The sequence below is a fragment of the Pestalotiopsis fici genome (genome assembly GCF_000516985.1).
Source record: "Pestalotiopsis fici W106-1 unplaced genomic scaffold PFICI_Scf_2, whole genome shotgun sequence".
Classification (NCBI taxonomy): domain Eukaryota; kingdom Fungi; phylum Ascomycota; class Sordariomycetes; order Amphisphaeriales; family Sporocadaceae; genus Pestalotiopsis; species Pestalotiopsis fici.
In genome coordinates this window covers 4,033,742-4,105,830 of record NW_006917092.1, presented here as the reverse complement: position 1 = coordinate 4,105,830, position 72,089 = coordinate 4,033,742, and the positions used below count along the sequence as shown (strand labels likewise).

The following is a 72,089-nucleotide window of genomic DNA, read 5'->3' as shown; positions in this document are numbered from 1 at the left end:
TTTATTAATGCATTATTTTTAATAATAAATAATGGATATTAAAGTCGATTTTTGGCAAAATAATAATAGGTAATAAGTAAAAAGGAATATATTAAAATAAAATTATAACTTAATATATATATAATTAATAAATAGGTATTTTATAATATTATATATTATATATATTTATTTTTTTATATGCTTAAGCATACGTTATAAAATACGTATATTTAAGCATTATAGTCGTAAACCTTACCCTTTTACGTTAGCTTATTTAAAATTTGGCGAATTTAGCTAATTTAGTTTTTATTATATAGCATTATAACTTAATATTATTTTTATATTAATATATTGCTTTTATAGCGTTATAATCCGGTATATTTTAGCTAGCTTATTTTAATTATTGCGATTTTTATAATAATAAACGATATAAATTTATAAATCGACGATTTTTGCGAATCCTTTTATACGATCCGATAAATATAAGCTATATATAAAGCCCGGTTTATAATTTATTTTTTTTCGTACGAGTAAAACGCGATTATATACGCGTATATTAATCGCTTATTTTACGCTAACGGAACGCATAAAAAGCTTATATTTTAAAAAAAAAAATAAATATAGCCGTAGCCGCTAAGGCGGTAATAAATTTTCGAAGCTTTTAAACGTATAATAAAGCTATATTTAAATTAAATATTTTTCGTATATTATTAATATTATATATTATATTAAATAAAAAGGGTTATATTTATTATAAGCGGCCGGGATAAGGTAATTATAAATATAAAAAAACCGCGCGCGGTCGAAATATTTGGTTTACGATTTATTAATAGCGACCGGCTTATAAATAATATAAAAAAGCAAAATATAAAATCGGTTATAATAAAAATAAAAGTTATTTATACGTTAAAACGGGCCGTATTTTAAAAAATTATCGAGCTTTACGCCGTTATACGGTTATTATTTATATTACGCGGCTATTTTCGTAGCCGCGGTCGTATAATTTAAATATTTAAATATTTAAAAAAGGTAAATAATATTATATATGGGCGTAAAAGTATAAAATTAATTGGTTTAGTGGAGGTTAATTTTTATTATAAATATTATTAGTTTAGGTTTTTTTAACGAAATAAGGAAAAAGGCATTTCCCGGGATAAAAAATAGGATTATAAAATTAAAAATTAAAAATATATAATTTAATTTATTAAAATATTGCTTTAATTAAGGTATATAGCGATTTTATTAGCTTTTAAGTTTATTTAATTTGCTAAATAAGTAAAGCATATGCCGCAGCTGCTAACGGAAAACGAGAAACCTTATAAAGCTATTAAGGCACGGATTTATAATTAAAAATAGTATTTTTTAGTATTCGAAAGCTATTTTATCGCTTTTTATTAATAAGCCGATTTTAATAATTTAATTTTATAGCTAGGTATCGGTTTTTTAAAGCGTTTGCGTTTAAATTAGTATTATTTCGCTTTAGGATTATTTTAATTTATATGCGTAAATAAGCTTAAAAAAATAATAATAAAAGGGATTAGGCTAAAAATAACGCGCGATATTTAAAATTATCGTATGCTAAGCCGGCGAATATAATAAACGGTATGCCTAGGAGTATAATATTATTAGCGGCTAATAATAAGGCGGCTTTAGGAAGGATTATAATATTTAAGGCTATTTATGGTGGTACCGGAGCTGTGTTTTTAAATAACGAAGCGGTATTTGGGAAATTGGCGCTAGCGCTTTATTGCCGATTTTTATTTTAATTATATTAGACGCGGTATTTTTTAAGGTTTTATTTCCTATTAAAAATAGCACCGCATATAATCCCGTTAAGGCGACGCTAATTATAACGGTATTTTTATAGCATTATATTTATTTTATATTTATTAATAGGTTAATAATTAAAGGAGTTTTTAGCGCTTTAAAGATTTTATTTTAAAGTAAAAAAATATAACAGCTAAATATCGCTTTAAAGAATAATATTATTTTAAAAATAGCTAATATATTAAATAAATTCTTTTATATTATATATAAAAATATATTTAGTATTTTAGGTTAATTATAAAACGCTTAAGACCTTTATTTTAATATTTTGCACCCTATTTTAGGATCTTTAATAAAATTATAAAATAATATAAAATTTGCCGTTTTAATTTAACCACGTTTATAATTAATATATTAAAAAGAACGATTAGCATTAGCAATAATTGCTATTATAGTAAATATAAGGTTATATTTAATACCATAGGTTAATATTATAAAGCCCCTAAAACTTTTATTTTAATATTTTGCACCTTATTTTAAAATCTTTAATAAAATTATAAAGCAATATAAAACTTGCCGTTTTAATTTAATTATATTTATAATTAATATATTAAAAGGCATAATTGGTATTAATAAGGATTGCTATTATAATAAGATAAAACCTAAAAGAATTTGGTAAAACTGGATAAGATATAAAAGCCGATTTTATATAAAGGCGCCGGGGTTGCTGCGGCTTAAAGATAAAGGGCGGTAAAAAAAGACAAAAGCTATTAATTATTATAATATATATAATAATAATATAAATATAAACGATAAAATTCTAGCGTTATTTATATTTATTATTTATTATAATAATTATAATATAAGCGATATAATAGCCGCCGCTAAACCTTTATTTAAGGCGATAATTATAAAATGCCTTATATTAATTTATATATTTATAAAAATATTAATAAGCGCGATTATAATTAAATTTTAATAAATATTAAACCGTATATAGTAGTATTTATATTTATAAATATTTTTAAAAATCCTAGTATTTATAAAAAAAGCTGGGAATTAAATAAATAAATATATTTTATATTAAAATAAAGCTTTTAATATTATATAATAATTAAGGGTAATATAAATAAAATAAAATAAATATACGAATTAAAGGTTTTTATCCTAAAGGGAATATAGTAATTTAGGGTATTTTTTAGTGCGTTTACTATTTTAGAGCTTATTATCGGTATTTTAATCGGTATTTTAGTCGGTATCCTAATTAGTTTCCTTATTATCCTTTTTTTTTTAATATTTTTTTTAACTTTTTTTTTATTTTTACCCTTTTTTTTGCTTTTAGGAACGCGCTTATATTAGCAATAACTAATTGCGTAATAAATATATTCGGTAGCTTTAAAAAAGTATAAATTATTAACCCGCGTAATTTTAATTTTGCCGATTTATTAAAAGCTAAAATCGGTTAAGCTATTAATAACATAAACGGTAATATTACCGTTTTTTTTATTATCGGTTAAATATCCGGTATTAACGCTAAAACCGGGGCGTTAAATAAATAAGCCGTTTAATAATTTAACGATATTATAAATTATACTTATTTTAAAAATGCTAAAATAAATTTAAAAAAAATATATATTTTATAATTAATATTTATAATATACGAAAAGCTAAGCCTATTTACGTTTAATATTAATAGCTTTTTTATCCTAAACGCCGTTAGCTAAAGCTTTAGCGGAAATAAAATCGTTAGCTATATTATTTAAATCGTATATTTATTTATAAAAATTAAAAAATAATAAATAAAAAAAGTCCTTTAATTATATATAAAGCAAATATTTAGCCTAAAGCAAAAAATAGGAATAAATAAAAAAAGAAAAAGAAAAGCATAAAAAATATATTTAGCGATAAAAAGTCTTTTATAACCGTTTAATAATTTATTATTATTATATCGGTATAAATAATAAAAAAGGCTAATATTTTTATTAGCGTTTAGCGCTTTATAGCTTTCCGATTAATAATATATTATTTAGTATAACGGCCCGGTAATTAATTTATTAAATATTTAAAAATATTTAAATAAATAGGTTACGGTATACTTAAAATTCGTATAAAAATATAAGTAATTAAAAAAAAAATCGAAGTTTTTAGCAAAAAATAATATTATAATATTTACGATTAATCGTTAGCATTTATAAATAAAACGAAAAATTATTTATAATATAAATATTAAAAAGTTATATTAATAGTTATATTTTTAATAAAATCTTTTAACCGTAAAGGGTAAACGGTTAGGGCGGTAAAGCGTATTATTTGCGAAGCTTTTTTGCGTCGTTTAAAGGTATAATACGTAATAATTAGCGGCTTACGTAGGCGATTTATTACGCGTTATTTATATTTATTTTTGTATTTTTTATTTTTTATTCTTTTATTTTTTATTCTTTTATTATTTTTTTCCCCGCTTTTTTACCTTTTTTTTTTATTATTAATTCGCTTCGGTCCTACCGTCGCGGATTATTTTATTAATCGCCAGCTATTTATTTATAACCGTAATATTATGCATTTTTGCATTTTTAACCTTTTAGTAATATTAGTTTTTTTAAATTTTTTAAATAAAAGCTTTTAACGTTAAATTATAGCCGAATTTATAAAAAGCTATAAAAATATCGGTTAAAGCTGGTCGTATTAGTTTTTCGCGTTTTATTTATAATTAAAAGGTAATTATTATTTATAAAATATTATAAAAAACGGCGCGTTTAGCGTATAAAGTTTTCGTAAAAGATTTAAAAAATCGGATTAAATTATAAAAATTAATAAATTTAGGAAAAAATTAGAAGGATAGATTTTTCGAAAATAATATAGGTTTTTATATAAAAGCGCGTATATTAAATAATAGCATAAATAATAAAATTAATCGAGTAATTTTGCTTTTTTTATAATCGGAATATAGCGTTAATTTTTATAGCTTTTTTTTTTATATATTTTAAATAAAAAGCAAAAGCGGTTATAAATAAAATTAAATAAAAATTTAAAAAATTTACGAAAATATATATTAATTATAATATTTAAAGCAGTTAAAAAAATAATAATCGTTATTAATTTATTATATTTGACCTTTATAAATAACGGGCTAGGCCGGGCGATAATCCTATTTAATTAAATTTAAATTACGCTTTATTATCGCTTTAAATTTAAATTTTATATTATATATGCTAAAAATACCTAGGTGTAGGGGTGGCCCGTGCCTTTAATTACCGTATAACTAAAATTAGTTAATTTTATAATTTTTTGCTAATTAAAAATTATATAAAAAAGCTATTTTAGACCGGCTTTTTATAAATATATTGCTTTTATAGTTATATATTTAAATATACGTTAGTTATTTATTTTTTATTAATCGCTATAGGCTTTATAATAATAAACGATGCCTTTTAAAATATTTATAAAATAAACGATATATAATAGCCGCCGTTAGCCTTTTATCCTAATTTAATTTATAATATTATATATTAAGGTGGCTATATTATTACGAGGCAATATTATTAAAAATTATATATTAATTTATATATTATTATTTTAATAAAATATTATTTATATTTATTATAAATAATTATATTTATTATATTATAATTATATAAAAACTACCTAAAAATCTTATTTAGCTACTAAGTAAACGGTAATATAAAGTATTTATAGCCTTTTTTAAACCGCGCTTATTTATTTAAAATATATAAATAGCCGTAAGCGACTATATATAGCGCTGCTTTTAATCTGCGGATTAAAAAAAAAGATTTATAGCAGCTATTTAAATAAATATATACGAAAAAAAGTAAAATATATATTACGCCCGTAATCGTAATTTTGGGATTACGACCGATAAAATAATTATTTATCCGAAAACTTGGCTATTATCTAAGCTTTAATAAAAGGATGCGTTATTTTTAAATATAGAGATTTTTTTTAATTATTTTATAGAAGTAATTTGCCGTAAAAGGAAATAAAGCTTTATTAAATTCGTTTATTTGGCTAAAGGCTATATAAATATCTAAATTTAGGAAGCAAAATATAATTTAAAGGCCGCTATTAGCGAAATAGATTAAATGCAAACGATTTTACCTTTTTTTTAACTCGAAAATAATAATAATAAAAAAACGGATATATATTTTAGTATATTTTCGAGTTTAAATAATTTTTTCGGATTTATAATTTTTTATTTATTAATCGATTAAATAATAATTTTTTATTTATATTTTTTTCGTTATTATGCCTGGCTTTTTAATTATTAATAAATCTAATTTTAGCCGTAATAGCAGCCGTATTATAAAATAGGCAATTCCCGGTTTACGTCCGTAATATTATTCGAGCTTATAATTTATAATTTAATCCGCCGACGCCGCTTAATTTTTTAGCAAATAACGGCTCGTTATAAAATATATTCCCGAATAACGGCGGATAATCCCGTTTATTATATATACCTTTAATCGGAGCTTATTAATTATAAATTTAATAAAAGCTAATTATAAAAAAGTTTATATTAGCGATTTTATTATAATTTATATTAAGCTTTATATTAAATTTTAAGCCGCCGAAGCCCGGCTTTTAAAATTTATAATTTTAATAATTTAGGTTAAGCTAAGCATTATTTAAAAAAGCGGCAAACGCTCGGTAAATTAGGATTTTAGCGGCGAAAACGCTAAAAACGTAAAAAAGGAGTTTAAAATCGTTTAGGCGATATTTACGGAAAAAAATAGCCGTAAATAATAATAAAAAAATATAAAAATAGCTTTTTTTAAAAATATAATAATATAAAATATTAATTAATATATTTAATTCGTATATAATAAATAATTTAAATTAATTTAAAAAAATGCTATTATTAATAGCGTAGCGCGCTAAACCGTGCTTTTTATAATCCGGGAAACGCCCGTTAATATATATTGCATTTTTTAAAATAAACCGTACTTCGAGTAAAAAAGGTTATTTATAGCGGTATATTTAAAATAAATTAAATTTAAACGGTTATTTTTTATTTTATTAGATTATTTAACGCTAGCGAGCCGTGCTATTTTAGCGCTTATTAATAATACGGCGTTTTTTAATTTGCTTTAGCGCTAATACGAATTGCTAATAGCTAACGCATTTTTTAAATTATTTTTGTTTTAATTATATTATAGCGTTTTCCGTTATATTTTAAAAATAATAAAATAGAATTAATAAAAATTTACCGTTTTAATAGCTATATTGCTAAAATATAAAAAACCCGGTTTTACGCTAAAATTTTAAATTAGCAATTAATTTAAAAATTTCCGCCGCTTAATAGCTATTAATTAAAATAACGCGAGGTTTCCCTTTTTTTTTTAATTTAGCTTAAATTATAAAAATATATATACGCGGGATTTCGAATACGGTTATACCCGATAAATATAAACGCTTTATATATAATAATTTTAGTAATAATTTGCCTAAAAGGTCGAAAAGCAATTAAATAAAACGTATAAATTACTAAATATAATAAATAAATAATTTTTTATATACGGCTTATCGTTATATTATATTAAATTAATTTAAGCAAATAATATATAGCTAATATACAGAAATTTCCCGAAATATATTTAATCCTTAAGCTACGAATTAAATAATTACGGATATAATCCGGGGGAAATAAAGGCTGGGTTTTTTATGCGCTAAGCTAGCAGGGTTTTTTTTTATATAAGGCCTACTAAATTGCCCGTAAGGTTATATGCGTAGCTTATTTACTAAGCGTTATATGCTTATATATTATCGAAATGCTTATTTTAGCTATTATACGGAATATATATAAAGCTATTTATAATTTTATATTTGCTTTTTATCTCCTTTAAAAAGCCTGGATTATTAATAATATATCGGGAGTTAAAAATAAATTTAAATTAATAAAAAAGCAATCGGTATTCGGAAGGCTTAATAAAGAGTATAAATTAACGGTGACTTTAATTCCGTAATAATAATGGCTATATAATATCTATTTAATACCTACCGGAAAGTGGTATTTATAGCGTTAAATTATTTACATTTATACCCTATTATTTTATTTTTGCTTTTATTTTACCTTTTAAAATTACCTTTAAGTCACTTTTAAATTACCTTTAAATTACTTTTAAGTTATTTTTAAATTATTTTTAAATTACTTTTAAAATTATTTTTAAAATTATTATATTTATTTCCGCTAGCTATAATAACGAATTAGCAAAATAAAAAGCTATTAATATCGGTTTAGCGTAAAAGCCGTTTTAACTCGGCCGTTTATAAAATTTAAAGCCTTAGCTCGAAATAAATAATTTAAACGTTATTATTATAAATATTTATAAAACAGTTAATCCGAGGCTTAAAAAGTGTAGCGGTGCCGTAAACCTTTAAAAATATTAAAATATCCTTTAAAAAGCCGTAATAACTAATTTTAGCAAAAATCGCTCGTTAGCGAAACGGTATAATATATTTATATACGTATAAAATACGTTTGCCTTTTAAACGGATAAGCTGGATAATATTTAGGACGGAACGGATATAGCTTTTAAAGCTATAAATTTTATTTTAACGCAAAATTTTACGCGTACTATTTTTTTTTATAATTTAGGAGTTTTTTTTTATTGCCGGTTTTTAAAAACCCGTAAAATTAGCGATTTAAAAAAAGTTATAAAGGTCGCTTTTAAAGCCTTTAAAAAATCCCGCTAAAGCTACGATTTTCGAATTTTTAGGCTTATAAGGCTATTTAACGAATTAAAGGCTATTATAAATAAAAACCTAATAATAAAAAAGGCAAAAATATTTTAAATTTAAGTAATAAATAAACGGTCGAGTATTTAAATCGATATTAAAATACGTTATATATTAGAATAAATATGCTTTTTAAATAATATATAATCCTTATAAATAACGGGCCGGGCTATAATAACCGTTACGTTTTTTTAAACCTTAATCGGGCGCGTAAATAGCTAGTAAATCGGGTAATTAATGCTATTATATTATATTTAAATCCGATTATATTATAAGCCGGTAATTTTAAATTAAATATAATATTAATAAAATTATAAATAAAATATTATACCCGCAATTCGCTATTATAATTCGAGTTACCGTCCGGCCGTTTTTTTTTTATATTTTAGAAATTAAAAAGTACCGCTCGTATAACTAAATTATTAAATTAAATATAAAATATAAAACGTATTATCGCCGTATCGAAACCTAAGGCTTACCGAGCTTAAAAAAGAATTATCGCCGGTTTAAAATATATTTTATAAATAGCAATTTTATAATAAAATAAATTATAAATAAAATTTATTATTTTAGCAGCTATATAAACGCCGAAAAGCGACGATATTTTAATAAACGATTCGAAAAAGGTTTTAAATTTAAAAACGTTAATATTATTATAAGCTTAATAAAAAGGAAAACCGATCCTAAAAATATAAACCCCTTTTGCTTTAATAATTTAAATTTTTATAAAAAATATAAACCGGCTTATTAACTAAAAACTAAAACGGCTTTATCGGCTAAAAATTAATAACGTAATTCCTCGGAATTATATAAAACTTTTTTAAGCAATAAGATCGGGTTGGATAAATTTAAATTTTTTAAGTTTTTTACGAAAGCTTTATTACGATTTTATAACGTTTTTTTTCGGGCTAAAGCAAAAATAATTAATATCCGGAAATATATCTAATACCTATTACTAATAATAATATATTATACGACGTCGATTAACTTTTAACCTTTTTGCCAAATAAATATATTAAAATAAATATACTTAAAAATTATATATAATAATGCCTTTTGCCTTAGGCTATCTTTTATTTTTGCCTGTTATCCATATATCGAAAAGCTATTTTTTATTATTACCGGCTTTTATTAATTAATATATCTTTTTTTCGAATTATATTGTTATCCCGCCTTTTATTTCGATCGAAGTTTTTGCGAATTCCGAGACGATAATATCGAAATTATTTAGTAAATCGAGTATTTTAACCGCGGAATTCGGGGTTTTTTAATAATATAATTCTGCTTATGCCGGGTTAAATTCTGGTGCCGTATAAATATTACACTATAAATATCGCAAATAAAAAGTTTAAAAGGACTTTAGGGGTGTTTAATAATATATACGAATTTTTAGTAGCTAAATAAATTATTTTAGCTTAAAAAAAATGCCCCGTAATCGCTATAATACGGATTAATAAAATAAATTATATTATTATAAATTATTTAATATAAATGCAAATACGCTTAGTTTATAAAAGCTAACGAATAATTAAAATATATATAAGCTATGCTATTATAGATTATTTAATATAAATGCAAATACGCTTAGTTTACGAAAGCTAATAAATAATTCGGGCATATATAAGAAGGAGTTTACGATATAATAGCCTATATAAAACAAAGGATTTGGTATAAAATTTGTTTTTTAGAGCTAATATTGGCTAAATTTTAATAAATGCTATATATAAAAGACTAAAAGGTTAAAAAAAAAAACTGCAAAAGGATTAGCTAAACGGTTAAAGTTATTTTTTAAATAAATAATTAGTGCTAAATAAATAAATATTTTAGCCTAGCGTCGTTTATATTTGCTATTTTGCGTATAAATAATTAGAAATATATATATAAAGCAAAATTTATTATTTAAAATTGCTAAAAAAATAAAGAAAAAAAAAAGCTCGATTATACTAAAAATAAAAAAACCAGCGGTTTAAATAAATTTAGCGGTAATTATTTTTAACTCCTAATAACCGTATTAGTTTTAGTATTGCTTTAAATAATTATAAAATATAAATATATTACCGCAAATATTATAAATAAAAGGTTAAAAAAATAATATTATAACGCGCTATAAATTATAAAATATTAGCGTAAATAAACCCGGTTTAGGAGGATTATACGATAAGAGTTATAAATTTAACCTTTATAATCGTAAAATCCACTATTATACGTTATTAAATATACGCTTAGCCTAGCCCGGCGGGCGGAAATTAAAAAATAATTAGTGCATATATATAATTAGGTAGCTGGAAATATTACCTTTATTTATAATTAACGGGTAATAGGTTTTAAATAATAAGGCTTTTTTTTCGAAATTAATATATAAATTTAGGTATTTATGCTTATAAAATAAAAAAGAAGCATTATAAAGAAATTAAAAGGCGCAGTTAAAAATGGCCTGTTTGAGCTATAATTAAAAAAGTGACTATATTGGCTTAGGTTATAATATATTATATGGAATCGCTAAATAAAAGAGAATGGATTACGATAAAACAAGTGGTTTTATGCTTAATAAATTATCGCGATAGCAAATATTTTGAATTATTATTTATATATACTTAAGCTTATATACGTATCTAATTATTTAAAATTGGCTATAATATGGCTTTTAAAATCGTATATATAAGTATGCCTTTTTTATGCTTTATTTGTTTTTATTTTTATATTTAATTATTTTTTATATTATTTTATATAGTAATTAACTATTATAACCTAGCTGGAGATAAATAATTATAACTATATTTTAGTTATTATATAATAAAGCGCTAATAGTTTAAGCTTATTTTAATTATTATTAATAATATTTTTTAATTTTTAAAAATAAAATATTCCGATATAATATTTATAAAATATATATTTAAATTATAAATTATATATATATTTTTAGGAGAAATACGTATAGATATAATTTTTATTAGTTGCGGCGGGATTATAAACCTAGCCTAGAAAGCCTGACCGACCCTTATAATACCGTATATTATTATATTTTATTATTATTAGCGTTTTTACCCACCCGAGTCTATTATTATTAAAAGCGATTTTAGAATAAATTAAAATAAATATTAAAGGATTTAATAAATTTCGAAGTTTTATAGGTTATATTTTTTATATTAAAAATATTATAAAACACCTTTTAAATTTTTATTTTTTATTAATTTATTTAAAAGACGAAATTTCCTTAATCCGTAATCGCTAAAATAAAAAATATAGCTTTTTAAAAGCTTATTAAATATAAAAAATACCGATATATTTATAAATAAAATAAGGTATATAAAATAAAAAATATAATTTTTTTATAAAAGTGGGTATAATAGATATGCTTTTAAAGAAGTTTCCGACGGTTAATAAGGGTTAAATAAAGGCCACGCTCGAATTGCTAAAAGATTAAGTTTTTTAGGCGCTAAAAAATCGGCGAATTAGGTTTTATGCCCCGAATATGTTTCCGATAAAAATTAAGGCATATAAAAGCCTTTATAAACGTAGTTATATTTTATAAATTATAAATACGATTAGCAAAATAAAACGGAATTAAAAAACTACCTAAAAACGGAAATACGCGTTAGCTATTAAAACGCTAAATAAAAGCTTTCCTAAACGTAGGCCCGATATTAGCTTTAGCTTTGGAAAAAAAGACCGTATAATTATCCGGCCTAAATATAATAATTAATTATAAACGCCTATAATACCGTAGCTATTTTACCGTATATATTTATAAGCCGATAATTATAAAAGCCTTTAATAAAGGCCGAAATTAATAATAAAATAATAAAAAATACCGTAATAATATTCGAGCTAATAACGCTTTAAGCTATAAAGGTAAATTTAAAGCCTCCGCTAAATAAACGTTTTCGGCGGGATAAATTAAACGTAAGCTTAGCCGTTTTAAAAACGGCTAATAAAATCGGTTTTTATAATACGCTTAGGAATTCGACGAAAACGACTACTTTCCTCCCCAGGTATAGGTTCGGGGACGATAGCCTGATTTTAACGGCACCTAAGCTTCCCGTCGGATATAATATAATTACTCCTAACGACTTTATTATACCGGGATTAGCGAAACTAAATTTTAAATTTTCCCGTAAAAAAAAACGGAAAACGGCAAAAGAAAATTATAAAAAAGAAAAGAAGTACTTTTATTTATATTAGCAAAAAATTTCGAAATAAATATAATAAATTTATATATCCGATTTTAATAATTATTAAGCAAATATATAAGTATAAATATAATAAATAGCATTTAATAAAATTACGCGAGCCCCGGAAATAAAGATTTATTTTAAGCTGGAAAATTTAAAACCCTGCCGCCTCGAGCTATTTATATTAGCTAATATTATCGTTATTATTATTATTATTATTATCGGGAATAATGCGCTTAAGGCATTTTTTTTTATAAAGTCCGATATTTTTTTTTAAAAAACGCATAATTTATAATAATAATATTTTAAATGCTTAATATTAATATATTATTTAATTTTTTTTAGTTTATAAAATTTATAATAAAAATAATATTCGATTTTATTATTATTTAGCTTTTGATTATAAAAAAAAAATATTTTATATTATTAAACGAAAAAAAAAGCAAATAAAAAAGCTAAAAAAGGAGTAGATTTTTTGTTATTAAAAAAAGCTAAATTTAAAATGCCGGGGCGGGTATTAAGTTTTTAAAAATTTAAAATATTTATTTTAAATTTAGCTATTTTAAAGCGGGCGGTTTTCCGGCGGGCGATTTTCCGGCGGAAAAATTAGTAAATTTTTTAATATTAAAAGGAACCAGGATTTAAAATAACGGCGCCGGTAATATATCGCTAAAAGTTAGGCTTATATTTTTAAATTCGAGCTTAATTAAAGGTAATAAAGGTAATAAAAATAATATAAATAATAAAGGTAATAATAGCGATATTTGCGGAAAAACCTAATTTAGGTAATAATATTAATTTATATTAAGCTATATTCGCGTAAATATATTTTATCCGAGCTAGTTTTAAATTTGCTTTTTTTAAAATTCGAATAAATTATTATTATAATAAGGACCGTTTTATATTAACGTTGCGAAATTGCTTAAAATATATAAACCGCAATTTATACCGTTTTTTTATTATAAAATATTTTATATTTTAAGCGTTAGGATTATATTATTTCGGCTAAGCTGGTTAAAATAATATATTATATATTTTAAAATCCGATTATACCGTAAAAAACCTATTTTTTATTATTACGAATCCGCGATTATAACCGTATTCGTAATTTAATCGTATATGGCTAAAAACTAATATAAAGCTTTTTATTTAGGTTTACCCGCAAATAACGCTTTAATATTAACCGAAAAGGCTACCCGCTTAGCGTTATAATAATTATTAAATTTAAACCGGTTATTTAAGCGGCTTAAAGCGTTTTTTAAATAAATAAAAAAAAATAATAAATTACCCGTATTTTTATTATAAATTATATATTACGGCGAGACGCCCCGGAAGATTTCGAATATTTACGTATTAATATTTTTTTTTTAGCTATTCTCGCCGAATTAAGCGTTTTATTAAATTATACCGCTTTATAATTAACGCAAACCAATAGGTATTTTAAACGGTAATATTAAAATTTAAATTTTAAAAAAAGCTATCGTATTAAAGGCTATTAAATATAAAAGCGGCCGTATTAAAATTTTTTAGCTAATTAAGGCAATTATTAAATAAAGTTAAAATATCGTATATTTATATTTTTTACGGAAACGGGGATATATTATTTTAGCGAAGGGAGGAGGAGGCCTAGGAAGCAGAATAATAAGCAAATTAGTAAATAAGTATAAAAAAAAATTAGAAAATACTAATATTATTAGGGGTATAAATGCTAAAGGCAGTATTAAAAGCATTAAAAGCACTAATAATAATAAAAGCAAAAAAAGCAGTAAAAAAAGCAGTAATAAAAGCAATAAAAGCAGCACTAAAAATAGTAATAAAAGCAATAATCGAAGCGCCGTCACCTAAGGCGTTAAGCTTAGTTAAATAATTCCCTTTTATCGAAGTTTTAGTAGGCGATTTTTAGGTTACGGGCTTTAAATACGGTAAAAAAAAAGCGGTAGATATAAAGTAAATTAGATTCGCGATTTTATTATTACTAAAATTTTTTTGCTTTTTTTTATAGGCTTATTTTTAGGTAGCGTTACCGGCCGTTTTAAATAATTAATTTTATGCTTTTAGCGTATTTTGCCTTTATTTTATTTTTTAAAATCCCGTTTATAATAAAGGCATTTAACGTAATTAGTTTTGCGGTATTTTATAAGGTTTTTATTTTAAATAGCGATATAATCGCAGGCTTTATATAAAAAATAATCCGGCTATACGATTAATTTCGGCTTTTTTATACACCTTTTTTAATATTTCGCGCGCGTTATAGCATTAGGGAATTCCGCTTTATAGCCCGGATAAATAATATAAATTTTGCGATATATATCGAGATTGCTTTTTATAATAAAATAATAGCCGCAGCCGTTATAATTATAGCGATCCGGCTATACGACTAATTCCGGCTTTTTTATATACCTTTTTTAGTATTCCGCAAGCGCCGTAATATTAGGGAATTCCGTTTTATAATATAAATAAATAATATAAATTTTGCGATATATATTAAAATTCGGCTTTTTAAAAAAACGATAGCCGCACCCGTCGTATTTATAAAAACGCTCCGGATTATCTAAATACAAAATTAAGCATATTTAGCTTTTATATATTAAAAAATTTATTTTAAAAATAAATAAATAATTATAATATTTATAAACGAATTTAAAAGTATTTTTTAAAATTTTTTATCGCTTTTTGCTTTATTTACGGTAAATAAACGATTAAGCGGTATTATAACCGTAAGCAAATTTTGCTTAAACGTATTTTTTATAACGCTTATATTAAATATTTATTTTTTTTTAAAGGCAAAGATTTTTTCGATTAAAGGCCTGCTTTTAAATATGCTAATAAGCTTTTTGCGCCCCGACCTTTAAATTTAACGGTATTATATCTCGTTAACGTTTTAATATAAAAATTTATTAAAAAGCATAAAATAAATCGCGGCTATAAGGCGCCCGATATTTTTTTAAACGGCTAATAGGTAATTTTAAACGGTTTAATTAATAAGCTAAAAATTTAAGCTAAAATTCGACCGTTATAAATAAAAATAAGCGACCGGGTTAAAACTATTATCGCTAAATTTTTTTTTTTAGCTAAAGCTTATAATTATATTATAAATTTTTTTATTAATATTAATTATTAATAAAAAGTTTTATTATTAAATAAATAAAACGCCGAATAAATTTAAAATTAGCTATTTAATATAATTATTATTTACGCTAGCTAAAAATATAATTTTATTTTTAGCTTATTAAATTATACCGTATTAAAAATAAATATAAATAAAAAATAAAAATTGCTAGGTTTTTTAAAAAAAATAGCCCCGATTAGCCGAGTTTTTTCCGTAATAGCATATTAATTTATCGAATTTATAACGGAAAAAGGCCGCGTAAAAAGCCTAATTTTAGCGTTATTTTATAGCTTTAAATTTAAAAAAATAATAAAACGGGAAGAAAACGAATTTTCCGGAATAATCGGGATTTATAATATAATATAGCTTATAAAATTTTTTAAGCATAAGCCTATAATACCTAGTGATTTACCGGTATTAATTATATAATTATAAATAATTTAAAACTAAAGGATTATCGCGTATTAAATAGTAAACGTTTCGAAAATTTTAATATCGAAATAGCTATTAATTAAAAAATAAACTTAATAAATTATTAATATAAGGCGATTTATCTGCCGTATAAAATATATAAAATATAACTTCGGCTTTTGCCGGCGAAAGGTCTTTTTAACGTTAATATTAACGGTTATAAATAATTATATTACTAATAATAGCGCTAATTATTCTAATATTCGTTAAAGCATTAAAACCAAATTATAATTTTTATTATTAAATAATAATATCGGAGTTAATCGTCGCCCGTAAAATGCGTCCGATAAAGGGTATAACGGCAATTGGGTAATACCCGTAAAGCTAATTTAAGCCTTAAAAACGATCCGGAGGTTTTCCCGGTCGTTAAAGCCCGTAAATAAAAAATAATATAAAACCCTCCTTTTTTTATTTAAATTAATTTATTTAAAAGCATTTTGCGCCTTAATAAAAAGAAATAAAAGCCTATAAATACCTTTTAAAATATATTATAAATTAGTATATTTGCAGCGGAAGCTAAAGCTTTTTTTTATATTTTCGCCGTTTTTTACTAAAATTAAAAAACCGCGGACGCGTATATATATTTTATTAATAAAATTAATAAAATCCTGGTTATTAAACGTAAATTTATAATATTACTAATTTTTTATTATAATTTTTTAAATAAAATTTTATATTTATTTTATAATATTATTTTTCGTGCCTAAAAATATATAATATTTATATATATATTTTTTTTTAAATTTTTTGCCGGCTTATTAATAATAAATAAAATAGCGGTCGTCCTTAAAGATTATTTTTTTAAAATTAATTAAGGCTAAAAGGGATTTTTTTTATAAATTCGACCACTTTAAAAGCCTTAAAAACGCTAGCGAGCTCGTTATCGTTTTTAAATTTATTTTCGGATTATTTATTATTATCGATATAATTTAAATTTAGCTAATCGGCTTTTTTAACGTAATTATCGGAAAGGATACTTGTACCGACCTAGCCGGGGTTAGGCTCGCCGGCGTAGATTTTATTTTGCTAAAAAAATATAGCTATAAAAAAAATATTAATAAACGAACGTAAAAATTTAATAAAATATAAATATAAATATAAATAAAAATTTTAAATTAGTTTTATTTATATTATGCTTAAAGCTTAAAACGGGTGCAAAAAACGCCGAAGCGGCTTAAAATTAATAGGCACCTAAATTTATTAAAATAAATAATAAGATTATTAATAAAGGATAATAGGCTAAAAAATTCGATTTTAATAATTTTGCCTTAATTAGTCGAATCCGAGACCGTAGAACACTAGACTTACTAAGGATATAAATAATAGGATTTATATTTGGAGAAACCTGACTAGAGAGACCTGATTGGAAAGACCTGACTGGAAAGACCTAACTGGAGAGACTTGACTGGAGAGACCTAACTAGAGAGACTTAACTGGAGAGATTTAACTGGAGAAACCTGGCTTAGGAGAAAGCTTGGGTGGCTCGATTCTAATTAGATTGGATTTAAAAAATAAAAAATTAATCGATTTACCGAATAAAAAGGTTAAGTATAAAAAATGCAAATTATAAAAATCTTTAACTGCCTTAATAATTTAATTAGCTAATAAAATTAAGGTTAAAATCGTTAAGTATAATAAATTTATAAATATTAATTAGGTATATTTAGAAAGCGCTGGCTTAAAAAAAATCGAGGCTTAATAATTATAATACCTAAATATCGAAATTTACGGTAATAAAGCTTTTTAATATATTAAGCAAATATTAATAAAAATATATATAAGCAAAAGTGCTGGCTTAATAGTTTTAATTAAATAATTAAATTAAAATAAATAAAACCGGCAAAATAAATTTTAATTAATAGTGAATCGAGGTAAAAAATTAATAAAATAAATAAAACGAAAGCCTTAGGTAAAACGGATTTAAAAAATTATAAAATAAATTAAAAACAAAAAATATAAATGCCTAAGTGCTATAAAAATTAAAAGCCTAATAAATTATTTAAATACCTATTATTTATGCTTAAATATAATTTAAAATATATACGTTATATAACTAAAACTACTTTTATTTATTAGAAATTATTATATTCGATATATTTTTTATTAGTATAATAATATTTTTTTTCTCGCTTAATTCCTAATATTTATATTAGGTATATTATTATAAAGCCGTAAATAAACGCTATAAAATAAAAATTATATAAAAATCGTTTATATATAATAAAGCCGATAAACGGGTAAGATTTAATTAATTAATTTATACCCGATATTTATTATTTTAAAATTATAATTTAATCCGGTATATTATATAATATTTTATAATTTGGCATTATTAAATTAGTATTTTCCTTAAATTAGTTTATAAATTTTCCGTATATTATGGAAATATATAAATACTGCCTGGTTTAATAAATCCTAATTTTTAATATTACTTTTATAGCAAGTTATAATTTATAAATTAGTTATAATTAAATATCACTTTATAAAGCTTTATATACACTAATTTGTTTTTAATAATATTTTATACGCATGCTATTATATTATAAATATATGCTTACGACCTGCTTTTCTATATAAAACAAACGACGGTGCAGTGGGAGATTTTATATATAACGGATATATTAAAATCCACTCCTACTAAACTTTTAACTTAAAATCTGCCATTAGGCGGTGGTTAGCCGGCAGCGTCCGAGATTTTTAAATATAATTCGGATTAATTAAATGGCCTTTAAACGGGTTATGCTTTTAAACGGATTAATTTGGATTTTATCGACTTAGCGATAAATATGCATTTGCAGGGAAAGTTATATGTATATAATAGAAAAAAAAAGTTCATATATAATAAATTAAAGTGGTTTATTTATTATCTAGGTATATTGCCCCATTATAACGGCACGGCTAGCGGGTTTAAAGTTTAAAGTTTAAACGGCTTATTAAGCTCCATTTCTAATAACCGTTAGCCAGCAGCTTAGCTTTAAGCTTTAATAAACAACAATTCCATTACCCACGGAACAGCTTTAATCCATTACACCTAATTTGCGCACCCTAGCCGATTACGACTCTTATTTAAAATCTGCAAAATTAAGAATTTACTCCTATTTAATCTTATTGGCGTGTCTACGCAGATTCTTTACCTGCCACCTTGCATCCGGATTCCATTTATATCCTAATACCTTATCTTTTACCAGCGAAAAAAAAGCGTATTATTAATAAGGTTATAAAACCACGCCATTAATTACGGTTAAATAATAGGTAATAACTCTTATAAATTTATAAATTAAAAGGCCTTTTAAGCTATTTATATCCTTATTATATTATAATACCGAATTACTAATTAAATTATCTTTCTCCCAGCTAAAAACCAGCTAAAAAATAATATAGCGGAATATTATTATATATTATTATTTATTAATTAATTTTTATTTTGCTATAATTATTTAATATAACTATTTATAAATATCGTTTATACGGTCGCTAATACCTATTTTATATTATTATATTTTATTATTTAATTTTGCTAGCCGCCGGATTAAAAACGTATACGCCGAAGCGCGGTTAAATTTAAGCTTATAAAAATCGAGGATTATAACTATTTTTTAGTTTTTTGCGACCGCTAAAAACGTTTTTTTAATACCTAAAAACCTAAAGCTATCGCTTAAATTACCGGAGCTTATTTCGCGCCGCCGATTACGACCCTAATTTTATATTTATAACCGACCGCTTTTTTCTTTTTTTTTATTTTTTACAAATAAACGCGGTTTTACCGGCCTCTTTCGATATATTACCGTTTTAGCCGGGCTAGGTTTATATTTCCGTTTAATTTAAATAAACTATTTTAAACCCGCGTAACGTTATTATTATTTTAAAAATACTATTTTTTACAAATTTAAAAAAAAAGCGGTAAGTATTATTATAAATTTTAAAAAATATAATCGATTTACTTATATTATTAAGGTCGTTAAAATATAGCCGGTTATAAAAGTTATTTAAACGCTAAAACCTAACGGTTTAAATTTAAGCCTTTATTTTAATAAAATAAGCGTATTACTGCTTTTTATAATTTATATATAGCCGGAGCTAGCGGTATATTTAATCGATATTTTATTTATAAACGTTTTAATAATATTAATCCTATTACCGACCGTAATATTATAGATTTATTTTATTAAAATTAATCGGGTATATAGCGATTTTTTATCGGTTTTAGTTTTATAAATTATAAATTAATAATATTTATTAAAATTCTAATTAGAGTTTTTTTAAATTACGGTCCGATAATGCTATTCGGCTCGCTTAATATATATATATAAAAATAAAGGCTTAAATAGTATTATTATAAATTATTTAAAATAAGTTAGCAGCCCGACCGATCCGATATTAAGCCGCCTATTATATCACACCGGAATAAATTTGTTTAGTATGCGATAAAGCGTAACGTTTTATAATTTATAATTATTTATAACGGTGCCACCCGATCGACGCCGAATCCTATTATAATAAGTTAAATAAAAGGTTACGTTAGGCATAATAAATTAAAAACACGGCAAAATCAGGCATAATAAAAATACGGCAGTTAGGCATAATAAATTAAAAATACGGCAATTAAGCATATAAAGTTATAAATAATAAAAATTCGGATATTATTAGCAAATTATTAATTATAATTAATTATTACCGCCGCGAATTTAATTTATTTAATAAGCCGGCGCTTATTATTAAATTATTATATATTATTATAATATAAGCATAGCATTAAATATTTTTAATTTAATAAATATATTTATGCTAATAATTTTATAATTTACCTTAAATATTCCGGAGGAAAAATATAATATTTATATAAATTCCGAAAATTTTAATAATATTTTTATTTAGCTATTATTTAATGCCGTATAACGCGTTTTTAGCTTTTTCCATTTTTTTTAATTTTATTTACGATATTATCCTTATTTTTATTTTTATTAAAAACTTTTTTAGCGAAAATTAACTATTATATCGCGCGGTATCGTTTAGCCGCGTATACCTTAAAATTATTTATATTATAAAAAATTAATATTTTTTCTTTTTTTATATTATCGAAATATTAAAATATTAAAGCTAAGCGGGACCGGGCTATATTTTTATTAAAAAACGCTTTAATCCTGGCTTATAGCGCGTTTTGCGTTAGCGACGCTTAAATATCGCGGGCGCGCTTAATTATATTTTTAAGGTCGAGTAAATATTTATAATCGTTATTATTATATAAGCTTTAGGAAATATTAAAGCCTCTGCCTTTGCCCTTAGTCGAGCGGAAGCTTTAGGCTTTTATTTTGCCTTTATTATTGCTTTTACTTTAGCTTTTGCCTTTGCTTTACCTTTTATTTTTGCCTTTATTATCGCTTTTGCTTTGGCCTTTATCTTTGCCTTTTTTTATAGCATTTTTATATTATTTAAAAAGGACGCCTAAAAGGATATAATTAATTTTATTACGCAAATTAAAGGACGCTTATATATTATTTGCCTTATTTAGCGCAATTTCGTCGTTTAGCTGGACTTTTTCGTCGTTAAAGTATTTGCGGAATATAACTAATTTTTTTTCGTTATCGAGGGTATTTTAAAGCTTTTTAGCCTTATTTGCGAAACCGCCTAAAACGTCGGTAAAATTATTAGTTTTAAAATTATTAATTTTAAAATTATTAGCTTTAAAATTATTAGCTTTAAAATTATTAGCTTTAAAATTATTAGCTTTAAAATTATTAGCTTTAAAATTATTAGCTTTAAAATTAAAGTTTTTAAAATCGCTAAGCGCGTTAAAATTATTAGTTTTATTTTTTTCGATAATACCCGGCTATTTACTATTTTAGCCACCGCTTTTAAAGCTTTAGCTATATTTAAAAAAGCTTTTAAATTCCGACGTAATAGCGCTTTTAAAACGGCGTAAAATTTCGGATAAAACGGGCGGTTTAAATTTTTATTTTCCGAATTTAGCCGCCGTAATATCGAATTTATTACCGGAATTAAGCTTTTTAAAATAATAAATAAATTAATTTTTAATTTACTTTATTAAGGCTATTAGCTTTTTTTAAGTTAAATTTTAATACGTTTTTTATAACTTTATATCGTATATATAACGGTTTAGCTATAGCTCGAATTCGTTTTTACCGCTAATAATAAGGCTTTTTTTATTATTATTTTCGGTAAAAAGCGGCCTTTTTCGTTTAAAAAAATGCTTTTAAGGTATTGCTTTTTTAGGGAGATTTAGGCCGTTTTAAAAGATTTTATAGCTATTTTAATAATTATTTTAAGTAAATATCGTATTTAATAATAGGTATTTTAAAAAATAATAAAATTAAGTAGTAATTTAATCGTAATAAACGTAAAAGCGGATGGGCTTATTTAAACGCTATTTTATTTTTATCCGGTATTTATAACGATTTATCGCGATATAAATCGTATATTATTAAAATATTAAATATAGCTATATTATTTTAGAACGATATATAAATATATAATTTAAAAAGGTAATTTAAAATATTATAATTTATATTTATTTATAAAATAAAATAGTAATATTTATTTAAATATAATAACGATTTATTAATAACGATTTAAAGGTTTTGCGGTTTTAAAGATTTAAAAAACGTTAATTACTACCGCCGGCTTTTAAAATTAGGTATTTAAATTAGCTTACTATTTAATATTTCGTCGCTATAAAAGATATAGGAATTTTTTTTAGGCTCGTTATTTAAATGCGTGCTAATTTATTTTTAATAATTATTAAACCCAAAAAGCTATTTATTTCGATTTTTATTTTAATTTTTAAACTTAATAAAACCTTCGTTTTAGCTTTTATTTTAAATAGCGATTATAAAAATAATAATTAGCGAATAATTCGAATTTAGCGATACCGGCGTTTTAAACGTTATTAAAATTTTAAAAAATAGCTTATTTTTTTAAAAGGTATTTATTATTAAATAATATTTTAATAGCTTTTTTAGCCTAGCTACGGTTTTTAAAAAAATTTTTATTTTAATTAATATAATTATATAAAATAATAAAATTTTATAAAAATAAATTTCGGAGTTTATTAAAAAAATTGCCGTAAATTAATAATAATTAAAAAACGCGGAAACGGATTTAAAAAATTAGCGGGATATATTTCCGGTAATTATAAAATTAGCAAAAAAAAGCAAAAATATTTATAATAAGCGTAAAAAGGATTTTAACGCGCTTTTCGCTATAGGCGCTAACGGCCCGCGCTTTAATTATTTATTTAAAACCTTTTTCCGGAATTTTTTATATAATATATATATATAAATCGTATTTTACGGCTTTAGCTATTTTTTTATATATTATTTTATTAATATAAAAACGTATTACCGGCTAATTAAATATAACCGCGGCATATAAAAAACGCGATAAATTTAATTTATCGATTTATTTTAATTAAATTTTATCGCTTATCGGAAATTTACTAAAAAAAAGCTTACCGCCGCTAAAATCGCGATTAAGCTTATCGGGTTTTTTATACCCGTAAAAGCGGTAGCCGACGAATTTATTATTATTAATTTAAATTTCGATAAAGCCGTAGCAAGCTTCGAACCCGGCTTTTGCGGCGCTTAATAACCGGTTAAATATATTAAAACAAAGCTTAAAAACGACGATAACGATTTAGGCGTTAAAAAAAATAACCGCCCGTCGTTTAAGCCTAAAAAATTCGCTATTAAATATAACGCGTTTCCGTTTACGTATAATTACGCTTATAATACAGCCGTAAATAAAGATTTTAAATTAGCGATTAATAATTTAAAATTTACCGATAAGTTCGAAGCGGTTAAGGACGTTTTTTAAAAAATACTCGTCCGTATCGTTATATTATACGCCTAATATTATTAAATAATTTTAATAAACGGCCTCGGTTCGGTAAAACTTAAAAATAAAAATAATATCGCCGTATTACGAAAATAGCTCGCCACTAACGTTTAAGCCTTTTTTATTTATATTTAAGCAAAGCCGTAGGCTAAAAGCGAATATAACGCTTTTAAAATATTGTTTAGCGGCTTTTTTTAAATTAAAATAGCCGATTTTATAAAAGCGAATAATTAGGGAAATATTAAAAAAAAAACTCGAAAATAAAAGGGATTAATAAATAAACGCAATAAATTACGGTTAATTTAAAATAATTAAAATTAAATAATATATTTTACGTAAATTTTTTTATTATTTTAATTATTACGGGTAAATTTAATATTATTTAAATTATATTTATTTTTATATTTTTATTTAATTAATTGCTTTTATACCGTTTTTATAAATTATTATAATTACTAATAATTACGATTATTAGCGTAAACCCTAAGCTATAATATCGCGCTATTAAAATCCTTTTTATAAAATTTATAATAGCTTTATTTTCGTAGGTCCATTTTTGCGTTTTATTTCCGATAAAGCTTTATTTTAATATATTAGCTATAAAAACGCCGTTTTACATATTTTTCGGATTAGCTTATTTTTATCTTTAAAACGGCTATATTTATATATTAAATGCGTTTAAAGCTTTATAAATCGGTAAAACCTTTTAATAGCCTTATAAAATAAATATATAAGCGACGGCCGGCTAAAAGCGGTATTTCCGGCTTTTTCAATCGCTTTATTTTTATTATATAACGGCTTAAAAGCTCGTACCTTTTCGCGTAATATAGCCGATAACGGCAGCCGGTTTTCGAGCGATAAAAACGTTATTTAATTACCCGGGCGTTAAGTTAAACCGGTTTACGGTATATATAACGCCCGCCAAAGGACCGAAAATTAAATTAAATACGCTTTATATATCGTTAGCGAAATAAATTAAAAATCGTTAGCGGTGCCTTTTTTTTATAGCGTCGTAATAGCTAGCTTATTTATATTAAATAAAAAGTTTAATATTACTAATAATATTTAAATATTACTTTACCTTTTTGCCGATAAAAAACGGCTTTTTCGCGGTAATACTTTTTATTATAATTAGCGTTTAAAAGCTTATAATAAATATAATTAAGGTTAACGCAAATTTCGTAATAATAAAAATAAAATCCGTTTATTTTTTTAAAAAGGCCGGCTTTTAAAAAATTATTTAGCTCGACGCCGGTTTTCGGATATTTGCTAAATTAGGCGATAACGCGGGAAAAAGCGATTATATAATCGTTAAATTTATAATATTAATATAATTAATAATAAAAATAAAATAAATATCGGGCTATATTATATACCGTTTTATAAAAACGCCGCTTAAGGCACCGGTTTCGGCTAAATAAAAAAAAATATCGATTAGCTTAAACGACGATTAATCCGCCGGTATAAAAATATACGAATTTTTATAATTTAGGTTTATAATTCCTTAAAAGCTAAATAATACCCGGATATATTAGCCGAATTATTTAATACCGTTTTTTAAAAGCTAGCTTTCGGTATTTAAAAAATAATTAAGCGATTTTAATAAATTATTTAATATTATAGCATTAAATTAATTAAATAGCAAAGGCAAATTTAGTATATTTAAGCATATAAAACCCTTAAAAATATATAATTTATTTATTATAAAAAGCGATTAAGCCGCTTATAATAGGCTTAGCGTTTAGCTTTAATAATATAGCAATAAATATTAAAATAAAAGCCCAGCCTCCTTTTTTTTTCGGGCTTTACGCTTTATTATAAATTAAATATATATATTTTTTTTTATTCTTATAAATATATATAAATATTTAACTAATTAATTAATTATTTTATTTATTATAACCTTATTTATTTTAATAGTAAATATAATAAAATATAATAGTAATAATTATTATAATAATATTAAATAGCTATTAAAATTATTAAAATTATTATAATAATTATTATAATTATTATAATAGCTATTATAATATTACTTTATAAAGCTTATAAAGCGAATTCGATTAAAACGTTAAATAATTTTTTATATATTTAATATTAAAAAGCTTTAAAGGTAAAATTAAATTATAAATTACTTATTATATAAAAATATAAATAAAAAAAGGCCTTTAAAAAAAGCTAAATAAAAACGCAAAAATACCGGGAAAAAAAACGAAAAATCCTTAAGGGAAAAATATAATCGTAACGCTAACCGAATATTTAAGCTTTATTTTTTAGCTTATTTATATTATATCCTTTTTAGTTTTTAAATTTTTTTGCGTTTCGAAATATTCTTTTATTATCGTCGCCGTTTTTATCGATTTTACCGCTATTATTAGCTTTATTTTTTTTATCGCCTTTATTATTTTTATTATTTTTATCGTTAACGATATTTTTTTTATTTTTTTAATTATTATATTAGTATATTTTTAAAAGTGCTTTAATAAAAACCCGGTATTTTTCTTTAATTTTAGGCGCGTCGTTTATATATTTATAAAAATTAATAATTATAATAAAAATTACGGATTTGTCGATATTATAAATTTAATTAAAAATTATATAAATAAAATTTAAAACCTTATTTAGAAATAAAAAATTTATATAAAAATATAAGCGTAGTTATTTTTATAATAGCGTTTATATTTATCGGCTTTTATATATTTTATTTTAACGAATTTTTAATATTTATTATCGGATTAGCCGTATAAAATATTTTTTAGGTAGTTTAAATATAAAATAAGCCGAAAAAAGCTGCTAATACGATTTAAAAGCTAAGACGTTTTTTTAGTAATATTAAATAAAGGAGTTTTAAATAAAGGAGTTTTGGATAAAGGAGTTTTGGATAAAAGGGTATTAGATAAAGGGGTCCCGGAAGCTAAAGTTTTAAATAAAAAGGTTTTGGACGCTAGAGTTTTAAATAAAAAGGTTTAATATTTGCGAAAACGGGTAATTTTACGATTACGATAAATTTATTTAGCTAAAAAATTTAAAAAGCTATTAAAAACGGTATAAACGTTAAAGGAGCTTTTGCGTAAGCTAATAATATTAAAGCTAAAATAACGGGATCCGGTTAGGTAAAAGCGGGCCGATTAAAAGCTATTTATAAAAATATTATAATCGGTTTATAAATTTTTATTTTTGCTATAATAGTTAAAAATAAAGCTTTAAAAGGTAAATTAAAAAAAACCGGTATTTTAAAAAGCATTCGAAAAAATATTATTAAGATTAATCGGACGGATATAATTTTAAGGCTTTTTTTTATAATTACCGGTTAAAGGCTGCTAATTTTTAAAAAGCGGTTAAAAAAAATAGCTAAACGGGTGCTAATAAAATCCTAATTAATAATTTAGCTAATAATTTTATTTTGGAGCGGGCTAATAATAGCTAAACGGATATTATTAAAATTTTTACTAATAATTTAGTTAATAATTTTATCCCGGAGCGGGTTAATAATAGCCGGGTAGCTATTAATAAAATTTTAATTAATAACCTTATTTAAAAGGTTATTATTAATAGCTAATTTAATAATTTTATTTAAAAACTAATTATTAATAATTAGTTTAATATTAAAAAAAGCTATTATAACTTTAAAAAGCTGCCTAATTTTAATATTATTAAAGGTTTTAATAATTTTAAGGCGAATTTTAAAAAAAGGCAAAAATATAAAAATTATTAGGAAAAGGCTGCTAAAAATTTATAAAGCCGGGCTAAGGAGTTTTAATATTAAGGTTAAAAACGTAAAATATAGCAAAAATAAAGGGTTTACAGCTAAATAAACGCTAAGCTAAGCGATTAAAAGCAGGAATAAATATAATAAAGCCTTTTACGGATTTAGAGGTTTTATTTGTTTTTTTAGGGGTTATTTTGTTTTTTAGCATTTTAAAGGCGTTAACGATAAATACTAAAAGGACAAAAAAATAAAGCTTAAAAAAAATAAAGCTTAAAAAAAAAGTAAAGCTTAAAGAAAAAAAAATAAATTTTAAAAAAAAAAGGGAAAAGATTTATAATAATTAAAAATAATAAGCTAATAATAAATATATAATAAAAAAAAAAGGAAGGTTAGGTATAAATTAGGAGCGGGAGTTTTTTTTATATTTATAAATATTATAATTTTTTCTTTAATTAAAGTAATTAGTTAAATATATATATTTAATTAATTGCTTTAAATTAAAATATTTTAAATATTAGGAAATAAAATATAAAGCTTAAAGCTAGATATTTTGTAAAAATTATTTTAATGCGTAATAAATTATAATAAACGAGTTTAAATATTAATAATATATAGCGTGCTTTTTCCTTTTTTTTTGCAATTTGGTAAAAATAAAAAAAGGAAAAAATATTATATAATACCGATAATTACGCCTAGCGATTTTAAATTAGGGTTTAAAAAGCGTGCCTTAACGTAATTAGGCAAATATTAAACGCAAATTATATATACGGTTTTAAGCATTTATTTAATAAATAATTTATTTTTATTATATTATTTTATAGCTAATAATATTATTTCGGCTTTTTTATAAATTTTTACGCGTATATTTTTATTAGTTTATTTAATTATATTAATAATAAACCGCCGAAAAATAATATAAATCGTATAAAGGCTCGTATTAAAATTTTAAAGCAAATTAAAGAGATTTTTGCGATTTAGCGCGGAAGTTTTTTATTTGCCCGGAAAGCGTAAAAAACTAAAATAAATAACGTAAATAAAAATTAAATTAAATTTTAAATTAAATTATCGCTTTATAAATACGCAAAATAATAGCAAAAATTTATTTTTGCTTAAAGAAAAGCGAATATTTAAATTAAAAATACGCTAGCAAAAAAAATATTAATATTAACCGTTAAATTTTTATTATTATAAAATAAAATCGGTTAATTATTAAAAAATAATAATTCGGAAATTAAAAAAAGCGATAAATATATTAGTTTATTTGCTATTTAATCTAATATTAAGAAAAAATGCTAATTAAAATACTAATTTTTTATATTAAAAAAAGCGCCGTTTTACGATAAAAAACGCCGGAATTTACGCGTAATATTATAAATTTTATTAATTTATACGTATTTTAAAACGTTATAAATAGCGATATAATAAAAATAAAAGCGGCTTTTAAAAAATTTAAATATTTCCAACGTTTAAAGCGATTTTATATAATCGGTAATTAATAATGCGATCGTAATGGGCTTATAATTTAAAAATTTATTTTTAATAATTTGCTTTACGGACGGGATATCGTAATAACCGTCGCTTTAAATTTTTAGTAATATTATTACGTAAAGCTTCCGAACGGAAATTTTGCGTAATATTTAAAATATAATTTCGGCGGTTTTTTATCGGGTATATACCGGGTTTTTACCGCGTTAATAAAAAATGCTTAAAGCGGCGCCGGGAAATTATTAGGGATTTTTATTATATTCGATACCCGCGTATAATACCCGGCTTAAATATTAGGAATTATTAGCTATTATGCGGTAAAAAACGTTTAAACGTTTAAAAAAAAGGTTTTTCCTAATATAATATAAATTATTAATATTTATAAAAAAAAGGTTTAATATAGCCTCCGCTTAACCGGCTAAAAGAATTATTAGGTAATTACCGTACGCCGTAATAAGCGATTATATAACGGCGCTAAAATGCTTATTAGATTTAGCGATAATAATTTTATAATAATACGCCGATTTTTTAGCGTATTAATTATTACTAAAAAATCGGAATATATATTCCGGCTCGGTTTTATAAAAGCTTAAATCGGCTAAAAATATAAAATTAATAAACGGTTAAAACGCTATTTTATATATATAAATTAGGATATTCGGGGGTATTAAATTTAAAGCGCTATATTTAAAAAATTTTTTTATTATAATAATTAAATACGATTTAAGCTTTTAAAATTTTAAATAAAAATAATATTTAAAATTAAATAAAAGCAATAATAAAATAACGCGTAATTTCCGGCAAAAAAATAAAAATAAAAAAGAATAAAAAATTTTATATTTAAAATAATAAAAATTTAAATAAGCTTATTATTATTTTTTTATTTATAAAAAATATATTTAAATTATAAATTTCGGATTTAATATATAAATAGCCTTTTATATATTATTATTTTTAAAACTAACGTAATTTTTATAGTATTTTTAGCTGCTAATACGTATTAAATACGGCCGCTTTTATTTTTATAATAATACTAAGGTAAAATTTTATTAAAGATTTTTATTATTGTATTATAGTGTTTATTATTAAAAATTATTAAATTATAATAGGGTAATTACGGAAAAAACTATTATTATAAGTTTTTAATATAATATTTTTATTTTTATAAATATTATATTTAATTTAAAACGGGTTATTAAAATCGTGCCCTTATACGCTTTATATTTAAAAATTAAAAATAATTACTAATAATAATTTATTATAAGCAATAATCCAATTAGCGTAATTATAAAATAATTAAATTAATATGCGTGCGTATATAATAAAAAAACGCTATTATTGCCCGATTATTATTTTATTATTTTATCGCGTAAAAAAAAAGAAAAAAAAAAGCTATTATAAGTGCTAACGCGGGTTATAAAGACCTATATAACGTACCTTCCTTGCCGACGCAGCCGACGCCTTTTAAAAATGCCGTATTAAGCTTAAAGAAAAAGGAGAAGAAAAAATAAAAAAAAGCAAAAGTAAAAGCAAAAACAAAAGAAAAAACAAAAAAATAACAAACCTACCTAAAATATATTATAAAATAAATATAACGGTAAATAAAAAAATATATAATTAATAATATATAAAATATCGTATTACGTAAAAAGCCGTATAATATAAATATAAATTTATCCGAAATAAATATTTTATTTTAAATAAATTGCCGATAACGATATTATTAATTTAGCTATTAAATAAACCGGTTTAAAAACCGCTAAAATATAAAAAAAACCGTATTAGCTATAAAAAAGATTTTAACCTCTTTTATTCGGTTTTATTTAATAATAAAAATTTAAAAATAGCGCTATTATAAATTTTTGCTATTTTTTCGGAATAAAAATACTTTTGCTACGCTAAAAAAAAAAATTTATAAAACGTTTGCGTAAATAAAAAAAAAATACGCCGGTTATATTTATAATAATAATTAGATAAAATATTTTAATAATATATATTATAAATAAAAATAAATCGGGCGATTTAGCTAATAAAAAAAATAATATTTAAAAACGATAACGATAAAAATTTAAAGCTATAAGCTTATAAAATAAAATTTTTTTTAGGTTAAAAAGCCTTCGTATTTATCCGTCCGATAAATACGAAGCGGCTAAAATAATTATATATTATAACGGCCGTATAGCGGGACGATTTTTTATAAAAAGCGTAATAAAATCTATAATTATTAATTATAATAAGGAAGGCAAAGGATAACTAAAAAATAATAATTATAAATAATAAAAAATAAAAAAAAAGGGAAAAAAAGGACTATAACGGCAATAATTATAATAATAATATTTTAGTATTATTTTTTAATATAATAAAGGCCGGCGATAACGATAACGATAATAATAACGATAACCTAAATTTTTAAAATATATTAAGCTAAAATATTACGAATATTTAATAAATTGCGTTATATTAATTATTTTTTATATAAACGCTATTTATATCCGTAATATTTAGCGAGTTTATCGCAGGCTAATTAGTTTTATTATTAATATAATTTATAAAATTTAGCAAATCGCTTTACGTCCGTTTTTGCTTTTTATATAATTTTTACCGCGTTTATTAGTTTTACGGTAGCTAATTTTAATCGCTTTTTAGCTTTTTTAAAAAGGATTAATAAATCGGCTAATAATTATAACGGTATAAAATTTTATTTTAATATATTTATTTATTTTTTATATTTATTATAAATATTTTTTATTTTACGGAATTTAGTATATACGAAATAGACCTCGCGTATAATACGCTATGCCGCCGCCGAAAATAGCTATTTTTTTGCCGCGTATTTTACGGTATCGCTAATATATATTATATTATTAACCGTACGGTATATAAACGGAATATTAAATTTATAATAAGGTAGTAAAATATTATACCGGTATAACGGGTAATTTTTAAAATCCCGAAGTTATTTCCAAACGTAACGCTTTAAAAATTTATATTAATAAAAAAATATAAAGATTTTATTTTTAACGGGATTATTTTTTAGGTATATAAAATATTATTTTTTTATATTTAATAAAAATAATAAAATAAAGCGAGGCATAATATCGTTTTTTTTAATAAGCTAAAATTCGTTAAAGCGGTAATTATAAAATCCTTTATAGCGATTTTAAACGTAAAACCGTAGCGCTTTAATTTCGGATATTCGTCGATAAAATTAAAATCGGCAAATTATAAAATTTAATATTATAATATCGGCTGGGTTATAAATAATGCATAGCCGGAATAATTTTGGCTCGGTATAAAAATACTTTTTAGCTAATATTAAATCGACCGATATATATATTTTTAAAATCCCGTTTTAGCTAGCTAATATAATAATATTAATAGTAATTATAAAATAGCCGATTTTGGCTTTATCGGGAATTTTTGCTAGGTTAGGCCCGCCGGAATAGGCTATTTCGAAAAACGACGAATAAGCGGTGAATTATTTAGGTTAAAAACGCTAAAAAATATTATTTAAAAACGATTAACTAATAACGAATAAAACCGAAAAATATTTTAAATAAAAAGCGGTTATAAAATATAACGTAATTTTAAAAGCTTTATTTAAAATAAAACGGAAAAAAATATATAATAATTAATATTTAAAGATTTTTCCGGTTATAATTAAAAAAGGTATAAAATAAAAATATAATTTATAATATATTATAATAAAAAAATAAATATATAAAAAAATTATAAATTAAGGCGGACCGGAATATATTACTATTAAAGTCCGGAAACGTATAATTAGAAATTATTTAATCGGTATATAGTTTTAAAGCGGAATTTAAAATAAAAAGCGAGATTTTTTTTAAATTATAGCGATAATAAAAAAAAAATTTTAATTTAATTAAATTATATATATAAACGGAAGGTAAATTTTGGTTTATATAATATTTAAGTAATATTAAACTATATTTACTATTAAAAGCGTAAAGTTTTTTTTATTTTTTTTTAATAAAAAACTATAGGTAGCTATCGAAATAAATATAATAAAAAGTATTAAAATTAGCGTTAAAATTTATTAAATAAAGCGAAAACGGAGTAATCGGATTTCCCGGGCCGGATTTTAAGGCCTTAAAAATAGCTAAATAATAATTTATATTAAAAAAATATATATTTATATATATAATAAAAGGAAAATAATAAATTTAGAATTTATATAAAAATATAATTTATTTTAAGTAATATATAGGTTATAGGTCGATTCGGAGGGTTATTTATAAGTTTTTATTAATATTACCGCTTTTATCCCTTATTAAGCTCGGATTAGCGGTTAGCTAAATTAATTTAAATTAATTTATTTTAGCTATTTAAGTTAATTTTTAATAAAAAACTAATTACGTAATAATTAAGCTTATTTTTATTTTTTATATATAATATAATATATACCGCGCGGCGGCTAATATTTATTTTTTTAGCTTTTTATATAATAGCCTAGCAGGAAAATAGCAGAATAAGCTTACGTATTATTATTTACGGAGGTTTTAATAAATTATTAATATTTTTTCGATTTTTATAATATTAGCTTTAATTCGCCGTAGCTTTTCGGCCGCGGACGCGATTTTTTTTACGGATAATATATACCTTTTATTCGGTTTTTTTAAAAAAGCTCTTTAAGCTCGATAATATTTTTTTAATATAGCGGTATATCCGGATTTTACAGCTATTCTTTAGCTTAATAGAAAAGTATATATAATTTATTTTAAAGCTTAATTATAAATAAAAAATCGGTGGCGTTTTCGGAATCTTTAAATCCGGTAATAATTTTACCCTTTTTAGCCTTTTTTTTTACGGGTTTTAATTAAAAATCGTTTTTATTTATAAATTACCGATTTATTTTTTAATTCGCTTTTATTAGCAGCCGTAACGGCGGCGCGTTTTTTTTCCGATTTTTCTTTTTCCGCTTTTTATAATTTTAGCGGTTTCTTTTTTAGGTTTTAAACGGTATAATCTATTTACCCGTTAAACGGCGGTAGCCTTATTTTCCTGCTTTTTTTTTTAATTTTATTACGAATTCGAGGCTTTTACGGTATTTTTAGAAAAGGGTTAATTAAAAAAAACGAATAATAAATTATAATTTACTAAAAAATTATTTAAATTTAATCCCCGCGTTATATTAAAAAAGGTTATAATTAGCTATTTTAATTTAAATATTAAATATTAGTATCGTTAAAATTAAAGGAAATTATAATAAAAAATTAATAAAAAGTTTAAATTATTTTATTATAAACGAATATCGCGGGTTTTTTTATAATAATTTTCGACCTTTTTTGCTTAAGGGTCGGTATTATTATTTTATTTTTTAGGCGACGCTAATTAAATATTTAATATTTAATTTTTAAGCGTCGAATAAAAGCGTTTAATTATATGCTTTTAATATTTAAAAATATATTAATATAAATAAAATTTATAATTATATATTTTATATATAATAATTTATTTATATTAGCTTTTTATATAGGTTTATAATTATAATATTATAAAATTAACCTCGGTTTATTTCCCGGGCCTAATTTGCGGCTTAGGTAATTATTAGTAATAATTAATTTATATTAATTTAATTTTATATTTTATTTTATATATTAATAAATTAGCTAGGCTTTTTAATAATAATAAATAAAAATATGCCTAAGCATATAATAATATACTTTAAATATAATATTAGTTAAATAAAAAAAGCTTTTTTAAACGCGCGATTTAGCTAGCCAGGCCTAATTACACGTTAAAAAAAAGGTTTATTTTAATTAATATTTAGGTAATAATTGCGGTAAGCGCTAATTTAGCCCGTTAACGCTATAATAACGATAATAATAATTAAATATTAAATTATTTATTTAATAAATAATATTATTTATTTATTATTTTTTTATAGCTATTTTCGCATTTTATTAAATTTTAAAATGCAATTTATAAAATGCGATTACGTTATATTTAAAAAATCCTATTTTATGCGTTTAATTTTATTTTACGGCAGGCACCGATTATTATAATTAGTTAATGCGCCTTTAGCCCGCTATAATCGGAAAAAGGCAGCGCCGTAAAATAAAAATAAATCGCTTAAATAAATAATTACGTTTAATTATTAATTTATTACGCTTAATAAATATTATAATTATACGGATAAATATATTTAAAGCTAAATTTATTCGTATTAATTCTAAATACCCTTTTTAATATTATATAATAATAATAAATACCCGCCTTTATCGCGCTTAAAAGGATTATCCCTTTTAACGCCTTTAAAACACCCTCCAAAATCAGGGGGTCCTTTTAAATTACCCTTTAAAATGCCCTTACGGCCCTTATCGGCCCTCCTCCGGGAAAGGATTTCCCTCCTAAAACAGCCCTTTTAGGGGCCAAAATTACCAAAAATGGCAATTTGCCCTCACTGATAATTGAGCTGTACGAACCAGTGGCCTTGACGACATTAGGGCTCTTTGTATCGGTGCGTTCTGGCTGGCTGACCTGTCCTGGCCGTTTGCAAGCCTTGCTGTCCGTCTAGCGACAGACCTTCAACTACATAAAAGCTTCGCCAAGGCCGTAGATGGAGATGGAGAGCATTATGTACGCGCTCGCCTGTACTACCACGTCAACGTTTGCGATCATCATGCGTCCATTGCATTCGGTCGACCGCCTCTGACTCGCGAGTCAGAGGCAATCCGCAACGCTCGAGACTTTTTGAAGAGCACACATGCAACCGAGGATGACGCACGCCTTGTTAGCCAAGTCTGTCGTTGGAGTCTACTGTCCACGATATATGATGCATTTGGAGTAGATGTTGACCGGCCGCTCTCTGCCACGCAGGTGCCTCATCTCCGAAGACTTGCGGTAGCCTTGGATGATATTCGAGCAGAATGGTCGGAGAAATTCGCCCCCAATGCCCATGTCGGCAATTATCCTCGCAAAGGTGTTAGCCTACAGTACTACTTTGCCAAACTCTACCTGTGCTCTCACGCTTTCAGGGGACAAACACCAAGCAACGATACTTGTCTACCGCCGGACCTGCTTGTTGAGTTGCACGAGATCGCGGATACTGCTGTTTCATCGGCACTTTCCATACTTCGTTTTCTTGCCACGGACCCGGAGACTCAAGACTTTCTTAATGGACTCCCTACATACTTTCATGTCATGGTCACGTTTGCTGTCGTGTTCCTTATGAGAGTCTCGGCTCAGCCATTACTCAACGTGCGCCTTCACAAAGAAGAGGTAAAATCGTTGGTCGAGGCAACCTCGACTGCGTTGCAGGGTATCACATCCACATTGCATCATCAGCATCTTCTTGTTAGTATCTACCAAGGCATAAGCGACATATTACGACGTTCAGAAGCTGGAAGCGAACAAAGAGCTTTGGTGATGCCGGAGCCTCGAGACGAGCAGCACAACTATGAACTCTGGAGTCACGATTTCGCTTTCGATCCATATTTTCTTGGCACATTTGACTTTCAATTGAATCAAATGATGGACTTTGATATTGAATCGGAAGTAGCTACTAATGATCCGCTGCTATAGCAATGTGATCATTGAGGCCATTACTAATGTTATGCATTCAACACCAAGTCGAACACATGAAAGTTTCTCCAGCCCGCCTTGCAGCGCAGTTTACTATCATCTGAAATAGGACGAGACAGAAGCAATGGGACGTCTTGCTCCGAGAGGCCCCCGTGAGACCTCAGCGGATGGTCTCCAATCATTGACAGGTCGTGCTCGTCTTGTCGGCTCCCTATAACCGCATTCTTTTGAGAAACAACCACGAAATCGCCTTCTCTGTCAACTGGTTGACTGAGCTCTCTAGCCGCCTCCTCCGCATTAAGAACCAGCTCGACTTGTGAGAGAGACTTGCAAAAGTCAATCATCTCGCTTATGTTGCCTGGTTCTCGTACATAAACTCTTACAAAAGAACCAAGAGCTCCGTGGTGTTTCACAAACGGGTCAGTAATGGGGCAGATGACTCTTGCGCTCCCCAGACCCCATTTGTTGACTAGGGCATCCTCCAAGAACAAGATATTGGGGACGCCGTCGTCGTTGCACTTGCTGCTCATTCCATGGTCCCCTGTCACACCGACCACGGCACCTAGCTCGACGAGTCTTCCGATGCGTTCATCGAGTGCCGAAAGAAACTCATTGGCTTCAGGAGCCCCTGGACCGTGCTTATGCTGAATGTAATCTGACAGAGTTAGATAGAATAGGTCGGCACGTTTCTCTTCCAGGAGTTTGATTCCCGCATCGAGCACAAAGAGGGACAGATCACCAGAGTACTGGGTGGGCGCTTTACGACCGATCCACTCTTCAACCCCCTCAATGCCATTTTCTGAGAGTGTACATTGGTCGGCCGCCTCGGACGAGAAACAAATGCCTCCGCTGTTGAGCTGCAAGCCATGCGCGAGGATGCGGCGCAATTTGTCCTTGGCTGTGATTGCGGCAACGCGGACACCCTTTGCAGACATTTGTTCCAAAATGGTTGACCCGCGGAGCAGCGAGTCGTCCTTGATCATGGTCTCTTTGCCGGTGGTACGGTCCAGAAAGAAGTTGCCCGCAATGCCGTGAACCGAGGGAGGCTGGCCCGTGATGATGGAGACATTGTTGGGGTTGGTAAATGAGGGCATGCATGATTTGGCAGTGGCATGAAAGCCTTTCTGCACAAACTGTGCGAGATTTGGGAGAATGCCATCGGAAAGACCACGCTCTAGATACTCGGGATCGAATCCATCCACACAGACAACGACGGTGGGCAGTTGAGGGATGGCATAGGATCGCCCGTGTAGAGTAATGGTTTCTCCTTTCATTTTTGTGAATGGAAATATTAGGCAGACAAGAATAGTATCTTTTTATCTCTCGAAGCAACGATGTGGTTCAAGATCCATAGCTCATGCTGGAATCGACGATGCTTAAATAGTGGTCCAACCAGCATACCAAAGACCGAATGCTACACATTTGCGGGACGAAGTCCGCTGCCACCAATTCGTCAGTGGATGAGAGCAACCGGACTTCGTACCGGTACAGGGCTCTAAGTGGAGTCAATTAGCCAAATTTTATCACAAACCTTCGAAAGGTCTGTACAAAAAGTAGTATTAGCCATTGGATTGGAAACCACCATGAGCAGCAATGGACGCCTGTCCGTCGGGATTATTACACTAGGCTATCCGCAGGCTTGCGACCGTACACTATGTACCTATTCGAGATCATCAGCAATTGGCACGCTCGGTTATCTACTATATGATGAATGCTTACATGCGGTAAAATACGCGATAGTCTTCATTTAGAGAGTCCACCTTGAATCTCGTGACCAGATCCTCGACCTGTTCTGGCGACCAGCCCAGCCCCCGCAGAAGCTGCCATCCAGCACCGCGGACCCCCTCGTAGAGATCTGTATACATGTATTGTCCGATACGCTTGAGCTTGTGGTCGCTTGGCCATGAATTTCCGGGAAGGTCCAAGGTGATCTCCTTAACATCAGTGACTTGGAAGAGAGGTTGATTAGTGACTACAGCTTTGACATGCAAAGTGAGTGCATTGGGCGTGTCATTACAACTTACAGCCTGCCTCGATCAGCCAGTCTTTATACTGCAAAGTGACAGTAGGGTCACATCCCTGTGCATCCAGACCTTATCGCAACGAATCCCAATACTACTGCATAACAGTTCCTTTATGGCTTTCGTCATAGGACATGGCGCAGGGGTACATGTCATGATACTCGATCCAGCCACCCGGAGCCAGGTTCTCCCATGCATGACGGAGGACCAGTTTAGGGTTGGCAAAGGCCATACAGACGAGACGCAGGTGTACGTAGTCGAATTTGGGCAGTCCGGGGAAGAGCCATTCATCCTCGGCATCAGTCTTGATAAAGTCGCCGTTTTGGGGCCGGTTCACTGGTTGAATTCCGCTCAGGGCGGTGCCTACAATGTGAGAATCTGGGTTCTGCTCGGCTGGAATTGGCAGACACGTCAGTATCTTGAAATGGTGAAATTCATGGGCCGTGACGACTCACCAAACTGAATTGCCCAGATCCCGGTTCCGGTTGCAACATCCAACACCAATCCAGGCGACGTCGTCATTGGTGCAAGCGCTAGTCTTCCATCCAGAGCCATCACAAACATTTGGTATTGAAAATCTAGCCTGTCTTGTTCTGCCTGTCAAGGACACAAGTCAGTCTTGCCTATTGATTCCACGGACCGCTCATCCTACAGCATCATTGGGAAGAAAGTATTTCCCCTCCTTGTACCCGTGATATGTTCGACCGTTCTCCGCCAGCACCGCGTCTGCCTCTGCAATGGAGCTGCCGTCAGGGACGCGAAGGAGTTCCTCGGGGATCGGAAACTGGAGCTGGAATTGGTCCCAGGTCATCTAAGACGGAGTAAAAGGGACATGCGACGCCGCTCGAAGCTCTTCAATGGTCTCGGTTTCGTTGACATTTTGCGAAGACCCCATTGCACTGACACGATACATGTACAAAAAGTCCACGGAATGCAGTGTCTTCACACACAAGAAGACTCTCAGACCCAAGGGGATATGGGATGAGCCAAGGCTAGGCGCAAGACCCAGACCTTTGGCTATTCCAGGAGATGGAGCAGCTGATTCGAAGTGAGGGGTTACTTTGCACCTGCAAGCAACTGAATATCACTCGATCTGGGGGGAATAGTTGAGGTGGGTTGGGTTTGCATTCGACCCAGACTGTCGGGACCATTCATGTTTACCAATGTAATTACTCATGTACTTATCTCGGTTGGCCTGTACCATGGGATGAATGCCGTAAGCTCCAACAAGAAATGGTCCAATTAGACGAGTCTTGCGCTTTTGCAAGGGCTGTCATTGTGCAAATATTACTTATTAAGCGAATATATTCGTTGCCAAGCTCGTCAAGTTCAATAACGGCGGCGGCCAATAGGGCAGTGGCAGTAAACAAGCACGTGCGAGAACATCAACAACATAGTACGCATGTCTCGTGATGCGCAAGATTCTGGGATCCAAGACTAGAAACTCATGTGAAGCATATTTACAAGTGGGAATATCGCTTTCACATGCCAATCGATCTATTCGTTGTACTTGTAGGTATTTAGTAGCAGACAAAGTGTTATATACGTTATGGGAGACGAGGCCCAGAAGGAAACAAACAAGCATAACAGGAAGACCTACCTACTGTGTAGACCTGACTCCACATTGGCCTACCTGGGGTGCTAGGTATCAACCGACGCCCTAATTACGGATATATCTTAACCGATCTAGTGGTTATCCAAGATGGTGCCAACTTCAGTTTGGCCATCTGGACCCTGGACCCTGGACCCTGGCTTAGCGCATGCCATCCATCACTGCATTAACCATTAGTTGTCGCTCCTTTTCAAATTCATCCTTCGCGTCCTGAGATTTCCTCTCCTGTGCTTGACGATTTTCCGTCGCAATTGCTCCTGCCATTTCATCTCATTCACGTACATAGATCCACTGGCATTGCCGTGAGAGTCTATTCGGACCAAGTGCGTTGTAGCAAGGACGTACCCACTCGTCTATCTGCTGGCCGCGCCGACGTTCACAATGAACGGGACAAGTGGTGGAAGAAGCACCGATCTGCTGGCTGGCGTCCTCTCCGACCCCACTGCGGCAGGATACAAGGTTCTCGGTGCCGTCGCCGCTGCCTACATCTGCTACAAGCTCTTTTTTGCTGCCTCCAAGCCTCTGTATTTCTTGCCAACGTGGGTGCCGCTCGAGATCGCCCTCGCGACCTACCTGGCTTCGGCTGGAGGTTGGGGCCGCCGCATCTAGTAAGTCGACGTCGACACTCAGTGTCCACTTACCTATCCCCACGCTCTGATCCTGAAGATTGACACTCAAGCCACCTCCCAGTTCCTTATTCCGGCGTTATGATGGATCCTTGTTTGGCCTTACGAGATCTCACCAGGTCATCATTGATCTGCCCAATGCCGATCGCTTCATGACCCAGAGCGGTCACAGCTTGGAGCACCTCCCGGCCCATTTGACTCTAATGCTACGCGTCTTTGGCGCTGATGATTCACCCGAATTTGTGGAAAAGGTCAAGGCCACGATCAAGCCTCTTATCAGTGTGGTTGAAAAGGAATTCCTCAGCGAGGCTGCCTCCACGGCTGCCCTTGAGCGCGGTCAGGTTGTTTACAGAATGTCGTCGCTTGTGTCCTTTACTGAGGACATGGATGAGATGCAAGTGTGGGAGCGCGGCGCCAACGTCAAGGTCGTCAAGGCGAATCTCCCAGGACAGTCTGGCGCCGTGGAGGCTGACTTGATGGGTCTGATTCGTGATTTCGGAGCCACCATAGCTATCCCAGTCCTCTACGGCAAGGACTTTCTCCAGCGGAACCCAAATCTTCTCGAGGACTTTTGGAAGTTTGACAATGATGTCTTCCCGCTGTTGATGGTGGGAGTTCCATCATGGGCGCCGTTCAAGATGATGCAGGAGGGCCTTGCCGCTCGCAAACGGATGAATGAAGCCCTTCATGGGCTGTATCGTCGTATTGATCAATACCAGAAAGGAGAGCCCGTCGACTTTGGTGCTGACATGTCCGATGTGGGCGCAGCCTTGGGACGAAACCTGGTCTACGACGAGTACAATGTCACATTCCAGCACCGTGCTGATATGGATCTTCCGTTCCTCTGGGGCCAAAACGGCAACACGCAGCCACTCCTCTTTTGGTATATTCTCTACGTCTACTCGACTCCCGGCCTGGCGGATGCGCTGCGCGAGGAGATGGCTCCCCACGTGAGCCTGAGCGTTAAGGATGGAGGTGTTGAGATTGAGTCGGTCGATATTGCAGCCTTGAATCGGGAGTGTGCATTGATGAAGGCTGCTCTGTTCGAAACCTTCCGTTTAGGCAGCGACCCAACCTCCATCCGCCGTGTCGCCAAGCCCATGGCCGTGTCTGATGGCGAACACACACATCATTTGCCAGCTGGCAGCTTCATCTCAACAGCTTGGGCTACCGTCCAGAGTGATCCGGCCGTCTACCCGGAGCCACAAAAGTTTATCCCGGAGCGATTTCTAGAGTCTGATACCGAAACTGGACGAAAAGTAGCCCGCTATGGTCGACTACGACCGTGGGCTGTCGGCGGTGGATCGTGCAAAGGACGTACCTTTGCCGAGAAGGAAATACTCACCATTGCTGCTTGCATGCTGTGTGTTTGGGAGGTTGAGCCAGCTGGTGGGGAATGGCAAATACCCGCCATGATTCCTGGAACTGGCGCCAAAAGACCGGTGAACGACGTTCGTGTTATATTCAAAAGGAGGGTGTCGAAATAATAACAATCGACCATCCAAGACTATGTACGCCTATCAAAATTCTCAAGTACTTTTGTTCAGTCATTTGGCCTTTCTGGTGCTATGCGCTGGCTTCCATGATAGCTGTCCCACGTATGTGAAATCCTAATATGAATACTTGTAGCAAAAGGTTATACCCCCGACGTTTACACCGCCCAATGGGTTGAGGACATCTCGAATCCTCACGTCCGGTGAAATACCGCCCATGGAGAGAACCGTATCCAAGGTCAGGGGTTTGCCCGTGCTATCCACGCCACTGTCGATACTGACAAGTCGGTTCGCGTTACCAAGCTGCCATTGGTAATAGACGCGATCGATAAAGGCATGATGCATCCAGAATATTGGATCACTGGGACTCGACCAGACGTCTTGCATTACCCCTCCGATACCATTGTGGCCATAGCCATGCGGGCTGTGTGTGGTCATTAGCAAAGCTCGGCACAACACATAGGACATCATGCTCAACTCACCCGTACTCCAGACAGGTCTCAAAGTCTGCATACGCAGCTCTCGACAGGCAGTAGTTCACAAAGTTGGTGTTGCACTGTGCCGTGTTGGACTCTGTCACGCCTCGAGAGATGCAATGGGTAGTGAAGGATTGGCCCGGCCCAATGTGGGTAATCATTCCGGCAAAGGCTCCAGTGTTTATGCAGGAAGGGTTGCCATTGTTGAGGCCTGGCAACGGTCCAAAGTATGCCGAGTTGGTGAACATGTCCGACTGGGCAAAGTGTCCAGCATCCTTGGTCTCGTCCCACCAGGCAAAACCGCGATCAAACCCGCATTCGTTGCGCAAGATCTGCTCAAATGTCCACAGGAAATAGCGATGCCACAGCAGAAAGATGGCATTATTGTGTACGCTGGGCATGACACTCTGGTGCAATTGCACAAAGTCCTCCCACCGGTTCTTGGCTTGCGAGAACCTTCCTGATGGCCGTTTGTTGATGAGACATCTCATAGCCTGCATCAACGACACTCTTCGAGAGTCAGAGTATTGCCTCCATTCGAATCGATAACTCGGAGCACTCGCACAGGCAACTGAAGCGGCAGTCGCAGCTTTGTTGACTGTGGAGAAGAGGGAAACGCCAAACTTGGGAGCTGCCGATCCAGGAGCTGTTTCGTATGTCAAGTTTCCCACGGGCTTGGGCGGAAGTTGCTGGATATCACGGTCCAGACCTTGTTTGGCCTCGTCGAGTGAGACGACTCGGAACTTGGGAAAGACTGAGTCGGGCAGATTCGGCGCTGCTGGGCTTGGGCTGGTACTGGGGTCGGCTCGAGGTGCCACGACGGCGCCAGAGACTACTGACGCGGCCAAGACGAGCGAGAGCTTCATGATGACTGACTGTGGTGATTTCCTTGATTACAATTAGGGCTGGAAGCAGAAGTAACGAAGGAGGGTCTAGAAAGTAGGGACGACAATATGGGAGGATGGAAGCAGCCTCTGTCTATTCATGACAGTATTAAAGAGCTGTTTCATGATCTGGGATATCGCTCCTATTTCTACTTGAAGGTGGGCGGCACACCTCGCCGACGCCTCTTCATTACGTCCCGCGTGGAGATTGATTAGAGGACGCCAGGCAAAGTTCCTTATTCTGTTCTACCCTGACTGTCACCCGCCTGCCTAGTCTCTTGCTAGTGTCTAGCCTGGGACGGCATCTTTCTTCTAGACCTTGGACCTTCCAGGTTCCCAACGCTCGCTCGTATCCTCAGGTGTGAAAGCTGCGAACCTATTTTCCCTCGAGTTCAATTGCGCCTGCTTTCGCCTTCTATTGGTGGTTGCAACGGCAGCGTACAGCTGGGAAAGAAATAATAGTCATATGCACGGGGACAAATTAAGCTTCCTGTCTACTATGCGCCATTGCTCAATGGTCAGAAGGGGGCCCAAATGGCTCCAATGCCCAGCCCAAATGTGGCCAAACGGGCACGGTTGTACGACCGGATAATACCACGTCGACGCCGGCCTTTACCGCCAGTGTGGTAAATGGTAAGCGTCGATGGCATAACATTCATACCAGCAAAGGATCTCTCAGCTTGGACATTGCGAACAAACAAGGCTGAAGGCTGAAGTGATTGACAAAAGGGCGCCACAGATGCTTACCTATTCAATAGCTCTATGCGCGTAACCACTAAAACCCGGCTCCTGCCCTCGTATTCAATGACATGGCGTCAGATCAAATGCAGCAATGAATTGGACATACACAACAGCAAGCCGTCCGTCGTGCCGAGGCCTACAAGAACATGGCAGAGAAAGACTGGAGATAGTCTCCGAAACCCGAAGCTCGAGACTCGACACTCAATGATCAGGACTCACAGAGAGACGGTTGCAATTCTTTCTCTTTCCTCTCTTCTTTGTTCGCTCTTTGCAAGGTTCAATTGTCCTCATGGGTTACACAAAGATGCCAAGCTTTGCTCTTGTTTCTTCTTTTCGGAAATTATCCCGAACGATGGCGGGGCAGAAGCCAAGCGAACCCGCGCGCGCGAGCAAAACGGTGGCGCACGGCTCGTGGGAAGTCTCAATCATCTGTAATTGTTGATTCCTTCTTAATTCGGGGTTCTCGATTTTCTGGTTGGATGGCTACCGCGGCAACGTGCTCGGCGTTCATGTCCAACCTCTCGTCCATTTTCTTATCCTGAGCACTACACTGACTACTGTTTGATTTTGAGTTCTTCGGTTCTCCATCCGCCCCCATCGCCAAGTTCTTCTTCCCTTCCCATTCTCGCGAATTAGTCCACAAGCTTCGTGTTAGCGGTTGGTGATTGGGCGTTCATCAGACGACGACGACGACAAGTCCATCTCCCGCGTCGAATGGACGGAGCTCATGTATAACGCCAGCATAATGCCATTTAGACTCGTATTTTGAGACGAAAATTTGCCCTGATCGCGGATCAGCCGCCCCACGACGCTGTCTCTGATGATAGCGCACCACGGCTTAGTAGACGGGAAGTCCAGCAAGCACTTACGCGTTCTTCCTCTAGCAGCCAAATCAACCCCGAGGCGGTGGAGAACAAACAGGACGGCGAGATATACACCGGCAAGACCGACAGGCATTTCGGAAGCCAACATGGGTTCCATTCTGGATCAAGCACATGACGACCAAGGGCTAACGGACCATTTGATGCACCAAATCCCAACTCCTGAGCATTCCAACTTTGAGAGTGTATGTGGCTGGGCCATGAGGACAGTATATGGACACTGAGAGCAACAGAGAATAACAGTGAGTGTAGATTGTCAACCTCCTGATCGAGAGTCTAGCGTGGCTGGCAATGCGTGACACGTGGAATAGAAGCCGCACAAGGAGCCAGTGGCTGGAATGAAATCGAATTTCCGTCCCAAATTGGCTTCTTAGTGTGATCCGATTATCCCTCGTGGAAAAAGTGTCTTGTGGTAGGGCACTCGGCGGCATTCCCGCTGACTTGACGTGGCCTGCGGCTCCACGGAAACGTCATGTATACCATTTTCACGAGAGCTTGCAAGTTTTCTTCGAGAAGGGCGGCTCAATAATTGCAGGCCACAAGATCTAAACCTACGGTACTGCAGTGGTTGAATTGCACAACAGGCAACTAATGTCGTGCAAGTCTGCCCATATCGGATCACTTTTTCTTCGAGTGTCCCAGCTGGGTTGGGGAGATTTCCGGCATGAGAACTTGCCGGATCTAGTGACTTCTGATTATATTCCAATTTGGCACGCATCTAGGTGATCAGATGATTTTGCTTCTTCAGGACTACTCATGCCCAAGGTTGGCGCCGAATCAACGTTGCATCGCTCTTTGTTCTTTTGCTCAAAGCGAATCCTTTCATCACTCACGTTGATCTGTACCGTGTACCTTCTCTGAGATGGCTGAGTTGATTGATCTTTCTGCAGTGTCGCCCGACTTTGCCGAAGATATCTCCGAAGCCGATCGATCATGCCCGGTTGCTCGATGGGATGGATGAATAATACTCTCACAAGTCTTCGATATCAGAGCTGGCCACGCGTCCCCGGGCGGATCTTCTACCCCGTTTCTTGTTCTTGTCGCTCTCAACCTTGGAAAAGGAAGAAGAAGAGAGAAAACGACAAGAGTCGGCTACAGTCGCCGTGTTGCAATGGCCAATTCCAATCATGGAGATTAGGAGACAATTGAATCTCTTTCGCAACATGGGGCTCTGATCAAATCCCAACACAGTCATAAATTGAGATCATCGCCCAGGTTTGCCGCCACTTGCGATTATCATAATGGGTCTTTCAACAATCATCACTCCGGCCTCGAGCATGACCCGTCCGTGCTCAATCTGCGCATGTAACTAACAACATTCTTATAATCTTTCTGACACCAAGCCGGTACTTGTGCTGCTGTTAAGCTGCCAAGGCATGCGAGATGAATGCTGCCAGCAAAAGAATCTGCAATATCATGTATACCATGGACCCGGCGTCGGCAGGTCAAAGTGACGGGCACGCGAGACTTTCGACTTTGCAATCAGGTGCTAACCGGGGCTCGGAAGATGATTTCTCTCATGGCAAAGGAACCGCGACACACACGGGCTGGCTGAAATCCACGGTTCCTGGATTTATCTGGGGATGCGTGGCGTTCAGCCGCACCCAATTGCGCCGTGGTGATAAGCGACATTGCAGAAATGTGTCTCTCTCCATTTCGAGTCACACCGTTGGGAGTATGGAAACACGAGACTCTTGGCATGTCACCTGTCGTGTTTTGCTTGCTGGAGCATAAAGTCGAGGCTTGACACTCGCGGTATCGTTGCCGATTCGCTCTTCTCCGAGCTACCGGTTTGCGGTCAAAGAAAGCAAATATGCTACATGCAGAGCGCACCTGTTAAAGAAGTTTAAACGCAGTTCCTGAACATGATCAAATGGATTACATATCATGCAATGCGTCATCCACAGTTCACAAAATAGGTTGAGTACCGCGCGTGGGTTGCGCATGTCTCAAGACTAACGAAATCAAAAATATCCAAGCTGGCTATTCTTAGCTGTGTCACATCACTGTCTGCTTATTCCCGCCAAGCCTGCAATAATTGTCTGTTTCTTACATCCAGGCAAGGGAAGCGAGCAGCTAAAATAGCTTCCGTGTACCAAAGGTCATACGTGAATCAGAACATTCGAGCACTGGCAGCAACGCTTGGCATCAATACCTTTCATCATATTGCAGGACCAGAGCGGCTGCACGAGCCTTTTGGAAAAAGTTGATCTACATTTCGTCCCGGTCTGGAACCAGAGCATGTTCGCTTCGTGGATAAGTCCAATTATCGTTCATCATTATTACCTACTCATGCTTTACATGTTGGCCTTGAGGATCTTGAATGCATCCTCCCGGGCTCCCGCGTATCGCTGCTCAGCTGTCTTCCAGTTGATGACGTTCCAGATATTTTCGACGTAGGCTGCCTTGCCATTGAGATACTGGAGGTAGTAGGCGTGCTCCCACATGTCGACGCCGAAGAGCGGTGTGTCTCCAACCACGACGGCCTCTTGATTGGCGAGGGTGGCGATGCGCAGCTGGCCCGTACCGGCCTCCTTGACCAACCAGCCCCAGCCGCTGCCCTGGATGCCCAGCAGGGCTGCACCGAACGCCTTTTTGAAGCCGTCGAGGCTGCCCCAGGTGTCCTTGATGGCCGCGACCAGCTTGGGCGCCGCGTCGGGCTTGGAGTCGCTCGATGACGACGGGGCCAGGTTCTCCCAAAACAGCGCGTGGTTGATGTGGCCGCCGCCGTTGAAGCGGATCGCGGCGAGCTGGGCGGCCGAGTCCTCGAGCTTACCCTCCGACAGGGCCTTGGCCGAGACTTCTAGTGCCTTGTTGAGGTTTGTAATATAGGTCTGGTGGTGCTTGGAGTGGTGTAGCTCCATGATTTGCTTCGAGATGCTGGGTTCCAAGGCCTATCTCCAGTAGTCAGCCAGGCTCTGATGTGACAGGTGCCGTGTTCTTGTGACTCACATCGTATGCATATGGCAGAGGAGGGAGCTTGTATGTGGGAGACGACATCTTGCTACGCTGGCTTGGTGTCTGGTACTATTCTATTGTTGATTAGCCGAGGCGGTTTGTGTGTGTCGAATGGTGATGAGTCCAGAGAGTGAGTGGGAGTAACGAGGGGTAGGCAGACTTCTGCACACGACGACAGAACTGAAGGGTATCCTTTGGTATTTGAGGGATTTGTAAGGATCTGATCGATGGCATGATACGTCATGTTGGTTTAATCGTGCTGGCCAGGATGCGCCTACCACTGTGCAGCTATTTGCCGTGTCTACTACCTTGATGGCCGAGTTGACCATCAAGGTTCCACCTCCGTAACTGATACATTCTACATGTGTAGCTGCGAAGCACAGATGAATACTGTGGTATAAAGGCAGCATGGCGGCTTCTTTCATGATTGCTGTGTTGTCGCTGTGAATACGCGGTCGGTGCTGAGTGAGTACCTCCCTCAAACCAGCTCAAACTTGCTCATTGCGTTGATTGCGTGACGCTCCACAAGGGATCATCCGCCAAAGGGCTTTTGTGCATTGTCTGACTACACGGCGGGAGTGAAGCAATACTTCATCATAAAAGTAAGGCTCTCTTCCATAAAATACTGCGACTCGTTGCTGAATAAAGCGCCAGACAGCTCTTAAAGCACCGCTTGCTGTATGATAATTACCACCATCGTCGAGACAGTGCCCAAGGTAGCCAATCCTCCTCCGCTTTGACGCCTTACGGTCATTACATACACAATATAAAAATAATCCCTGATATTTCCGGAGAGAGAGAAAAAAAAGGCCCCAACATATCATGTGCTGCAATAGTCCGCGCAGTTCCCAAGGAGGAGCACTAGCAGTCCTAAGCCTTTCACACGATGCATTTGGCAGCCCCATCAGATCCAGAGTCCCCATCATGGCCGGGCGCCTATTATTCCATAATGAATCGGAAAGAGACTCTATATCGGCAGGTCTTGTCTCCTTGATACCAGATCAGAATCTGGGCTCCTCGGCTTTTGGCGATGACTGTATAATTGGCATCCAGTAAGTTGATGTGGCTCCGGTGATGACAAGTCGATTGCTTGCCTACTCTGCATATAAGTCAAATGATATCTCATACTTCTTTTCCGCAGCGAAACCGGAGACTTGACAACCTCGGCCTTCATCAGTCCATTCAAGCACAGGTTTGCCCTTCAGAGGTCACTTGACCATGATGCGGAAAGTTCTTCCAAGATGAAGGCGGCACTACCATTCCCCCTTGCTTTAAGTATTGGCGGAGAAGGGATCATTGGACGAAGAGTCACAATATGGAATCGCAACTCGATTACTCCGTTCGCCGAGGGTATCATTGGGTACAACTAGATTTGCGACCGGCAAACAACCATCTTCACTAATTAATGCATTCGGCTTTGTGGCGAGACATTGATTAGATGGCGGTCACCAAGAGCATCTGGAATGCTACTGCGTGTTTAGCGGTAACGTCCATGGAGGCGAGGCCCAGTCCTTCTTTGTCGGAACAGGGACTGGAATGAAAGCGGTCAATCCGATTGCGGACATGCAACTAAGACAGGTTTTGCTACATCAAGCAAGAACAAAGCATTTTCGGACCCCCAAAATACGGATCTTGTAATGAATGATAATTCCTATTGATTGAAATAATTACTGTTTCTGCCGTATCACATTTTCTTTTCAGTGGTCATTACAGCACCGTTTGGTCTTTACTTCTTGGCCCCTCACCGATTGACCCTGCTCCTTATTCCATCATTTATTCCCATTGCAAGACGTCTTCACTGAGAATGGATGAGCATGGAACCTATTCTAGTGGCAGCTACGACAGAGTGCCAGGCGCTGCACCCCTCAGCATGGAAATGTTTGTCGAGCGAAACGCAAATCTTTCAAGGGCCTACCATGGTTACAAAAAGGCACTGGAGGAAGATGCCGAACATCAATCCAACTCGTGGTACAATAATCTCTACAACACATTGAAACGACCAGCTCCTGGAACTAGCAAGACCAAGACGGCCGGCGTTGGATATATCACTGACGCGGGCAAGGTAAAGTGGGCAGAGCAAAAGAAGAAGGACGACGCGGAAGAAAAAAAGAGAGAGGATGAAGAAATCGAGACTAGAAGGAAGCAAAGGATAGAGAAGAAAAAGAAGGAAAAAGAGGAAAAGAAGAAGGCAAAAGAGGAGAGGAAGAAGAAGGCCGCAGAGGAGAAGAAAAAGAGAAAGGAACAGAAGGAGAAGGAGAGGAAGGAGAAGCAAGCAGCAGGGCAAACAGTAGAAAACGAGGAGGAAGAGGAGGAAGAGGAGGAAGAGGAAGCAGACAATGAGTCGGAGGAGTTGGAGGAGGAGGAAGTGGAAGAGAAGCGGAAGGTTGTGAGGAAAGGGCCCAAGCGAGTAAGGCTTGTACTGCCCGACGAGGAGTAATTCACCATTTTTACATTTGTAATTCACCTTGTTGGAACTGCCAGAAATATAAAATTGAAAATACGGACATGTTTCACCTGGAAATGAATTTGTTTGACTCTCTTCCAAAGCGATGACTCCAGGAGTCTTGAGTCAGTGCATATACCGGTGCTCATCACTATGAATAATGAGATGACTCCAATCTGGATGATGACTCCAACAGTATGTGTTTGTAAGCATCTCTGTCTTGGTATAAAAGACTGAACCATCCTACAACGACCCATACCTCTTCCTCCATCTCTTATTCTCATTCAATCTCTACTGCAAGGATGCACTCCTCGTCATAAGATGCCATTCGGCGCTGTCGACCTTTTTTCCCCAGCCTACGCATACGCTGAGCGTAGCTTTGGTAACCTGCAAGCCACGTTAACTAATACTTACGGCGAACTTTATGCCGATTTGCGCAAATACATTTGTTTTAGCGAGGTTGTTACAGGTATTTTATCTATAAGATCGGTCGCTAACACTTAGTTCACCAATCCTGACGCCGTAGTAACACACTACGAAAATATCAGAGAAACAAATTCACGCACTGCTACTCCCTTCCATACGAGACTGCCTATGTGGACAGTCAACTGGTATTCTTAGGACGTTGACCCGGATATATGATTCCTATTGCCATACCCGGTATCAAGGTGCTCGACACTTGGGGTAGTTGGCTTGTGATCTTCGAGGGCCTCGATGTTTCGCTTATTCCTAAAATCAGTAAGAGTAATACTCTGCCTCAAACATAGACCATCTACACCATGAACATGAAGTTTAAAGTTGTCCAACGCGCGCACGTTTGCGGATCCCGAGACCGAAGACAATGTCAACGTAGAAGCGTCGCACTTGAACCCGAGACGGACAAGCTTTGCCCTTCACTGCAATTTTTGCATCACCGGTGACTATGATCCGGACAAAGATCAGTCACCATTATTGATTTGCCAGTTCAAAAGCGCGTGTTTATGTTTTCATGGATTGGTCGAGAGCAACCGACACCCATGAGTTTGTTTGTCAGTAGATTCACCCTTGTTACTCTCAACTCTTGCTCACGAAGTGCGAAGCATTCAGCTGGCATTCACTTAATTTTTAATCGAATTTGGGAGAGAAATTATATTTAATCAATTCAAGAGAATTACTCTCGTCTTTTTATTTTTTCTCTCCTTTACCGCGACGAAAGCGGGTCAGCAAAGAACTCACGCTCTTCGATGAGCGCAACGTCAATTTCTTGTCCTCCTGACGAGGCGTACTGGCAGCGACGACTCCCTCAAGCTGACTGACTTCTTCGTCATAAGGCCCGCCCTGTTCGCGGTCCCGGGCCGCAACCAAATCCCGAGGTCCTCCGGCCGATGCCGAGTATAAGATGTTGGAGTGCTCTGGCACTCCCACAAAGGGATCGTGGGGCTGCTCCGCTGTCTCGCCGCCCTTGATTCCGCCGCTCTGATCACTGCGCAGAGCGCGCACGATCTCTTCCTCCGTCTCTCCACCGTAGGCCGAGCGGAGCTCCGCTATGGTGAAGCGGGAACAAAGTTTTGCAAAACTCCGTTGAGCGGCCGTACCGGGGCTCGGCACGTCTGGGCGATCCTTGGCCCAATCTTCAGCCCGATCTTCAACCCGATCTTCAGCCTGATCTTCAGACCGATTTGCAGCCTCGGGACTGCAAGGTAGCAGAGCCGGAGCCGTGGCAGACCGCGGCATGCGACTGGTAAGATCCCGGCCGCCGGGCCTCTCCGGATCGTAGGTCCGATTGAAGGCTTCCGCCCCTTCCGGAAACAGGAAGGCTTGCGTGCTTACCGAGGTCGGTGTTGATACGCGAGCTGTTAGGCCGGCGTGGGCAAAGAATTGACGAGGCCGGTGCAAGGCGAGGTCGTAGGGTCGCTGGTTTCGAAAGAAATTGTCACTGGAACTTCTCTCAAGAGCTTTTCTATTCTAGGGAAATTGCTCTGTATTCATTCTGCGACTATTTCCATAAATGCGGCCACCCGAATCTGCGCCATTACCACGTCCACCCGAAATGCCACATGCTCTTCTATCCTCATCTGTGAGGCTCCTATGCTGAACCTCGGTGTGGCCACAGGGCAGGGCCATCGTCGCCGTGCGAATTGTATCTGTGCTGCGGCGGACAGTGGGAATACGCCGGGGAGGCGTAGCTAGATAATAAGTCAGTACACTTGTGAAATACAGTGAATGTAAAGAAAGAAATTAATACTAACGGGCAATAGATCGTCGAGGCGGAGCCTCAGGAGTTCGAGCACTCAGCGGGCTTGATGCAATCTCTTCTTGACGTACAGGTCGAGTGCGCTGTCGCTCAATCTCGTGATCCAGCATCTCGTATAGCTGACGCTGAATATTGTTCTCCGGGGTGTTCTGCTGCTGAGAAACTGCAGTAGCCTGAGGAGTTACAGGACTGTGCTGATCACGGACGAAGGGGGATTGTGGAGTTGCAGGGCGACGATAACGATGACCAGAGATAGTCTGTGGAGTAGGAGGGCCCCTCTTGGGGGTAGTCTCATCTGTCTCTAGAACCTGTGAGAGACGAGTCTGGTCAGGACCACTGGCTGCATTGGCGACGGGCGGGATGTTACTGCGACCAAATTGAGGTCGCCTGGGCACTCTCGAAGAATGAAGGCCAGTGGAAGCAGCGGAATAACCAGGCCCAGCATCGGTAGCTCCAATGCTAGAGGTTCTTGAGTTCACAGCAGGCGGGATAGGCATCGGTACCTGGTGACGCTGTCGGATATAAGGACTGTTTGCATCATATCCGCGGGACAGGTCGTCTTGCAGCGTGGCTGCCTCTGAAGAATGAAGCCATTTTTTGTACGGCAGCGGGTGGTTCGATGTCTCCGCTGCTGCTGCTTTGAGATTGCCAAACGATCTGTTCGAGCTTCGATAAGAGCCACCAGCAAGACTTCCCAGCGAACGTGTCGCGATCTTGCGCAGTCTGGACGGCTCTGCTTGCTCGGGCTGTGGTTGAAGTACTTGTCGAGGCTTCGGCACGTGTCTCGAAATGGTAGGGCCCAGAGGGACTGTCTCTTCTGCCGATAGCTTCTGTTCGGACACCTGAGTCTCTTTGATAACCTCGATACGGCTTTGACTTGGGCGGGGGATATCCGCAGAAGGTCGATTGTACGACGCCTTCTCCGCGCGCTGTGCGAAACTCGGTTGATTCTGTTTGTTGGATGCAGTCGCCATGTCATTAATTGACATGGACGGCCGCAAAGGGCGCATACGGGGAGGGATGGCCGGAATACGAGAGGGAGCGTCTGGAGTGCTCGACTGAAGCTTGACTACCGGTGCGCGAGCAGGAAGCTCCGGGATCAGAGACCTAGAAGGCACTGGACGCGGAGAGTCCTCATGCTGAAGCTGAAAACTCTTTGCTGTTCGCAGGGCAGGACGACGAGGTGTAGATGGTGCAGGGATTGGCAACCCAGAGGACGTACCCGGTGCCGGAATTTGCGAGGCACGCGGCAAGACAGGCAAGTTGCGAGTAGATCCTCGCAAGTCTTGCTCGCTCCGCTGGTGTAGGCGAAGCGGCGCCACGGCTGGCACAAGAGGCATGGGGGGAATCACCTCCTTAGGCAGATTAGGGACCGGGTACGAAGGAGCGGGCGTCGGCGGAGGGTATCTCGGGAGTATAGGCAAATGAGAACGCTGCGACGTGACATTAGGTCTAGGTCGAGGCACTAGAGGAGGTATTGTTACCATGACATGTTGCTCGCCAATTTCACCCATAGTTGGCGACTCAGCACGGGGCATGACCTCTTGTTGGCGAGATTGCCCATTGTCCGTCACTTGCTCATTACGCTGCTTGTTAATGAGCAAGCTGAAAATAGATGAGACCTCGACGTCATCATCGACGTAATCTTCGGTTTGCTGGTTTGTGTCATTGCTTTCGGTTCTCTCCGCTTGATCGGTTTGGTTATCTCTTGCTTCGATGTGAGTGTCAATGCTTGTTTGCTCGTCTGCTACGCTCGTGTTGGATACGTTGACGATGATGCTGTCCTGGTCATTAGAAACGGTGTTGGATTCGTCAGCAATGATGGCGCTTTGTTCATCTGCAATGATGGTACTGTTGTCATCATTGGACACAGTGTTTTCTCCGTCTGCGGTAGTGGTTCTCTGCGAGTCGGCGGTTATGACACTATTGTCTTTGTCAGAAACATCATCGCTTTGCTCAGCTGCAGTAGCATCTTGCAGGTCATTGTCGCCAATAACGTCCTGCTCATCAGCATTATGGCAGCCTTGTTCATCAGCGTCAGGATAACACTGCTCAACAATGACGGTGTCACTCTTCTGTGCGTCAATTTCGATACCCTCTGTGACTTCATCCGTTGTCTCAACCTTTTCTTGGTCAGCAGTCGGAATAATGATTGACTCATTGTTAGCTGAGTCGCTCTGGGATTCCCTGTCGGGCTCATGTGCTGCCAAGACTTCGGGAGGTGACGATAGAGATATCGAACCGGAGGATTCATCGACAGCCGGCACCTCTGGAGCTTCTCCATCGTCTGCGAATATGCTGCTGAAACGGCTTGCTGATAGCTCAAAGTCAAACTCGGGAAGAATGAAGCTGTGGGAAGTATCTTCACCGGACTCTGGCTGTGCATCACCTGAATCTGATTCGCTGCTGAAAGATGTCTCGCCGGGGTCTTCTGTGCGATCCACATCTTCTTTGTCTTCATCATTGTCTTGAACATTGCTTCGGTTGTGATCTTCATGCTGGTCTTGGATCTCATCTGCACCATCGTCGCTCTGCTGACCTTGGTCGTGATCCTCATCTTGTTTACCTTGTATCTTGCTTTCATCGTCTGACGCGACGGCGCAGCCTTCACTATTGGCAAGCATGTCCTTTGAAGCGCTCGATCCCGCGGGAGTAATGTGAAAGATCTTATCCTCCTCGCTGAAATGGACAGACTTGGTTGAAGCACGGCGTCGTTTACTTGGAGATGTCAGTATTTCACCCACTGGAAAAGTGGGCTTCTCAATGATTGAGGACGGGGATTCTTCGACGATTGGAGATGAAGATCTTTCGGCGATTGGTGACAAGGGCTTATCAACCTTAGCCACCATGTCTGCAGAGATTTCTCGAGCGACTGGCATGGCCTGACCTCTGAAAATTGCCTCAGCCATGTTGTTCAGATTGACATCAAGTCCTGGATGAAATTGAACTTGAAAGGTAGCAACGCTGTCAGGGGAATCTCTGGCCATCTCTCTGACAGGTCTACTGATCAATATGTTATCAGGCAACTCTGAAAGACGCAGGCTGACTGTCGCTATACCGCTGCTGGGTAGGTCCTTGTCCATGATGGCCGACAAACGGCTGTGTACCTTGATTGGGTTATTGACATCACGCATGCGCTCACGTGTAGCCCTGGCTGCACGCTGGTGGACTGTCGACTCATTTCCCAGAGGACTGATGGGCGATGATGTGACGGGGCTGGATGGAGATGCTTCAGCACCAGCAGTCTTACTTCGGTGGCGGCCAGCTCGTTTCTTGCCTTTGTCTGTCTTGGACTTGTCTACTGAGTGAACTGAAGTTGTTGGCGAGTGTCCATGATCCGAAACAAAGGACAAGTTTGGTCGACTTTGGTTGGAATGGCCATAGAGACTAATGTTTGAGCGGCTCTCATTGGACTGGCGGAAGAGGCTGAAACTCGGTCGGCTACGATTTGACTGTTGATAAAGGCCACCAGCACGGGTCGTGTTGTCTGGGTCAGAGGAGCCTGAGTTTCTCTCAGTGTTTGTTGGTGTCTGGCTTGGCTGGTCTGTGTACGTGTTGGTTAGATCAGTCAATGAAGGCACCTGTGAATACTTACATGGCTCTTTAAGAAAGCTCTCAGCCTGATTGAGGTACTTGAACCCCGTCATCTTCACAGAAGAGTGTCTTGCTCCACATTGACATGAAATGATTTGTAACTGTGATCCGCTGTGCAAGTCTTGTCAAGATTGTATGATGTCGAGGTTTGCGATAACCAAATGTCGGTGTTCAAGAAAAGCCAAATATGGAATCGACGATCCTATAATGCTTTCTTACTGTCAGAATAAGTCTACTGGTGGGTTCATCGCCGACTGCTGTGAGGTCTTGTAGAAATTGCTTACGCATTTGACGGTCCTGGGTCTTTGCGAAATATTGAAGTTGCGGAAAGGCTCAGATCAGACTATCGAAATGGATCTTGCCAAAAATTTTAATGGTTTGGATTGAAGACCAAGAGACAGTGCCAAATGTCATTCATCAAAGTGCCTCAAGAGAAGGAATCGAGAAGAGCTCTTGGGCGACAAGTTAGCAAAGCTTGAAGGCAAGGACGAATTCGAGAAGCACAGGGTAATGAAAAATACAACAAGCGCGCCGCTTTATCAAGGAGTTGAATCGTAGAAAACACTTACCGATTAATGATCTGACGGTTTGAGCGCGACAAGATAATCAAGTAGCGACGATCTCCAGTCCGAAGCTCTCCATGTAGCTGCGTCGAGGACGTGTTAGCAAACAGGTTTTGGCATGGGAAATGGACTTGTCGCCGTAGCCAAAACAAGTACCTTTTTCTGCTGGATGAAGAATAGAAAGTCGCAATCACTCGAACCCGATTGGAGTGAAGACCCAAGAGCAGGGCAAAGCAGAAGATAGCTGATGGCGGCGGCGAAATCGAATGGTTTGATTCTCGATTTCGAAGATTTGTCGCGGGGTGTGAGTAAACAGCAAGGAAGGAACACGAAATTGTGCCCGGCGTGAAAACAAGGTAACAGGTCGTGAGGAAAGTGAAGAGAGATTTTGTTGAATGCGGAAGCGAACAACAATGGATTTGAGGAATGCGACCGCAAAGGTCGAGAGAAACTTGTCGTTGATGGCCCTCAAGTTTTGCAATGGAAGGAAGGAAATGAAAAAAGGATGATGGGATTGAAGAGTGTTGTTCTGGCCACGAAGAGAAAGTTGCTGTGCTCGTTTACAGCTTAGGAAGATATCTGCCTGAGCAAGGCGGGCCTCGCGGGGGTTTCTCTGTTTGAAAACAATCCAGCTGTAGATCATAGCAGGAGACAGTTGGGCGAGATGCGATTGTTGCGAGGCGTCACTTGGACAACAATCGCCAGCAGGAACGCGAACATCAAGGCAGAACGACGCGGCGTGCAAACGACAGGGCATAATCACACGGAAAAGCACAAAAACACCGAAACAATCAACCTTGATGGCTTTTCACGACTGATTTTATTTCTCATTCATTCAGTCGCGTACTATCAAGAGCAACTTGTATTGCTGATCTCAGTGATTTCATTCCACCACACTGCACGCAGTAGAGAGATGAACGCATCTGCACATTGTTCACGATACTTATTGTGATTACTAGACTAAAATTGAATGGAAGAGAGAATCGAGCGTAATTTTCTCTCGAAGAAAGCCAGTTACATAGTGAAATAACATAATTGTTGCGGCCAACCTTGAAAATCAATGGGCAGTCTACAGACAGGCGCAAGTATGTTGTTGCACAGAAGTAAATGCTGCGATACTGTCTTGAGGCTTCTAGAGCACGCCACAGAGAAACTTGGAAATGTGGGTTCTACACTCTGCACACTACATGTCCCTAATATTGCCGTGTACTCTTCCATCTGTTGCTTATTATTGGCGGAATGTCGCGTGGATGCATTCCAATACTACGTGCACCTGGTTTGGTCCTTTGCAATTGTCATGTAGAGTCACAAATATTGTGAAATGGATTTTGAAGATTTGACCACTCATACGCTGGGCTTGCCACAGATTTGACAAAGCAATGCAATACTGCACATTGTTATAGACTTGTCGGTCAGTATAAGTGTGGAAAAAACAACCAATGAGCGGAAAGTCGATGACTAGAAGAGCAACAAGGAATAATGTCACGGGCCATTTAGAGCTGCCAGCTGGCAGGTTCTCGGCAATTGTCGCCAAGCCAGCATTTGGCCAGCTGGAAAGCCAAGAGCGCGCCAGCCACGCCAAGCCGAACCCGTCGTCGTAATTCATAGGATCGGTTGGATCCCTTTGTGGCTTGGTCGCGCCGAAAGAGGGCACCGCTGGAAATTTGGGCAAGGGGCGGCGGCCTCCTGACAAAACACGTATCAGTCTCTCTCTTTTTTTCTCAAAGATCAATTTCAGTATCTCTCAAAACAGATAAAGGAACAGTAGAGAAAAGGTGCCCTTCCACCCCCCAAAAGCTTCAACCCAAAAAAGAGCCACAGATGAGCAATTGCAGCACGTGATTCGAGCATGCTGCTGGCGATCAAGGGGAGTCGGCCGGGGGCCTCCAGAGTTGGGGGCCCGTTGATTCGCCGTTGGACGCGACACGGCTCAGGCTGGCCCCAGCCCTACTACCACATGCCGGTTAGCCGGTCAGCAGCCAGAACACCACAGCAGCGCCGTCATTTCTCGCCTACGACGGCATCTCGCCAGTATGAGCAGCCGCACCCAGACTCGGGAGCCGGCAACGGTGGTGGCGCCGGCCAGGGAAAAGCCGGCGGCACCAATGGCGGTACCAATTCGGATCCGTCGCTCCTGGCCCGGATGCTCGAGTCTGCCGCCACCACCCTAGCCTCCGTCTTGGTCTTGGGCGCTGGGTTCGCCGCCGCCGGATACGTTTACCACAAATTCTACAAGGCTCTGCAGCTCAAGAAGATTGAAAATGCCTTCAAGCCCGGCGATCCGGTGCTCGTGCTCGCTGCCGTCGCCAAGTCACTCCCCGACGAGGATGATTCGGACCATTGGATCCAGCGCGCCGAACAATCCAAGATTGATGCCATTGTGACTGGACATTCCAAGGGACATTACCACCTCATCATGGGCGAAAAGGGCAGCGGCAAGAGCTCCATGCTCCTCGAGGCCATGCGCAAGATTGACGGCGATGGCTGTGCCATGTTTGAGGCGCATGCCGATCTCGAGATATTCCGGATCCGCTTGGGAAAGGCGCTCGACTACGAGTTTCGTAAGTACATTTTCAAGTTTTGAATGCCTGAACATGATCAATCTCGAATTGAGCTGTCATGATGCTGTGCAGCACAGTCTCATGTGGAGCGTTGATTATCATTATATTATCCCACCCGGCCCACTTTGTGTACTGTGGAACTACTCGGCAACATGGCACTTTTGAGATCAGATCTGACACATTGGGCGCTTGCGAAGCGCCGCATTTGTGGTTGTGTCCAGTCCTTGATTCAATGTCTTGTCTGGGCGGAACATTTTGTCTCGTTGTCATCCTTGCGGCTGAATCAAGGGCAATCAACAGACAGGGTGCAAGGATGATGCCAATTGCACAAGCCACATGGGGCAATATCTCTTGTCGCTCACTGCACCAATATCCAGCTGTCTGAATAGCATAGATCTTCTATCATTCCACCTTCTAACTGACATGTGCAGACGAGGACTATATTGGAGGCTATTTCAGTGAGCGAGGGCCAAGAGACACTACCGCGTTGCTCGACATTGAGCGAGCATTGAATAAACTTGAAAAGGTGGCTTTGAAGAATCGTGCAGATAGGGGGAAGCCCTTGGTCATCATTGTCAACCAATGCCACCTGATTCGAGACGACGAAGATGGCAAGGACTTGCTGGAACTCTTGCAACAGAGAGCTGAGCAGTGGGCTGCCTCCAACTTGGTCACCATGGTCTTTAATTCGGATGACTACTGGGTATACGAGCGGTTCAAGCAGCTGGCCACGCGAATGGAGGTTTTGGCCGTACATGACTTGCCAAAATCTCAAGCATTGACGGCCCTGAAGAGATACCGCCAGCGTTATTTCCAGGAGGATGTGCCCAAGGCCGACCTTGAAAAGGTTTATGATCTTGTCGGCGGCAGACTATCCTTTTTGAATCGTGTGGCCAAATCCGCTAACATGATCAAGACGTGTGATCAGATCAAGGAGATTGAAAAGACGTGGTTCCTCAACCAGTGCTGGATTCTTGGCAGTGAAATGGACGACGATGTGATGGACCAGCAGAAGTGGGCTGTAAGTCTTGATTTTTAATTCATGTCCCAGAAGATTCCAATCTACCGAGTTCCATGGGCATATACTGACTCGAAAGTAGGCGGCAGCAATGGTGCTTGCGCTGGCTCTCGTCGACAAGGAGGAAGAGATGGACCATACCTACGATGCTGTGACCGGACATGTCCTACCAACGTATCCCATGCACATTGCACAACAGATCATGACGCGAGCCGACTTCATAAGAGATCTCGACCGCCTCAATCTATTCACGATTACGAGCACCGCTCAAGTACGAGCTAGTTCGGTGCCCATGCATCGCGCATTCCGGGAGATTTGCGCCGAACCTGGATTTCGCCAGTTCCTCGAGGATACAAACGAGCGCATTGCTGCTATCGAGTCTCTCGGACGTACCAGAGAACTCGTGGCAAAGGATCTTGTTCTGGGAGGAAAGTATGAGATTTCCAAAGGATGGTCAGGCAAGATCAATGTGGTACTCAAGGAGCAAGAAGAGAAGAAGGAAGATGGCAATGACGACTAAATATTGTCCAAATGCCTGTCCTGGGCGGGGCAATACGATCAGCAGAGGATTGGTGTCACTGCTCATCGTTGTGCACGCCAACATGGTCTATTCGCATATGGCAAGCAGCTTCCTGACGTTGAGACATGCGAGGAAGACTGGCACTGGAAATGATTGTATCATATTATGATTGTGGAGCTGTAAGAGTAGATGTACATTAGACCGAGAATAGGTGGCAACGCCGTGGCAAGGCAGGAAGCGGATACGTCCGGGGCCAGGACCGGGGTTTGGCCCATCTGTCATGGACTGACAATATTTCCTTTTGTCCTTGAATACATGCCAACAATCTGGGCTAGTAATTCTGTATAGTACATTGTTGTACATGGACGGCTTCTATAATTGCTTCCAGATGACAATTCAAAAGGTTTCACGAGCCTGGAAATATAGTAGGAAAGTTGAGAAAAAATAAATAAAGAATTAACGGTTTCGAAATTGCAGCATCGAAATTCAACTCGTATGTTATCAAATGATCGAATGTGAGAGGGTGCATTCTGATTGATATAAGCGAACATGATGGCGAATAGTGATTGCTTGGGACCACGATACCCTGCACCTGCAGCAAGGGTTGCATTCAAGTATCGAATGATCTTACTCGTGCATAGCAAGAGGGCATAGGCTTGAGAAACTGCTCAATTATGCGAGCATAACAGGTGTTAAGAGCCAAACGAAATTTTCAGCTGGTGATGACATGCTCAAGTTTTCATTCTTCAACACAACGTTACTGGCGGGCCGGCCCGTTGTCATACAATTGGTGAATGGAAAATAGTCCATTCATGTGTAGGTTCGCTCCGGAAGATGAGCACGGAAAAATACCATATTACGCATGGAATTCATATACTATTGACTAGATCTAGATACTAGTTACCGTGCTAGTGATCCCAGTCTATCAGCCAATATAGATAAAGAATTCAAGATACAGCCCGTGACCAATACGATTGACTGACAATATGACAATAAAATTCGGTCGAGGGCCACTGAAAAGGAACTCGCATGCGAGGTGGTCCTGGTGGTTCGGTGACGGCGCACTCCGCTTGGTGCTCAGTGGCCTCGGGAATGCGTGAAAAATTTCAAATCGGACCGCTTTGGGGCAATTCTCTTAGTCAAGCACAGCGCACAATTGGCCAGCGGCCTGGAAATAGTGGGTGCGGCTCCCCAAGAGGCTCCGTTTTTAGCCGTTGGAGCGAACAGAGCCGCGCTGCTGCAAGGGGCCTCGTCTTTTTTGGTGAGATTCCCAGTGGTTTTTGGTCCTGTCTGGCTTAACGATCTGCCACTGTCGACTTGCTGGTGCCAAGATAGTACGGAACTTCTTTACTGCTAACGGACCTCTGGAACTAACAGAGAGGAAAAAAAAATCTTGCCCACTACCGGAGCTACCAACCGTCTAGCACAAACCGCAGCACAATTGCCCATTTCCTTGAAACCATGGCCACCGCGAAAGAAAATTTTCGTAATGGCAACGTCTGGAATGGAGCCCTCCAGAACGCCGGAGCTGATGTGGGTAACATGATGGAAGGTAGGTAATGCGCGCGTCGAGTCACCAAAAGCAGATGGGATGTGCTCGTCGTCGGAGCTTAAAAAGCTTTTCGGCGCGCTGCTTCTTGAGCTCCTGAGCTCTCGACGTGTTGTTCTGATATGTTGTATTGACTCAAGACAAAACTCTACTTGCGTGGACGACAAGCAGCATTTGTTGCGGACTTGGGCACATCGTGACAGTCAGTCAGCTTATTGTTGAGACTCACTCACGACCTTGCCTTTTTTCCCCCCTCCCCAAGGACCCGTCCACCGACCCAGAAAGGGATAATAAAAGAGATAAATCAGAAACCAGATATCCGCTGCAATGGAGAACACGACGGAAAAGTCGACTGGTCTCGAGATCAAGCCGGCACACGACAACACCGACTCGTCGCTCAACGGCTCCAAGCACGATGTCGAGGCCGCCGACACCCAACTGAAGCGCAGCCTTTCGGCTCACCACCTGCAGTTCCTCGCCATCGGAGGCACGATAGGCACCGGTCTGTTCCTGGGCAGTGGTACCGCCCTCGCGACCGCCGGCCCTGTCAGCACCCTCATTGCCTTTATCTTTGTCGGCACCATTGTCTACTCCGTCATGGTCTCCCTCGGCGAAATGGCCACCTTCATCCCTGTGCCCGGCTCCTTCACCGTCTACGCCTCCCGCTTCGTCGACCCGTCTCTGGGTTTTGCCATGGGCTGGATCTACTGGTTCAGTTGGGCCATGACGTTTGCCGTCGAGCTGACAGCTGCCGGTATCATTATTCAGTATTGGGACGCTAGTTTGAATATTGGAATCTTTATTGCCGTCTTCTGGGTTGTTTTCACCGCCATTAACCTGCTGCCCGTCAGATGGTTTGGTGAGATTGAAATGTACCTCTCCAGTATCAAAGTCATTACCATTATTGGCTTTGTCATTTTTGCTATTTGCATCGATGCCGGCGCTGGAAAAGAGGGCTACGTTGGTTTCCACAACTGGGTGCACCCGGGAGCCTTTGCAGGATCCATGGTCACTGGCCCGGTGGCCAAGTTTGTCGGCTTCTGGTCCGTCCTGGTCACGGCCGGATTCAGCTACCAGGGTGCAGAGCTCGTTGGTGTGGGAGCCGGCGAGACGGCCGATCCGGTCAAGGCAGTTCCTTCGGCCATTCGCTGGACCTTTTGGGGCATTCTCAGCCTGTTTGTCTCCACCATCTTCTTCATTGGCCTGCTGGTGCCGTACGACAATGACGCCCTGACGACGGGCACGGATAACGCCTCGTCATCGCCCTTGGTCATTGCCTGCAACCTGGCCGGCGTCTCGGTTCTACCCGACATCATCAATGCCGTTCTCCTGACAGCCGTCCTCTCGGCCGCCCAGTCCAACGTCTACTCGGGCAGCCGCATCCTGGTCGCCCTCGCCGATGAGAAGCACATTCCCAAGTGGATGACCAAGACCAACAAGCACGGCACTCCCTACATTGCTGTCATGTGCACCTCGACATTTGGTCTGCTGGCCTTCCTCAACCTGTCCGACGATGGCAGCGAGGCTTTTGACTGGTTCATGAACATTACCTCGATTGCCGGTTTCATCACCTGGTCGTGCATCAGCATCTGCCACCTGCGATTCATGAAGGCGGCCAAGTTCCAGGGCATCCCGCGCAGCCAGCTGCCTTACCGGGCGCCCATTGAGCCCTACCTGGCGTGGTACGGACTCTTCTTTTGCGTGCTCATCCTGCTGACCAACGGCTTCACTGTCTTTATTGAGTGGGACACGAGTGATTTCTTCACAGCCTACGTCAGTCTGATTCTGTTCGTAGTGCTCTATGCCGGCCACAAGCTCATTTACAGGACAAGCTTTGTCAAGTTGGCCGACGTGGACCTGGTCCGGGGCCGTATGGACCTCTGAGATGACGACGATGAGATGAGATAGATGACCAACACCCCGCGTCTAGTGTAATTCTTGTATATTTTTGATTTGATGAAAGAAAGAAAAACATGTCTTGGAATTTGAAATTCCGTGCATATAGCTCCAAAGTGTAAAATATAACCAAATTAATTGATGATTCACCCACGTAGTACAAAAAAAAAAGTGCCTCACCTAGTAAACTCTATGCCCGGCACATTTGGCGCCGTTGACACGTGCGCAATGCACACCATCCCATCCGCTTTTGCTGGAGATCCCCGCGGCCGCTTCTGCTCGGGTCTGGTGGATATCTCAAGTGTGTGGAGTGATTCGACCGTGCGGGTGACAGTTGTTACTCCTCCCCCTTGCAGACAAGGCTCCAGTGTATACTCCAGTACGGAATAGATTCCAGTGGCAATTATGGTGAGTTGTCATAGTAGGGGCCGTTTTTCTCTTGCTGAATTTTTGACGTATTTGGTAGGTATACACTGTCAAAGCAAAAAAAAAAAAAAAAAAAAAAAAAAAACCTTAGGACTAATCATGCCCAGACGTGGCTGTTCCCGTGGTTGCGTTTCCAAATTTCCGGTCTTGTTACTGTGACCAAATCTTAAAACACACGATCATGTCGGCAGGGAAATTGATGTATACACTGCAATGAAATGCGTGTAAATGAGTCAAAAGTGTAAAAATGTGTAAATAAATAAAAGCATGTTATTTGTGGTATCTTTGTGTGCGGATGCTAATATGCATCCTTTCCCCCGCCCTGGCTCCTCCCCCCGTCCAACGCCGTATGTATGTATGTTGAAACTCAATGAAGAGCTGTTGTATTTCTATGCCCTGTATGTATGTATGTATGGGTATGCACATGATTGCTCACTTCCTTATGTAGCGCCCTATTAATTTCAACAGTAAAGGAGGAAATTTGTCGTCAAAATCATGATTCGTCGTAAAATTGCGAGTATAATTGTGTGACTCGTATTTTTTTGTTTGTGGTGATTGTTTGTGCTTTTTCGTGTTTTTTAAGGTGTATATGGTGGAAATTGGCGGCTAAAATGTCCTTGTCTTAGACAACCTCTTTCATGGAAGCGTGCTTTGCCATGAGGTCGGAACTCTGTCTGGATCCCCTCGGCGATGCCACGGGAGAGTTGGCCGGTGATTCTATGGGGGAGTTTGCCCAGTCCGTCTCAACCGAGCCTCTCGGGGGGTATGGGTATTTCTCCGACGGCCACAGTTGCTGCTGCTCCTTGGACTTGTTTGTTCGCCACCTCGAGGGGATTAGGCGTGGGATAAAGGTGTTCCAGCCCAGGGCGAGGGTGAGAATTCCACCGCCGAGGACGATGACCAGAACAATGACAACCACAACAGTGGTGATTAAGCTGCTCATTTTGACGGGTTTAGAAGAGACGACCAGAGTATGTGTGTGCCTTCTTGTTGGTTATGGTGGTGGAGAGGTTGGCTGGCGTGTATGCTGATTGGCTACTCTATAGTGGTAGTAGTTGTGGTAGTAGTGTATGATCGAGGGTTGAATAAGCGACTGGTGAGTAACTGGCCGTGATGCAGCACTGTGACAAGACGTGACGAACGACGTTGCAACGAGCGGTCCTGGGTGGTGGTTTATAAAATAGACAGCCGAAAGAAAGCAGACAGATAGACAAACAGAAACACCACTTGATGATTGAACCCTTTAATAAACTAAGGTTAGGACCCTGAAAAAAAAAAGTTGTCGGATCTCACGGGAGGGCGGTCTGTCAATTATACCCAAGTCATGTAACTTTCCGAGAGACCGCCATTGGTACCTCCCAAGCCAACGATAGGAGACGATTTACTCGCGCGTGTGTCATTCATGACAGCTAGGATAGAAAAAGAGGAGAGTAGCTCCTCCCGGCCCCACGAAAACGTCTTATTTGCACTTTGAACGTCATGCCCCCCCAGCGGGCTGGCGTCGCCGTAAGTAGTAGTACGTGTAATGTGCGGTGGTGCTTCTGCTACAGTACTACTGCTCTACTTGACTGGTGCTGCCGCTGCGGCTGCTGGGCTGCGAGTGTGTGGTCAGCGAGCGCATCAGATGTTGGTACTTACGCAAGCCCTCTGGGTCTGGATCAGCTCCAGGGTATGGCATCAGCGGTGCTTGTGCACAAGACAGAGCAATGGTTGGAGGAGCGGCACGCAAGTAGAGACAGCCCAGATCGATCGTGGGCCCAAGGTGCCCAGGGTCCTGGCTTCGATAGAGCGACAGAAAACAGAAATTCTGGGTGCCAAAGGATGCTAGCCATTTTGCTACAGGTCTGCTAGGCCCCAGAGCGGTTTGGGCTGTCTCGCGGAGGGCCGGAGCGCGAGGTATTCTGCAAGTGCGTGCGCTAGAGCAAGCCGCCTCCCATCGCCAATCTTTTTTTTTTCTTTCTCCCTATGGTGTCTGTCGGGTGCCGATGACATAAACACAGCACTGAGGGCTGAGAGACCAGACGAAAAAAATCTAGCCCTAGGTAAGTTAAGGAGAGAGATCCCGCCCACTGTCGTCATCATTCGATACCATCTAGAAGCACAAGATTGATATGATCGTTTCAGCTTGGCATCTGCTTAGCATTATCTACCATCCATTAAAGTGCATGTCCTCATGATCGCTTTTTTTAGTGAATCAAGTTTTTCGGGAATTGCTATACTAGGCGGCATCGTGCATAAGGCGTCTGGCGTTTGTACTGGATTTCTTGGTACGGAAAGGCGGCATTAGGACGAGGCCGAGGTATCCGACCGCAATCGTAGGATTTGACATTTGTTGGTTGACGGCTCTCACGGCTGGGATCCTATCAGCAAGAGGCGCACCCACTGGAATTATTTAGTTGAGCATCAGTGGATATGAATGGGGAAGGGAAGATGCAAATTCTTTCATTTCCACTGGTCTTGGAGTTGCAGAGATGCCCAAGATGCCGTGTCGCAATTGCGCGTCGCCGAAAGCGAAGGAGGGGGAAGCCTGCACTTGCAGCAAGAGGTTTTACAGCTTATCCCCGATGTTATGGAGTCTCGGTCACTAGGTAGGTACGAGTCTCTTTTCTACACAGTAAGTGCCACTGGTGCTTGACCGCAATATTTAACCTAGCGGGGAATGGGGAATGGAGTGATTGATAACCACCCTGCCACCCGAACTACCTGCACTGCCCGCTGAAAGTCCAGGTGCCAGTGCGAGACACCGACAATGCCCGTAAGCCCGTTCACATACGAGGTAATATGGTGGCTGGCTGGTTGTTGGCTTACTATGTGCAATTGGTTTAGTTGTCCATTACCCAAAAACTTGGCCAATGGTCTCACACTCTTTTTTTCATTCCTCTATTCGCTTGGCTATTCTGTATGCATCGTGATGGTTTCGCTTTCGCTATTCTTGCCAAGACGACTTCTTCCCAGCTGGGTAATCTTCTATGGCCTAGGTAGGCAGTCTAATGCAGCCTCGCCAACCTGCCACTTTTTTTTTTTATCAATCTCGTCTTTTCCCCCCTGCCCCCCCTCACCAATATTTTGTCTTTTCGTCTTTGCATTCGTACCATCAATGTCGCTGCTCGCAAACTCGGTCTTTGAACTTTTCAATGATCGACAGCCAAAGACTCGCGTCCCAACACGCCAGCGACCCCAGCGGCACACATAGGCTCACCGTTTGATCCACGTGCAGCCGTGGACCGGAGCCCCTTTTTTTTTACGCGTGGATCTGTGAAATATATCCATCTAGCTACTCACTAGAAGATGAATGGAAGAAATTTGTGCTCGTATTGAGTCTTGATAGCCTCAGATCAAGATTAACTATCAGACGGATGGTAGTAATAGTCAACTATTCCCAGTCGACATTTGCCGGTTGGATGGGTGATGGAATCCATCTACTCTGAAGAGAGTCAATTGTTCGTGCCTGACTTGGGCGGGGATAACCCGTCGGAGGCCACCCATCCACCCAACCACTTAAACTACCTTCCGTCGGCCTTGACAAATGGTTTTCGGGGTCAACGATCGCCTTGCAAAACCTTTGGATTGAATTCATCTCGAGGGAAACGCGACACCGAGATTGCGGCAATCGCGATCAAGGCCAATGTCAAACAACAATCTTTTGTTTTCTTTTCTTTTTTCCCCGTCCCTTGCTTGATCGCTCTCCTCCTTGTTCAATTTTTTGAGGCTCTTCTTTTTGATGCACTGATGATCCTTGTGATCGACAATCTCCTATTACGACATTGCCATCCCGTTCAGAAGATCAGATCCTGCTAACCCCGTACTACCTAGGTTGGCCGTGACTAGCAGAGAAGGGCATAGAAAAAGGCTTGATGATTTCCCAATCTGGCGCCGCGGGTTTTCAGCTCTAAAGCAGCTGAGCAGTTGAGTGATCTCATACACGACCCACATTGCCTATCCGGTCTCTCTGCCATACCTACACGGGCTATACTACCCGCACCGTCCCCAAATCAGGGCCAGTCGAGACCGCGATAGTGCAGCAAAGTGCATTGCATCTGCAGCTGTCAAGAGGCATCACCATTCATCACGTCACGCTGATAGACATACCTGTGTTGATCATGATATTCAAAAGAACGCAGATTGAATGACCGATAACAAAATAAAAAACAGGTTTGCGACCTTGAAGTGGTGACGGCATATTCCAATACCCCTTTCACAACTCCTTTCCTTTTCCTCTTGCAACATGGCCCGTATTAGCCATGATCTCTGTTCAGACACTGCACGAACTTGCAATCTGTGATGGTCAAAAGTTACAGAAGCAGCATTCGCCACGCCATGGGTAAGACAAATGCTCATCTGTCCGGTGGTCAATCACATCTCTCATCACGGTCATGATATCCACCAGTAATTGTACGGCGCAACAATCATGTCACATTGCCTATTCAGTGTTCTGGAGTCTTGGGCCAGTCACTGGACGCATCACCCGACTCAAGTTGCTCTCCATTGGCCCCTCCCAACTTTGCCGCACGGAAGTGTACTGCGTCTCTCAGACTACGCACCATGAGCAGAATACGGGAATGTTCAGATTTTGCTGCGATGGCCCGTTATTCTAAAGGTAGAGGCCGCGTAACTAGAAGAGACAGAAGAAGGAAAATGGAAAAGATTCCATCATCTTCTAACCCGGCATCAAAGATTGCATGGCAACTGGATGACGGCGGTCCGTTGGGTGGCGGCTGCCAAGCGCCCCGAGTTAATTGTCGCCGTGTCTCAGGTCCCTGTCGGCGCTGCCCTGGTCCTTTATTCAGCATATTTCCGGACACGATGAGAGCACACAAACGTCAAGCACTACCACCTACAAAACTCTACCAACAATGGTCCCGTGTCCACTGCAACTCCAACTTTGTAGTTGATAGGGATTTTCTATGCTCTTTTGAATACTGCGATGGCATTTGCTCCATGACGTATAGCGGCGCATCTCGACACACTCGAGTCCCGACATGATGTATGCCGTGAGAGAAACATAACAGCTTTCGCCATTTCACTATGCCTGAACGCGACGAGCATGGATTTCCATCCGCTCAGCTCGCCATGAGCCCCTCCTTCATTTGAATCCTCACCATGGGAATGCGGCTCTTTGCCAAGATGTGTGTTGTTTGCAGAGATCTCTCAACTTGGGACGAAGCTAATGTCAGATCCCGGCTCGCCGAGCTTGGCAGCGGGTATGCAGACCTCGATATGGTCAACGCCCCGCCTTCCCAGCCAAAGGGGTACAGTATATCGGTTCGTTCCGAGGAGGCTCATCTGGGGTCAGACGATGGGCCATCTTAAGGTTGAATATATGTTTATTGTGCTCCTAGTTCTTGCCCGGGTGTTTCAATGAACATCTTTCACTTGTGTGTTTCTATCTCCTGGTGTTTTCGCCCAGTTTTCTTTATACTGTCTGCTCTGGTGGCAGCTTACATTCATTTCTATTCTGGCAACCCGTAACAAATACTTCATTCGCTTTTAACATACATTTTCCAATCGACATTCTGTCATCATGCTTTCCCACTTTCTACTTCTTGCTCTGCCTCTGCAGGCACTCGCCCAGGTGACGGGTACGGCCACTGGTTTCGCCACGGGCGTTACTGGTGGAGGTGATGCGACGCCAGCCATCCCATCAGATACCGCAGAGTATGCAGACATGATTTGTTTTGAATATTCAAAACGACTCTGAACTGACCTTGACATTACAGACTCGAGGAGTGGCTGACCGATGATACGCCCAGGGTCATCATGCTCGACAAGACCTATGATTTCCTCGAGGCCGAAGGTACTGCTACTGAGACAGGTTGCGTGCCCTCGAGCAACACCTGCGGTTCCTCTGGACAAAACGCCCTCGACGGTCCTAATTGGTGCAGTGATGACTACGAATCCATAGAGGTCACGTACTATGTCGCGCCCACTACACCCATCGACATCAAGGGCAACAAGAGCATTGTAGGCGTGGGTGACAAGGGTGTCATCCGAGGCAAAGGTATTCGCCTTGTGTCAGATGCAACCAATGTCATTATTCAAAATGTTCACTTTACCGTAGGTGAGCACACACTCAAGGGATGCAACAAACTGTTAACTGTTGCAGGAACTCAACCCTCAATACATTTGGGGTGGTGACGCTATTCAGATGTCGGGTACTGACCTGGTCTGGATTGACCATTGCAAGGTGAGTCATGTTGCCGACAGTGTAGAATTCTATTCTAATGGCAATCCCAGTTCTCCTTGATCGGACGTCAAATGATTGTGTCGGGCTACGAGACGGCTGGCCGTGTGACCATTAGCAACAATGAGTTTGACGGCGAAACCTCGTGGTCCGCTTCCTGCAACGGTGAGCACTACTGGACAATGCTCTTCCTCGGTGCCGGCGACCAGATCACGCTGGCCAACAACTACATTCATGACGTCTCGGGCCGCTCCCCCAAGCTCGGTAGCGATACGGCCGTCACCATGCACGCTGTCAACAACTACTGGCTCGACAGCGACGGCCACAACTTTGACATTGACGGCGCCAACGTCCTCATGGAGGGCAATGTCTTTGACAATTGCAAGACGCCCATTCTCGAGGTCGTGGGTAACCTGTACAACGTCCCCGACTCTAGTGCCGCGTCTGGCTGCTCCTCGACGCTCGGCCGCGCGTGCGTGCAGAACAGCTTGACCTCGAGCGGAGACTTTGACAGCTATACTGACAGCGGCGCGCTGTCCGCCTTTGCTTCCGTCGACAATCTTCAAGAGGCC

At 36.8% G+C, this 72,089-nt stretch overlaps 12 protein-coding genes across 12 annotated transcripts in view; 6 read left to right on the top strand and 6 right to left on the bottom strand.

Moving 5' to 3' along the window:
* Positions 1-35,246: 35,246 nt before the first annotated feature.
* PFICI_03420 (uncharacterized protein) lies at positions 35,247-36,841 on the top strand (the record flags this gene model as incomplete). Its single annotated transcript, XM_007832001.1, has 3 exons — positions 35,247-35,256; positions 35,307-35,325; positions 35,746-36,841. The coding sequence occupies 3 exons, from the start codon at positions 35,247-35,249 to the stop codon at positions 36,839-36,841; spliced, it is 1,125 nt and encodes a 374-aa protein (XP_007830192.1).
* A 29-nt stretch (positions 36,842-36,870) lies between these two features.
* Positions 36,871-38,115, bottom strand: PFICI_03419 (uncharacterized protein; the record flags this gene model as incomplete). Its single annotated transcript, XM_007832000.1, has 1 exon — positions 36,871-38,115. One exon carries the CDS (start codon positions 38,113-38,115, stop codon positions 36,871-36,873), a length of 1,245 nt encoding a protein of 414 aa, XP_007830191.1.
* An 841-nt stretch (positions 38,116-38,956) lies between these two features.
* PFICI_03418 (uncharacterized protein) lies at positions 38,957-39,673 on the bottom strand (the record flags this gene model as incomplete). Its single annotated transcript, XM_007831999.1, has 3 exons — positions 38,957-39,255; positions 39,318-39,459; positions 39,515-39,673. 3 exons carry the CDS (start codon positions 39,671-39,673, stop codon positions 38,957-38,959), a joined length of 600 nt encoding a protein of 199 aa, XP_007830190.1.
* A 1,182-nt stretch (positions 39,674-40,855) lies between these two features.
* Positions 40,856-42,587, top strand: PFICI_03417 (uncharacterized protein; the record flags this gene model as incomplete). Its single annotated transcript, XM_007831998.1, has 2 exons — positions 40,856-41,082; positions 41,165-42,587. The coding sequence occupies 2 exons, from the start codon at positions 40,856-40,858 to the stop codon at positions 42,585-42,587; spliced, it is 1,650 nt and encodes a 549-aa protein (XP_007830189.1).
* Positions 42,588-42,710: 123 nt separating this feature from the next.
* Positions 42,711-43,935, bottom strand: PFICI_03416 (uncharacterized protein; the record flags this gene model as incomplete). Its single annotated transcript, XM_007831997.1, has 2 exons — positions 42,711-43,017; positions 43,076-43,935. 2 exons carry the CDS (start codon positions 43,933-43,935, stop codon positions 42,711-42,713), a joined length of 1,167 nt encoding a protein of 388 aa, XP_007830188.1.
* Positions 43,936-47,872: 3,937 nt separating this feature from the next.
* Positions 47,873-48,575, bottom strand: PFICI_03415 (Superoxide dismutase; the record flags this gene model as incomplete). The annotated part of the gene is made up of 2 exons (XM_007831996.1): positions 47,873-48,469; positions 48,528-48,575. 2 exons carry the CDS (start codon positions 48,573-48,575, stop codon positions 47,873-47,875), a joined length of 645 nt encoding a protein of 214 aa, XP_007830187.1.
* Positions 48,576-50,337: 1,762 nt separating this feature from the next.
* On the top strand, positions 50,338-50,970 carry PFICI_03414 (uncharacterized protein; the record flags this gene model as incomplete). The annotated part of the gene is made up of 1 exon (XM_007831995.1): positions 50,338-50,970. The coding sequence occupies one exon, from the start codon at positions 50,338-50,340 to the stop codon at positions 50,968-50,970; it is 633 nt and encodes a 210-aa protein (XP_007830186.1).
* A 1,170-nt stretch (positions 50,971-52,140) lies between these two features.
* On the bottom strand, positions 52,141-56,856 carry PFICI_03413 (uncharacterized protein; the record flags this gene model as incomplete). Its single annotated transcript, XM_007831994.1, has 4 exons — positions 52,141-52,910; positions 52,992-53,141; positions 53,205-56,753; positions 56,805-56,856. The coding sequence occupies 4 exons, from the start codon at positions 56,854-56,856 to the stop codon at positions 52,141-52,143; spliced, it is 4,521 nt and encodes a 1,506-aa protein (XP_007830185.1).
* A 2,467-nt stretch (positions 56,857-59,323) lies between these two features.
* PFICI_03412 (uncharacterized protein) lies at positions 59,324-61,465 on the top strand (the record flags this gene model as incomplete). Its single annotated transcript, XM_007831993.1, has 3 exons — positions 59,324-59,927; positions 60,359-60,948; positions 61,028-61,465. 3 exons carry the CDS (start codon positions 59,324-59,326, stop codon positions 61,463-61,465), a joined length of 1,632 nt encoding a protein of 543 aa, XP_007830184.1.
* A 1,876-nt stretch (positions 61,466-63,341) lies between these two features.
* PFICI_03411 (uncharacterized protein) lies at positions 63,342-64,898 on the top strand (the record flags this gene model as incomplete). Its single annotated transcript, XM_007831992.1, has 1 exon — positions 63,342-64,898. The coding sequence occupies one exon, from the start codon at positions 63,342-63,344 to the stop codon at positions 64,896-64,898; it is 1,557 nt and encodes a 518-aa protein (XP_007830183.1).
* Positions 64,899-65,958: 1,060 nt separating this feature from the next.
* PFICI_03410 (uncharacterized protein) lies at positions 65,959-66,279 on the bottom strand (the record flags this gene model as incomplete). Its single annotated transcript, XM_007831991.1, has 1 exon — positions 65,959-66,279. One exon carries the CDS (start codon positions 66,277-66,279, stop codon positions 65,959-65,961), a length of 321 nt encoding a protein of 106 aa, XP_007830182.1.
* Positions 66,280-70,857: 4,578 nt separating this feature from the next.
* The window catches only part of PFICI_03409 (pectin lyase F), a gene marked incomplete at both ends in the record, with an annotated part of 1,689 nt that continues 457 nt past the window's right edge, over positions 70,858-72,089 (top strand). The window contains 4 exons of the mRNA XM_007831990.1: positions 70,858-70,991; positions 71,054-71,390; positions 71,440-71,520; positions 71,571-72,089. The exon at positions 71,571-72,089 is cut by the window's right edge and continues 288 nt beyond it. Of these exons, the coding sequence (XP_007830181.1) occupies positions 70,858-70,991; positions 71,054-71,390; positions 71,440-71,520; positions 71,571-72,089 (1,071 nt within the window). The remainder of the gene's footprint in view (positions 70,992-71,053; positions 71,391-71,439; positions 71,521-71,570) is intronic.